Source organism: Triticum urartu, chromosome 7A (assembly GCF_056163025.1).
Source record: "Triticum urartu cultivar PI428250 chromosome 7A, HENAU_Tu73, whole genome shotgun sequence".
Lineage (NCBI taxonomy): Eukaryota > Viridiplantae > Streptophyta > Magnoliopsida > Poales > Poaceae > Triticum > Triticum urartu.
The window spans coordinates 38,327,148-38,399,236 of NC_141879.1; the positions used below are offsets into that span (position 1 = coordinate 38,327,148).

At 44.4% G+C, this 72,089-nt stretch overlaps 2 protein-coding genes and 1 long non-coding RNA gene across 3 annotated transcripts; 2 read left to right on the forward strand and 1 right to left on the reverse strand.

Moving 5' to 3' along the window:
• Positions 1-23,766: 23,766 nt before the first annotated feature.
• Positions 23,767-26,650, reverse strand: LOC125522954 (uncharacterized). Its single transcript, XM_048687996.2, has 4 exons — positions 26,166-26,650; positions 25,823-26,012; positions 25,073-25,288; positions 23,767-24,258 (listed from the first exon to the last, which is right to left on the reverse strand). Exons 1-4 carry the CDS (start codon positions 26,582-26,584, stop codon positions 24,028-24,030), a joined length of 1,056 nt encoding a protein of 351 aa, XP_048543953.2. The 5' UTR covers positions 26,585-26,650; the 3' UTR covers positions 23,767-24,027.
• Positions 26,651-28,738: 2,088 nt separating this feature from the next.
• Positions 28,739-32,132, forward strand: LOC125523476 (uncharacterized). Its single transcript, XR_015611005.1, has 3 exons — positions 28,739-28,912; positions 30,710-30,802; positions 30,892-32,132. It is a non-coding gene; the product is annotated as an uncharacterized LOC125523476 (long non-coding RNA).
• Positions 32,133-35,829: 3,697 nt separating this feature from the next.
• LOC125523312 (uncharacterized) lies at positions 35,830-36,963 on the forward strand. Its single transcript, XM_048688359.2, has 5 exons — positions 35,830-35,920; positions 36,010-36,064; positions 36,262-36,435; positions 36,574-36,633; positions 36,742-36,963. The coding sequence occupies exons 2-5, from the start codon at positions 36,020-36,022 to the stop codon at positions 36,946-36,948; spliced, it is 486 nt and encodes a 161-aa protein (XP_048544316.2). The 5' UTR covers positions 35,830-35,920; positions 36,010-36,019; the 3' UTR covers positions 36,949-36,963.
• Positions 36,964-72,089: the final 35,126 nt, after the last annotated feature.

The following is a 72,089-nucleotide window of genomic DNA, read 5'->3' on the forward strand; positions in this document are numbered from 1 at the left end:
TGATGAAAAATAATCTTGATAACCTTTTGTATGAATAACATGATAACTCACACATCGCGTACCCGATAACTTATGTTCCCTAGTCCTGATAACTTTGGTGACTGGGTGAGAGGAGGGTGGTTGATGAAATATACCCTTTGGTAACTTTTTGTATGAATAACATGATAAGTCACACATCGCATACCTGATAACTTATGTGCCCCAGTCCTGATAACTTTGGCGGCGGTGGTGAGATGTGGGGGAGGGTTGTTGATGAAATATACCTTCGGTAACTTATTTTATCAATAACATGATAACTCACACTTCATAGACCTGATAGCTTAGGTATAAACAACACGGTAACTTTAGACCCGAATAAAAAGTTATTGAAACATACCCCGATTATTTTCTGCGCTAATAGCGCGGTAATGTATGCATCCAGAGCTGATAACTTAGGTATAAATACCACGGTAAATTTAACCCAGAGGAAAGAAGTCGTTCAAAACACATCTCCGGTCACTTCTGCATAAATAACATGTTAGTATACATATAACATAAATGATAACTTTACGGTAATTTTTGACCAAAAAAGTGATCAAAACATGCCAACATAAGATCAAGTTTCGAAGTTCTCATTGCGATGGATTTTTTATGTGAAAATGATTTTTGAATAAAAAACGATAGTTTGAGCTATAGAACATTTTACGGTTTCAAAATAGCGAGAATTTACAATGACATTAGGTGTCTGTGCTCTACTGCATTTGCATGTGGAGAGAATGTTGGAGGAGCCATTTTTATGCCCCGGATAATTTCTATGTAAACAGGATGGTAACTGGCGTACCACATAGGTGATAACTTATTTAGTCTAACTCTAGTAACTTTTAACCCGAAAAAATGTCATTGAAACATACGAACATGTGATCTAGTTTTGAAGGTCTCATTGCAACGAATCTTTGATGTGAAAACGGTTTTTCAATCGAGCCAACGATTTGAGCTACAAAACATTTTGAAGTTTATTTTGAATGGAATCTTTGCCGACATCATCTTCTTACTTATCTACATGCATGCATTGTTAATGAATGCTGCTACACACACGACATATGTTGGACGACTTGCAGACGACAGTGCATATCAATTCGTCCATGCGTCAGGTAAAAGTTGATAGAGCCGTTCAATCTTGCATCGTGCATAGTTCGGCTGGCGCTCGTCGTTTGCCTAGTAGTTTCGTTGTTAATTGGGTCAAATAAGACGTGCACTCCATGCAAATCAAAGATATGTGCATGCGAGATTGCAGCGCAACACTGCATGCGAAATTGCACCGAGATGTGAGGATGTAGGCAATCGTCCGCATCTGTCGCTAAAATCCTGCCATCTTGGATGACCATCTTGGTAAAGCTGGAAGATCATCTTTTTATGCTCGGTATTTCCTAGGAAACTAGCTTGGTAACTGTGTGTCACAGTCATGATAACTTACGTAGCACATGCGTTGTAACTTTTGATCCAGAAAATAAATTCGCCGGAACATATCAACATGGGATCTAGTTTTGAAGGTTTTGTCGCGACGAATCTTTTATGTGAAAACAGTTTTTCAGTTGGAGGGACGGTTTGACCTACAAAACATTTTAAAGTTTAAAATTTGATGAAATCTTCAGTGACATAAGCAGTTTTGTCCTATATACGTGCATGCAGCTATTGGGGAAAATATTAGACTGGATGTATTTGTTTTTTATTAAAAAAGAAAATCAACACACGGCAACACCAGCCCGAGCGACAATACCTTCGTCCGATCGTCCGGATCTCTTGCTATGGTCCGGACGTCTGGACGTCCGGAATTACCAACTGATTTTATCCATTGGATTCATTAGAACAAATAAAAGACCCATATTGATTTAACGAGAATGCTAATTTCCAGTCGGCAGGAAATCTGCAACAAATCCACACGACCTGCGAGCCGTCGGATATTCATCGCACGCACGCATGTCTCTCTGTGACTCTCGATTTTCAGGTGCCTATTTAACTCCGTCAATCTCCCTGATTCCTGATTTTCAGGTGGTGCGTAAGTAACTTGCCTTAATCTCTCTAACTCCCGCCGATTCTCAGGTGCGTTTTTAACTCGCGTTAATCTCTCTGATTCCCGATTTGTTAGGTGGTGAGTAATTAACTCGCGTTAATTTTTCTTGGCAAAAAAATAGTGTGCCAACAGGATTCGATCCTTATACCTTTTACCAGGTAACCCACTAACCAACCACCTCACCTACGTTCCTTTCTCATAAAAATGAAAGCAAATAGGCTTTTTAACCTGTCTCTTTTTCTATGTTTGCACAAAAGTGAATGCAATATCCGATCTTTTTCCGCACTTGAGTAGATTATTTTACCAACTCGTCTCGAGTTGATGACACCATGGTAATTTTGGCAGGGGAGGTTGATGAAATATACCATTGGTAATTTTTGTGTGTATAGCATGGTAACTCACACATCACATACCTGATAACTTATGTACTCGGTACTGATTACTTTGGCGATCGGGAGGGAGGCGTTGATGAAATATCCCGGGTCACCTTTGTGTGAATATCATGATAACTCACACATCACATACCTGATAAACTTATGCACCTCGATCCTGGTAACTTTGAGGGAAGTGGTGTTGATGAAATATCCCCAGTTACTCTAATGTGAACAACATGGTAACTCAGACATCAGAGACCCGATAACTTATGCACCCCGGTCCTGGTAACTTTGGCGAGAAGGAGTGCTGAAATATACCCCCGATAATTTACAAATCGCAAACATGATAACTTTTCCCTCCGCCGGAGGGAGGGGTTTTGATGAAATATACCTTGGATCACTTCTGTGCAAACATGATGATAGTTTACACATTACTGCCTTGATAACTTCTATGCAAATAAAATGATAACTCATACATCGTAGACATGATAAATTATGTACCCAGTCCTGGTAAATTTGTCGGCGGGGGTAGGGGTGGGGGAGTCGTTGAAACATACCACGGTAACTTCTATGCAAATAACATGATAAATCACACATCGTAGACATGATAAATTATGTACCCAGTCCTGGTAACTTTGTCGGTGGGGGTAGGGGTGGGAGGAGTTGTTGAACCATACCACGATAACTCTTATCTCTACTATTAATCTCTACTATTAAAGGAGAATCAAACGTCGTGATGGTTCGACCTCAAACCGTCTCGCGATGCCCTCGTTCCCTCGATCCCGTGATTGCCTCGTTCCCTCCACCCCGTCCTCCTCATAATCCTGCTCTACCCGCGCATGATAAAAGAAAAGAAAAAAGCCACGACCAGGAACCCACCTCCCACGCCCAATGCCCAACCCCCTCGCTCCTCCCAATCCCATATCTCTCCCACGCCCAATGCCCAACCCCCTCGCTCCTCCCAATCCCATATCTCTCCAGATCTCGATCTCGGTCCTCCTCCACCACGCGCCCGCCTTCTCCCATGACTGTGGCCCGACTTCTCCTCCTCCTCCCTCACAATCGACGTCCCCGCCGTGCCAGCATAGGCGCCGACGCCGGCGACTCCGGCGCCCACGCTCCTAGCACTCGAGCACCGCCCATGCATAGACGCTGTCGTCAGCCGCGTCACCGAGGTCGAGTCCATCGAATCAACCCTTGCCCTCTCCTGCGTTAGTGACTCCGGCGCCCACGCTCCTAGAACATCAGACTCATCTCTAGCGAGTACGACCTCGGTGCGGACGTTGCGGCGGACAACAATAGTGCTGGCTAATCGCTAGCTCGTTCGAGTTATTGGTCGACGTCGTCCTGCCGCCTCTCTTTGTGTTGGCGCCCACGCCGCACTCTGCACTCCGCATGTTCTTCGAAAAAGGCAAGGATAAACACTGATTTTCACCCCCTCCAGCAGCAAGGTTGACATCCCCTCTATCTCTCATCTTTTTTTACATCCTTGTCATAATGCTGCTCTGTGTTGCTGTTGTTGCATGAATGAAGTGACATGATGTTGTTGTATGAATAAAAGTGAGGTGCTGATTTTTGAATAAAATTGACTTGTTTGCAGATTCTTGTATGGGCAGAAGAAAGATAGGATTAACCTTTTGCACTAACGGTTGTATGGATGTCGATGGCCGTCACCGATCAAAGGAGGGTGACGCCATACATTGTGGAGATTCCGCACTCAACCGACAGCGAGCTCCAAGTCAAGACAGTGTGGCAACCGACGAGCAGAGTCTCCTTGTTGAGGAGGTCCTGTACATTCCTGCCCTCGCAAGAACCTGCACTGGTTTGATTTGGTCCAATTCCATTTGATTAGTTGTGGTCGTGCTGAATTCTCAGATTCAACATTTGTTTGGCAGGTCTTTACTCCAGTGGAGTCACTGAGATATAAGTAGGACAGGAAGAAAAAGAACGTCATTATATTCAGGTCGAGTGGTAAATGCTTACATATGTTCTTGATCCCCAGATATAACTTGCTTCTATATGTACTTTTCTTGTTGGTGAACATAACTAGAGAAAATATTTTGTGTGGTTTTAACATGTTCTAATTGTGAAAATCCATAATTTGATACCCATCTTTTATTTGTGTTTCGATGCTCATATTGCATGGTTCAGAGACTTCTTCAACATTACAGAAAGGTGGAGTAAATACTTTTGTTACAGAATTCTAGGCATTAGTTAAAACAGTAATGACGTCAAGAAGAACTAAGAGCAGCTTTTGATGTTTGTTCGCTATGGTCTTCTTCAATTTCGTAAGGGCATTTGCTGCCATCTAACACAGGAGCGGGAGTGGTAGGACCGCATGAGGCGGGAAGTGCCCGGCCATTGGGGATCCGAACGAGGTCGCCAACAAGATCACCTCGTCCTCGACTGTAGATTATCCACCTCTGAACCTCCCGCCGTTCCAGTTGCTTCAGTTCAGTCCCCATCTTTCTTGTGGATATCTATTACATAATTGACAATGACAGCCAGAAGCTCACTCTTGGGCATCATCTCAGATACCTGCGCCATCCATACCAACTACATAGGATCAGGGCTCCTCTGCTCGAACACTTCACCTCCCTTTCCTTCCCGTTCCTTCAACGAGGCAACTATAAGTACTCTATGAGTATCATTTCCAGTTTGCCGATGATTGTTGTCTTTCTTGAGATTTAGCAGCTTGTTCCTTGTAGGATATCTTACTCTCAGATGTCGCTAGCCATTGCCTTGCTTCTGCAACACTTCAACCAATTGTTGATTATTGTCAACATTGGGAGGATCACTTAGTTGTACAGTTTGTTGCACAATTTTATGGTAAAGATGTAAAACAATTCTAATGTTACCATCGAGTAATCAGTTTTATCTTGATTGTGGAGGTCGCCCATTTTGTAGAAGATTCTCTATTGTATTCACCTTTTGTGCATAAAAATAGATTATGGCTTTTATGATTGACATTCCAGACTCTTATCTTCAGTGCATTTGGACTTTGGAGTCTTGTGGCATATCAGCATTCAGCAGTGTTCAACTCACTTGTGTTCTTAAAACTCATATTATCGACAGATATATATGAAGTTATTGTCATGTGTGCACATACATCCCTAACTGAAATTATCCTAATACGGTAGTTATCTTTCCTTCCAAGTTAGTTCTGGAGTTTTCTGTCTGCACTGAAATATCTTAGGTCTACAATTGTTTTTTTTGTTTTTCCGAGAATGCCTACCATTATTTTAGTTATTGCGTGCATCAATTCTAACTAAATGTTGTAGGAATCAAAACTATCTTCGGTGGTCACATCCTTGCTGGGACCTACGGTGAGAAACTAATTGTTGGGGTCTATGATAGCACCGACATGGTCGTGCAGGAGTTGCCTTCTAGGGCCTTGCTAATATACCAGAGCTCTGTTGTTAGCTTAGTCTTTCATTGGGTCACCAAGATCTGTCATGAATTTCTTCATTGATAATAACTAGGCCCTAATGGCACTTACATGGATGATTCCTTTGTTGGCTGCACTGGAGATGGATGAGGTTGTAAAATGAGGGGCTCCTGATGATGATATGCTTGCTGGCTGAATGATCATGTACCATGTCAGTTTGTTCTTACAGATTTCATGTGCCTTTTCTAAGCTTCTTTGTTTTGGTGTGCAAGTATCTTGAAATATAAAGCAACTGGTTGGCCAGGGTTGTCTGCCACTAATAAGAATTTTTATGGACATCCATGTAAAAGAAAAGTAGTGGTTATGAATATAAAAAAAATTATAGTACCTTCGTTGTAAATTATAAGATGTTTTGGATATTTTAATATGGACTACATACACAGTGGACTGAATGAACAAGCACACTAAAATGCGTCGACATACATCCAAATCAGAAAAACACTAGAACATCTTATAATTTGAAACAGAGGGAATATTAAGCAAATGTTCTTCTATTCCTGAGTATTGTTTGTTTGTTGTGGACCTTGCATGGCCTATTGATGTGGTGAAAATTCTCTAATATACCTTCTCGCCGTTTACTATATATGCATGTTTGTTGATTCTGTAATAATCTATGCTAAAGGTGCACGGTACTGCTAATATTTCTTTTTTCTTTTTATCTTGTGCCCATGATGATATGCAGGCATACATAGGGTAAGGTGTCACCTTAAATGGAAGCTAAGCACAAGGTCATATTTGTTGTAATATAAAAATAAGCCAATACAAACTATTCAAATAAATAAATAAAACCAGGACACTTGCTTTGTGGATTACAAGATGATTATACAACTATCTCTGTGTCGTAAAAATATCTTTATGCCTAAACTTATTGTTATGAGGCAGTGTACAAGCATTGTTTCTGGACGCCAATATCTCTCAAGCCATATGAGATTTGAGCAAGAGCATGTCAGGCCAATATCTCTCATGGATTGGGCTATTTCAGTGATGGGTTTTTAGGGCTATGGAAGAGCAATTCTATGACCATATGGTCAAACAACGAAGGAGTACAAGGGGGTGATCACGTGTCCGCGATGGCGGCGAGACAACTTGCGAGGTTGGATTTGTGTAGGCGTGTAGTAAGGATGGTGAGCAACAAGTAAAATTGATGATCCATGGCAACGCACGGGTATTTAGCTAGTGCAAATAACATGATAACAAACACATCGCAGACTTGATAACTTATGTACCTGATCCTGGTAAATATGGCGAGTGTGGCGAGGGGGGTGATGCCCCGCTAATTTCTGTGTAAATAACATGGTAATAGAAACATACAAAATTGATCACTCCCATACAAACGCCACTGTAACTTTTGACCTGAAACTTTTTTGTTGAAAAACATACATCCAATAATTTCTGTGTAAATAACATGATGATGTATCATCGCAGACTTGATAACTAATATTTTACGTTTAAACACCATGGTGTCTTTCATCCAAGGGAAAAAAGTTTTTGAAACATTTCACCGGTAATTTCTATGTTAAATTACCATACTTCCCCATGCTTTTAACTTTCTCGTACTGTAGTTACCAGCCTTATCATGGTATAGTTATCATGTTGCTCAGACCATAGTTATCACGCTGGTCATTGCCAAAGTTACCAAGCCAAACTTTATTTTTTCTTCTGATATGGCAGAAATAAGAAAGGTTCAAATAACATTGTCATTCTACAATAGACAACAACAAAAGGTGGCTTAGTTGGTTATTAGGCTCGATAGGTATTACATAGACTTGGGTTCAAATCCTCTTTCAAGCACTTTTATTTTCTTTTCATATTATGTAGCGAAAAACCAGAAAAAAACACTAGCAATTTACTATGGTGAAAAACCAGAAAAAACTACTAGCAATTTACTAAGGTTTTTGAGAGAAAGAAAAAAATCAGTGAAAGCGAGCGAACGACCAGTCGACTGATCGTTAGCACAGTCCTTATATTTATAGTTCTAAGAGACTTAGCCCCTAAGCAACCTCGGAGATCCTTACAGGATTTGGATTTTCCTTCCTAACAAAGCAAACTCAATCTCTTAACTATTTCCTAATCTAACAAGACTCGATAAGACAGCTTGACGGCTGCGGCTGCGGCACTAATGGCTCCCTGCCGGCCCTCCTGGGCCCTTGCTGGATCGTATGTATGACAAAGGGCTTTGCCAAATTTATTAATAAAAGAGAGAGAAAAGATATCTCATGATCAAGAGGTGTCATGCACATATTCTAAAATCATGTGAGGTTGTCACGTACTAACGTGAGGCTATATCTCCACACTATGAGTTATATGCTAAAATTTAATACTATTAAAAAATAATTCATATTGTATATATATGAGCTACACTAGTAGAAAACACGGCTTTGGTTCGGTCCTGGCCAGCCCATTAGTCCCGATTCAGTTACGAACCAGGACCCATGGGGCATATGTCCCGGTTCGTGAGCCCAGGAGGCCGGCCGGAGCCTCGTGGGCATTGGTCCCGGTTCGTCTGGACCGATTTGTCCCGGTTCCTGGCACGAACCGGGACCAATGGGCCTCGCTTCTGGCCCACCTACATTTGTCCCGGTTCGTGGCAGAAGGTGGGGCTTTAATCCCGGTTCCAGCCACAAACTGGGACAAATGAGTTGCCTATATATACCCCATCGCCGCAGCGGAGCACTCCACAGTGCTCTATTTTTTCTGGCCGGTAAGGGGAGGGCATTTGGGTGCTCTAGCTCACCTCCTATGAACATGAGGTGTTCGATGAAATGCCCAAGCCACACTAGTTAAGCTTTCTCCTCTTGAAGCTCGACCTCCAAGCTCCATTTTTCCCCGAGATTTGCATAGGTTTAGCGGTCTGTCAGGTCATGTCCCCGTCTTCACCGCCGTCGATCTCCCGCGCCGATCTCGTCGCCGGCACCACCGTGATGAGCCAATTTTTCTTATCTTCTTTCTGAAAGAAAAGAATTCTTACTTTAGATAGATACTTGTCTAATTTTCTTACTTTTATTATTGCTTGTCAATGAGAACTATGTATGTACATTGGTTTTAATGTGATGATGAACTTCTATTAATTTGGTCACTTATTTATTTATGATATTCTGTAATAGTTTTAGACACACTTAATTATATATAATGCATGCAGATGAACCGGCAATGGATTTATGGTGACAGACACACCTCTAAATACGTTCAGGGCATGCATAATTTTCTCGAAGTGGCTGATGCAAACAATGCAACACGGCAGGAGAGGACAAGCGCGACAGCTCACGTGCTCGGTGCAGCGTGCGCTTGCATGCATGTGCCTCTGTGCATGTGTGGCTGCTTCTGTATTGGCTATGTGCGAGCACAGGAACGCACTACAGATTCGGATTCCAACATGCGTAGAAAAAATACCTTTCACTTCTTTTGATCTCCATCTTTGATTAAAGGAGACTAGTCGACTAGGAGACAAACATACTGAGAGCTTACAGTGCCCGTGTGTGCTGAGTGTGTCAACAACGCGGTGGTTGGTGCGATGCACAGCTGAGAACGTTATCTTCACAACTGGGACCATTCACCTGGTATTTTGCGTCCATCAAGCGATTGATTATGAGAGGTTATATTACTATGGAAATTGTACTGCTACAGGTAGTTCCTAATTAGAATGTCATTTAGTACGGTTGTTGTGTAACATGGATCTAAGGTTAAGATACATCTAAGGAGCTTTGTGCTTGTAATAAACAATAGCCATATGCATTAGTCAATGTAGAAGGTGTGATATCAATATATTTCCTTTTCTAAAAAAGAAAGAGCTTGCAGTGCCGGTGTGTGCTGAGTGTGTCGAGGAAACAGCAACAGCGCGGTGGTTAGTGGTGCGATGCACGGCTGAGGGAGCTCTCGCGCAGGCGGCTCGCTGCTTCCAAGGCTCCGACTACAGGAACGTGCCAAGTAGGGTTTGTAAAGCGACGCAAAAACAGCTACACGTCTCGCCTGAACTTCAACCGTTTCTACAACCCCAAAGCCGAGGTTCCCAACTATCCATCGATGCAATTTGGTACTATTTCTCTCTCAGTTTACAGGGCGTGCGCGTACCCCTAGATCCTCAATTTGACTAACCTAATACAAGTCATATATTACAAAAAATATACCAACATAAACTTTGGAGTTTCTACTTTCAAAAGGTATAATTTTTGTGTTATATAGTTTACATTAGGGTGATAAAATTGGCAACCTAGGTATACGCGTAGGACTTGTAAACTGAAACGGAGGTAGTACTAAAACTTTATTTAAGCACTAAACATTGGTTACATTATATTTTTGGTTATAGAAATTGTTTTTCATGCCATAACAAATAACAACCTATTCCCAATTTGTTTGTTAGAATTCTTATTAGGCATTATCAAGCCCTCGAATAAGTTAATGTACAATATAAACTTTATTTCTTTTAATTACAAAAGTGACATCTAAAATCTGGTTATTATTTTATCGCGAAATAAATTTAAAATGTGATGAGCTTATTTGCTAACTACTCTTAAGACTTAAGCGTGGTGCTAAACAAGTTCGTAACCCCAGGGGTGTTACAATGAATATTCCTCAATCGACACAAACAGGACGAGCATCACTACTAGGACCAAACCTGTCAACTCCAATCAACAATATACCATGTACACATCTTCCTATCGGGTTTTAACTTCATAGCTAACATGTTTCGTCAATATAGTAGCAAGTAAATTAATAACTGAGTTACTCTATCATTCGCCGGTGACAACCAAATCACCAATTTTGTTTTCCTCCAATAAACACGAGTGTGCGTACTATATATTAAGAAAAGGAATGGGGTGAAGAGCCCCTCCACGATATTGTTATATGATTTTACATGCAAAACATCACCACCTGAACACCCTACCCTCTATTGCTAAGGTAACTTGCCGCACTAGCCCGTCGTTCCACGTGGTTGAAGAAGCCGTTAAGGTCTCCTTTTAAGTAATCCCGTTTGTTTCAAATTGCGCCCCTCCTCCGTGATCCTATGGAGTACATACACTAGTAGAAAACAGGGCTTTGGTTGGGGCCTGGCCAGCCCATTAGTCCTGGTTCAGTCACGAACCGGGACCCATGGGGGCATACGTCCCGGTTCGTGAGCCCAAGGAGCCGGCCGGGGCCTCGTGGGCATTGGTCCCGGTTCGTCTGGACACATTTGTCCCTGTTCCTGGTACGAACCGGGACCAATGGGCCTCGCTCCTGGCTGACATACATTGATCCCGGTTCGTGGCTCGAACCGGGACAGAAGGGGAGCATTAGACCCGGTTCCAGCCACGAACCGGGACAAATGAGTTGCCTATATGTACCCCATCGCCGCAATAGAGCACTCTACAATGCTCTGTTTTTTCTGGCCGGCGAGGAGAGGGCATTTGGGTGCTCTAGCTCACCTCCGATGCACATGAGGTGTCCGATGAAATGCCCGAGTCGCACTAGTTAAGCTTTCTCCTCTCGAAGCTCGACCTCCAAGCTCCATTTTCCCCAATATTTGCATACGTTTAGCGGTCCGTCACGTCCCGTCCCCGTTTTCACCGCCGTCGATCGCCCGCGCCGATCTCGTCGTCGGCACCACCGTGGTGAGCCTCTCGTTCTTATCTTCTTTCTGAAAGAAAAGAATTCTTACTTTAGATAGATACTTGTCTAATTTTTTTAATTTTATTATTGCTTGTTATTATATAGTGCGATGGTTTTGGTATCCGCCCCCATCGGCCCTTGTCCTGTCTATGATTCAGATGTGGTATATAATATCTTTTTATAACTATTTTGTTCATTTATTCTTTATGACAAATATGCTGAGCTATGTGACATAGATTTTATTTATGTAGGAGGTAGTTGAACCAGAAATTCCAACCGACCCTATTGTAGAGAGGTTAAATTTAGTTGAAGAAGAAAACAATTACTTGAAAGGAAAAATAAAAAAAATGAGGAGGAGAAGATGATATTGGAGTTGCATGTTGCGGATGTAGTCGATGATCACAAGATCAAGATGGATGCAATGCGGTTGAAGATTAGAAAGATTAGAAAATATGCCATTCATACCGAGGCTTGGTATCATTATGCCGTTGGATCAATTTTTACCTTGGTTGTGATTATGATCGCATTTGTTGTTGCATTGAAAGGTTTTACATAGTTTTAATATATGGTTTAACTAGATGCTCGGGAGAGCTATATTTTGTTCAATGAGAACTATGTATGTACTTTGTTTTTAATGTGATGATGAACTTCTATTAATTTGGTCACTTATCTATCCATGTGAATCTGTAATGGTTTTTGACACACATAATGTGATGATAAACTTCTATTAATTTGGTCACTTATCTATCCATGTGACTTTGAATGGTGCATTTTGAACACATAAAATGTTTGGAATTCAAATAGGTTCAAAAAATGAAATCCCTTTGTAGCAGATGAGTTTTCGTCCGAAACCCTGATACTTCGAAAGAGATTGTCCATTTTGTACACGAGATGCATCCAGTTTTTCCCGTCACCCTCTCAACTTTTTAGCACATGCTTTGTGGGTGAAATGATGATACCATGCTAACTTTCAAGCTTTTTAGAGTTCATTTGTAGTGCTTTTCAATTTCAGGGTCATTTAGCTCAAAAAAACAGTAAATGCACGAAAAATAACAAATGAAGTCAAAAAGGGTTGAAAATTGATGATGTGGCTTTGAATGGTGCATTTTGAACACACAAAAATTCTGAAGTTCAAATAAGTTCAAAAAATGAAATCCCTTTGTAACATATGAGTTTTCGTCCGAAACCTACTTCGAAAGAAATTGCCCGTTTTGTACATGAAGTGCATCTAGTTTTTGCCGTAACCCTCTCAACTTTTTAGCACATGCTATGCGGGTGAAATGATGATACCATGCCAACTTTCAACCTTTTCAGAGTTTGTTTGTAGTGATTTTCAATTTCAGGGTCATTTAGTGCAAAAGAATGAACTAATAGCAAAAATAATGAACTTAAAATAATCAATTAAAATATTATGTTATGATCAACTAAAACAAAACTATAATATTCTTCACTAGCAAAAACATTCAACTAAAAAGTTTTTATAAAACTCTAATAGCAAAAGGAATCAACTAAAAAGCTTTTATAAACCTCTAGTATTTTTTAAACTAAAATTATATAAAACTTATGCAACTAAAAGCATGAAAGAATTATGAAAACATGAAAATCAGAAAGAATTATCATAAAGAATTTTTTGTTAGAAACTTTAGTAGCAAAAATAATTTTCATAAAGAATTTTTTTGATACAAACTAAAATACAAAATCAGTTTTTAATATATTGATAAAACGCAGTAATATTAAATAGCAGGAAAAAGAATCACTCAAAATATATTTTTATAGTGAAGTTATTTACAAACTAGTGATTCACACAAATTTCAAAGAATTCTAATTTGGAAACTAATGGCACTAACAGAAAGTTTATAATTATTCTGACCTAAAAGCAAAAAGAATAAAAAAATAAAGTAAAAATTAAAAGAAAATAAATAATTCAGAAAAACAAAAAAATACTGGAAAAAAATTAAAAAAAATGCCGCCTACTGGGCCACAAGGCCTCCATACGACTAGAAACCCATCTGTACAAGGACCAGGATGCAGGCCCGCAGGCCCAATAAGCCCAACATGGCAGTGACAAGGGTAGGCAAGTACTGCCTGCATATTAGAGAGGAGCTCAGCACCTGAGCCGCAACGCATATTATAAACAGGTGCTGAGCTCTCTCAGCTAGTGAGGTGGGACTAAACTCCCACCACACCACTGCTGTGACAGCCTCTGGTCCCGGTTGGTGGGACGAACCGGTACGAATACCCCCCTTTGGTCCTGGTTCGTAGCACCAACCGGGACCAATACCCCCCTTTGGTCCCGGTTCGTGCCACCAACCGGGACCAAAGGTCTCTTTTCAGCATGTCAAAAATGTCTTTTTGTTCATATATAGAAAGTTTTTATATATGACTATGGATATATGAGCAAGTATGATCCATATATATATATATATATGAGAAATGATGTTCATAGAATATTTACCAAGTATATATGTATTTTATCATCTATGCATTTTTTTCATAGAATTTTTTCTATTTATATATGTGTGTGGCTATAGATGGATATATATATATGAGAAATGATGATCCATGGATGTATGTATGTATGTGGATACATGAGGGGGGGCGGTCGATATACCCCCTCTCCGATAACATTTCCTTCTTCATATGTTGATTTAGGTTAGTGCATTTTAGGTTAGTTGATTTATAGTGCATTATAGTTGAAAAAAGAAGAAGAAGGAAAATAAGAAAAAAAATAAGAAGAGGAAGAAGGAGAAGAAGAAAGGAGAAGAAGAGGAGAGGAGAAAAAAATAAGAAGAGAAAAAAAAGAAGAAAAAAAAGAGGAGGAGAATCTCCTCTATTCCTTTCTTCCTCTCCTCTTTTTTCTTCTTCGACTTTTTTCCTCTTCTTACATGAGGGTGGGGGGGGTCGACATACCCCCTCCCCGATAGCTTCGACATGAGGGTGGGGGTCGCCGAGGGTTCGAGGGTCGCTGAGGGGTCGAGAGGCTGCCTAGTGTCAAAGTATTGAAGAAATCCATGGCTTCATCATTAGCCGGAAGTAACTGGGGTGTGATGATACGAAGTTGTGCAAAGTTGTTTTGGAACGGAGTTTTGGATAGAATAATTTGCCTTTTTGTATGAATTTCAGCAAAGGCCTTCCAAATAGCGATATTCAGAAGGCTCTTGCTAAACTTTGTATGAAAAAGCAAATTATCCTATCTGGGACTCCGTTCGAGTACATCTTTGCAGAACTTTGTACCATCATGCACCTGTTACTTTCGCCTAATGATGAAGACATGGTTTTGTTGAATCCTTTGACGCTAGACAAACGTGACTGATGACCAACAAGTATCGGGGATCTATCGTAGTCCTTTTGATAAGTAAGAGTGTCGAACCCAACGAGGAGCAGAAGGAAATGATAAGCGGTTTTCAGCAAGGTATTCTCTGCAAGCACTGAAATTATAGGTAACAGGTAGTTTTGTGATAAGATAATTTGTAAGGGTAACAAGTAATAAAGCTAAATAAAGTGCAGCAAGGTGGCCCAATCCTTTTTGTAGAAAAGGACAAGCCTGGACAATTTCTTATATAGAGGAAAGCGCTCCCGAGGACACATGGGAATTATTGTCAAGCTAGTTTTTATCACGTTCGCGCTCGGTACTTTGATAATTTGATATGTGGGTGGACCGGTGATTGGGTGCTGCCCTTACTTGGACAAGCATCCCACTTATGTTTAACTCCTATTGCAAGCATCCGCAACTACAAAAGAAGTATTAAGGTAAACCTAACCATAGCATGAAACATATGGATCCAAATCAGCCCCTTACGAAGCAAAGCATAAACTAGGGTTTAAGCTTCTGTCGCTCTAGCATCCCATCATCTACTTATTACTTCCTAATGCCTTCCTCTAGGCCCAAACAATGGTGAAGTGTCATGTAGTCGACGTTCACATAACACCACTAGAGGAGAGACAACATACATCTCATCAAAATATCAAACGAATACCAAATTCACATGACTAAAAATAGCAAGACTTCTCCCATGTCCTCAGGAACAAACGTAACTACTCACAAAGCACATTCATGTTCATAATCAGAGGGGTATTAATATGCATAATGGATCTGAACATATGATATTTCACCAAATAAACCAACTAGCATCAACTACAAGGAGTAATCAACACTACTAGCAACCTACAGGTACCAATCCCAGGCTTAGAGACAAAGATTGGATACCAGAGATGAACTAGGGTTTTAGAGGAGATGGTGCTGGTGAAGATTTTGATGGAGATTGGCCCCCTCCCGATCAGAGGAGCGTTGGTGATGACGATGGCGATGATTTCTCCCTCCCGGAGGGAAGTGTCCCCGGCAGAACAGCTCTGCCGGAGCCCTAGATTGGTTCCGCCAAGGTTCTGCCTCGTGGCGGCGGAGTTCCTTCCCAAAAGCTTGCTTATGATTTTTCTTCGGACGAAAGACTTCATATAGCAGAAGATGGGCACCGGAGAGCCACCAGGGGGCCCACGAGGCAGGGGGCGCGCCCAAGGGGGTAGGGCACACCCCCACCCTCGTGGCCAGGGTGTGGGCCCCCTCTGATATTTTCTTCGCTCAATATTTTTTATTATTTCCAAAAATAACTTCCGTGGAGTTTCAAGACTTTTGGAGTTGTGCAGAATAGGTCTCTAATATTTGCTCCTTTTTCAGCCCAGAATTCCAGCTGTCGGCATTATCCCTCCTTATATAAACCTTGTAAAATAAGAGAGAATAGACATAAGTATTGTGACATAATGTGTAATAACAGCCCATAATGCAATAAATATCGATATAAAAGCATGATGCAAAATGGACGTATCAGTGACATGAAGGGGTCGAGGGTCGGGGGTCATCCAGGGGTCGAGGGTCCAGATTTATCAAGAATGCCCCCATTATGGATGTGCACAGGTTGATCCAAACCCTAGAAGCGTTGCCGAGGCCACCCCAAACCCTAGAGAAGCGTCGAGGCCACTAATATGATTCCTTGTTATCATTAGGTAGCTAGGTCTATGTTTGCCACTAATATATCCACCTGCTGTCATGTTTGTATAATAATTGCCATGTTGTAATATTTGCAGAAACAATGGAGCACGGACGAGACGAGGCAGCAGAACAGGTGTTGGGGGCATAATCTTAGCCGGAGGTGATGTCATGTCGTATCTTAACGACAATGATGGTCTGGAAGGACAGGTTGAAAAAGCATGCTACAGTGATTGAACAATGGAGGAGGAAATTCATGATTATGATGGCTCCGGTGACTGAATGCCGGTGCAAGAAGGAGACCGTGATGACGGCTCTGGTGACCGAACAGAGTCCGGCAAGGTATATATATATACTGACTAGCTAATTGATGCATTCATTCTTTTGGTATGTACACATATTAACTCTCGTCTTTCTTCCTTTTCTAGCCCTCCGGATCGAGCACAACTTCGGTAAAGAAACGAGGCCCGAAGAAAAAGTTGCGCCCGGATGAAAGGTTCACGATCACAGCAATCACGCGCGATGGCCAACCGATTGAACCCATCTGGACAAAGGAAGCATTAGCTACTCAGTGCGGGGTTCTTTTTAGGGACAAGATCCCGATCAGCATCCAGCAATGGTTGAAGCCTAAGAAGGAAGACCCTGAGGTCTCTTATGTCAACGATATGCAGAAAGATGATCTTTGGACCGGGTTGAAGGCAAATTTCACCCTACCGCCACAGGAGGATCCGGAGAAGCCAGTTAAAGAGCAATTGATCAAGTCTCATGCTCTTACGAAGATGGCAAAACTATTCAGGAGGTGGAAGAATGAGCTGAAAACAACGTTTGTCGACAAAGAAGAGACACCAGAATTCACCTGCCGGTATGAGAAGATCAGAGATCACTGGGACGAATTTGAGGCCCACAAGACATCGGAGAAGAGTAAGTAGATGTTAGTGAGAAACAAGATAAATGCTGTGAAGAAGGAGCATCATCATCACACGGGGTCAGGTGGCTACCTCAAAGCCCGGCTGTTGTGGGCCAAGGATGAGAATGACCTGCTTGATAAAGGGGTCGAACCAGAGACATTGAACTGGCCAGACCGTTGCCGGACTTAGTTCTTCGGGGTTGGCGGAAGCTTGGACCCTGTAACAGGGAAGTGCGTTTGGACGAAAGAGCAAATGCGAATACCCGTCACGAAGCTTAAGTACTATATCGCCGCAGCGCAGGACGGGATGTTCATTCCAGACAGAGAGAATGACGAGCTCACAATGGTCCTCGGGAATCCTAAGCACCCTGGACGGACACGAGGCACGCCAGGCTCCATTCCGTGGAAGGCTGGGTTTCTGGACGCGGGCGGTTACAAATGCCAGAAGAGGAGGAAGAAAGTGGAGCAGACCCAACTGCAGGCGCTGCACGCAAGGGTACAAGCAATAGAGGAACGAGCAGCAATTCGCAGCAAGCGACCTGCCGAAGCTACCCCGCCATCTCAGTGGAGAAGCAGCGTGGCTTCCACCGAACTGCTTCAGCTGGAGCATGTCTTCACGGCTCCTGCTAGCTACCCCGTGGATGCTATCACGGAGTCTCAAAATTGCCACCTTATGACACAATGGCAGAACTTTAAAGTCAAGGCGGTTGTCGGCTCTATTCGACCTCATGAACCCGACGCAACTTTTCACTACCGTCCAATTTTAGACTGATATGCTAGGGTGATGGTGGACGAAATAACGGAGGGATTTGAGGACCTCTAGTTTGACCATCCTACCGGTGAAGGGGAGACTCGGCTGGATTCAGCTCTGAAGACTCCATGCCTATGGCAGAAGGAGCTCATCGACCTTCCGAACTAGACGCCTCCGCCTCTTCCTCCTCCTCCGGCGAGTCAGGGCACTCCGCCTCCTCCTCCGCCTCCGGCAAGTCAAGGCACTCCGCCTCCTCCTACTCCTCCGACAAGTCAGGGCACTCCACCTCCTCCTTCGCCTCCTCCTCCTCCTCCGGCGAGTCAGGGCACTCCGCCTCCTCCTCCTGCTCCTCCTCCGACGAGTCAGGAAACTCCGCCTCCTCCTCCGCCTCCTCCTCCAGTGAGTGATCAGGGCACTCTGCCTCCTTCTCCAGCGCGTGGAGGCACTTCGCCTCCTTCTCCGCCTGCGCCGGTGCGCCCGAGCGGCCAGCCTCCTCCTTCTCCGCCTCGTCAGCAAGGGTGGAAGAGACCCGCCGCCGCTCCGGCTGCTCCGGCGCGTCGTACTCGTTCTCCTCTGCCTCGTAATCAAGCAAAGAAGACAGCCGCAGCCGCTCCGTCTGCTCTGGCATCTAGCAGTACAACCAGAGGTGGGAGGCAATTAAGTTTCGGTCCATCTCTAAAGCCTCTAGAGAAGTTACCATACGAGAGGTCTGTGGAGGAAAACAAGAAGATCATGGAAGCCGAAGTGAGGGACTTCTTTGAAGCAGTGAAAGCAAAGAAACATCCACCTCCGGAGGACAAGGTAGATCCGGTGAAAGCAAAGCGCACACTCGATGCCCTGAAGAAACCACCACCGTCTCCGCCGAAAACCAACTATGAGCTCATGATTGGAAAGTCATTTATCGAAGCGGAGTAGTCGGGAAGTATTATCAGATATCGAAGGTGAGTAGAACGACGAGCTGGGAAAAAAATTGCCCAGGTCGGCGAACAAGCGAACCAATCGTGCCCCCTGCTCAAGGTGTCTAGCGATATCGTTGCTAATGATCCGAGGATGGTGCCCGATTATACCAATCTTGGAGATTACCCGCCCGACGATGCAAATTTTGATATAGTGGAGGTGGACGAACACAAATACCAGTACGGGAAGCCTCTCATCAGAGATGGAACTATTCTGACAACGATGATTCGAAGATTCCATGATTGGTACATGAAAACATGCAGCGAGTCTGGGGGAAGAATACTTTGACGCTAAGAGTTAAAGAGGAGCACGACCTCATTGGAATTGAACTGTTGTTTGTTTCATTTGAGGAGTTATTCCGGTGGTTCAATCAAAAGGCCCTCGATAAATTAACGGTCACTTGCCACTGTCTGTAAGTACTACTTCTGTCATTAAGTCTCTATATGTATAGCTCAGCTCTTTCATTGCATTTATTTGTAATTATCCTCACTATATTTTGAAGATTGAATATCGTCGAGTGTAGAAAAGCAGAAATCTATGATATTGGGTTCATTAACACAAATCTAATAGATGAATATACGGTTAAATTTGATGCCAAAGCAACCGAGGCCAACTTGCCCCAATCGTTGGTAGTAAATCAAAACAAAAATAAAATACTCTTTCCTTACAACTTCAAGTGAGTGTTACTGTCTTGTTCATATTCGGTTTCCCTTATTACTCGAGGTTATAGTAATGTAATTGATGAGTTATGCATGCGTACGCAGCTTCCACTATATTCTCCTGGAGATTAAGCTTGAGCAGGGACTAGTAACTGGCTTAGACTCGAGAAGAAAATCTCCCGAGACCTATGCGGACATGACTAAAATGCTCGAGAAGTAAGTTTAATCGATCATTATCGCACCATATCAGCAACTTTTTGTTCATTTCTTGATATCAAGTAATTGTTTTCTTTGTCTCGCAGTGTTTGGAAAGTATTCACCGCACAATCTCCGGGACTGCCGACGGAGCTGGGATGGACATACCCGAAAGTAACTAGTACTAGCTAGCTAATTCCGCGCATCTCGATCCCGTTGATTCTAGCTACTTTCATCAATGCCATTTATAATGCTTCATTATCAGTTTGATTGACCTCGCTATTTCTCATAAAGTGCTTGTGGCAGGAATAAGGGAATGATTATTATGGATACTACGTTTGCGAGTTCATCTACAATGCGACTTGCAAAAAAACCCGGGGCTACTCTAAAAGACAAATCGATGTGCGTAAGCAATAATATTCACAATTTCATTATATTACCATCATTTGTGTTAAGTTTCATTCATATATATGTATTGACTCCCTTCTTTAAATTAGATGTGGCAGATGCGTAATGAACTCCTACCATAAGATCGCATCAAAGCAATTCAAGAGGAAGTGGCGGGATTCTTTCTTGACCACGTCATCAATAAAGCCGGAGAATACCATCTGGAAGATGAGTTCATATATAATTAGGGGATTATATTGTATGAGATCTTAATATTGTATATATGTAGCCAGTAGCGTCGGATAGATATACGAAAACTTGTTGTTCGACCAATCTCTCGGAGAAGGAGAGGTCGATATCACTTCTCTCTTTATGAATATGTTCATGACGAACTTCTGTACTTAATGCTTTCCTTCATTTGCTTACTAGCTAGCGTCAACCAAGCACGGAGATGAGAGATGACACTTATCTCTATTAATTAATTAGCTACCTAACACAATATATGAAACCCCCCAAAATTAACCATACAAAACCCCCCAAAACCCCGAAACTCCCCCCTTTCAGAAAAAAAACAAAAACCCTAGCCCCTAAAATGCTGACGCGTGGTAGCTTATTGGTCCCAGTTGGTGGTACCAACCGGGACAAAAGGCCCCCCTGTCAGGGCAAGCAGCAGCGGCCACGTGGAGACCCATCTGTCCCGGTTGGTGTAAGAACCGGGAATAAAGGTTTAGGACTTTAGTAACGACCCTTTAGTCCCGGTTCCCCAACCGGGACAAATGGGCCTTACGAACCGGGACAAATGGCCGTTTTCTACTAGTGATAGTTCATCGATGGCATAGCTCTCTTGAACACAATTGCATTGCGATGCTTCCATATCTCCCACATGACTAGAATATGTAGAGCATTGAGCATTCTCTTGTGTGTCCCATTGGTGCTTTTGCTAAAGCATCATCCCGAGAGAGTGTCGTTCGTTGTCGGCACCCAGTCTGGCTTGCCCAGGGCCTGGAATATCGCTGCCCAAATCTGTCTCGCAAAAACGCAGCATATAAGTAGGTGGTCTATGCTTTCCTCCTCCTGGTTACACAACGGGCGTTGGACCCGATGATCAAGTCCTCTCCGCGCAACACGGACGGAGGTCACCACCTATTCTGCAGGGCCAGCCATGCGAAAAACGGCAATTTAACGGGATCTAGCTTTCCAAGTGAACTCGGCCGTTGGGTCTACTTCACTACCCCAATACTTTGCTGCATAGGCTGATCTCGTGGTGAAGGTGCCACTTGTCTCCCTGGAGCACAATACCTCATCTTGTCGTGTCTGATCAAGTTCTATTCCAGTAGTCCAAGTCCACAATGTAAGATATTCATGCAGAGTAGCGGTGTTGACTTTTGGGTCCACATCCTGCGCCCAAGCATTCTCATGTAGCGCCCGGGCGAAATCACCCATTTTCTATTTCTCATGATTTTGCTGAGGGCTTGAATGTGCAGTGGACGGCAGTGACAAGCTGAGTAACTCTATCATTCACCCCTGACAAGCAAATCATTCACCGGTAGACGGCGGCATGGGCGGTTGTGGTGTTGTATCTCGGCGTGCCATGGGATCTCCTGTCGGATGATGAGGCGGAATCTCGGGTAGTGTAATAGTTTATTACCTCTTGTCCCAATTGACTGATAGTAGTGTTGATGTTGGGATCTCCTTGGGATATGCATCTTTCTGTTGAGGTGAACATTGGGTGGTTGCGGGCTGTTTCTGTCATCGTCCAAGGCCGGCTTGAAGATGATGACCGGGGGATAGCCGTTGTCGACGGTCTGATTTGAGCAAAGTAGCAAAAGCAGCTATAGTACTGGTGGTGCTCTAAGGAAGTTGTGCGACGCCTTCTTGATGATTTCTGTGGTGCACGATGGAGGGGATTCCTTCATCGTGCTGTTGACGGAGGATTTGTTGGTTGCAATCATTGCTTGCTGTATCTCCGTAGCAAGACTATCGTCGTCGTTGACTGCGTCCAGATCCAATCTGGCTTGGACCGTGGTGATGTCGGTGCTATAGGGGTGGGCTTGCTCGATGCCTGCGGTGTCGGTGATGATGTTGTCGCAGACGCGTGCTAGCTTCTCCTCGAGGGTGAGCTGTTCCATGCGAGGATCGGCGATTTCCTGGTTGATGTTCTCCCTCTTGATGGTGGAGAGATCTGGATATGTTGCGTTCCGATGGTAAGGGAAAAAAAATTCATGAATTTCTTTTCCCAACTGGCGAGGGCGGCGTGGAGGTCCTCCATGTAGTTGATCGTAACGTGGCTCCGAGCACCAAATGTAATAGGGTTTGCGGGGCAGGGGCGGCGGCGCAAGGGAGGAGAGAGAGAGGAGGCGGCGCGCGAGAGAGCTTGAGAGCGGGGGGCAAGAGTCTTTCGACTTCTTTTTTTCTTAAAGATTGAACAATTACATGGCCCATTGTATTTATAGTCCTAGGAGACTTAGCCTCTAAGCAACCACGTATATCCTTATAGGATTTGTATTCTCCTTCCTAACAAAGCAAACTCAATCTCTTAACTCTTTCGTAATCTAATAAGACTCGATAAGACAGCTTGACGTCGGCGGCAGCTGCACTGACGGCGCCCTGCCGGCCCTCCTGGGCCCTTGCTTGATCGTGCGTATGACAAAGGGCTTTGCCAAATTTATTAATAAGAGAGAGAGAAAAGCTATCTCATGATCAAGAGGTGTCATGTACATATTCTAAAATCATGTGAGGTTGTCACGTACTCACTCGAGGCTATATATCCACACTATGAGTTGTGTGCTAAAATGTAATGCTATTAAAAATAATTCATATTATATATATATGAGCTATTTGAGTGTGCCAGACACGTCAATGCGCTACTATATCTCTTGTGGTACACAGCGTGCATAGATGTAGCCATGTAGAAGAAGAGAAAGATGAAGCTGCCTGGAGTTGTAGAGAGAAGCCCCGACCTTAGTGCAGGGGACGCACAGTGAGACACTTGGCGTGTCTGCATATTTTGGGCTAGTTCTATTACGGTGGGACACACACGATGCTGAATGTTGGAGCAGAAACCGTAAGATGAGACTGGCGGGCATCACTCACGGAAACACACCTACGGACGGAGGTGGCGGCGACTAATTCATCCCACTCCCCTGAAATCCTGGGGTGGGGCTCCATTCCATCCAATCTTTTAATGACACCCCTCTCCGTAAGCCTAAGTCTGTTAAAAACTGCATGTAAGTGTAGCATAACTGGACTGGCGGGTATTGGCAACAGGGCGGCTGTGGACTAGCACGAGACCATGGGTCAATCGCCATAAATAGCAGTGATACAGTGATAGAGGTGCACACGGCGTAGCACCGTTAGGGCGACCATACCTAATAAACAGCAACAAGGACGCTTGGGAAGACGCGGATTGGCTGATGCTATATGGATATGGAAATACATGAACGTGATTACTCATTCTACTTTACTATCATATCAATACGATCTGTTTTATTCCGAAGTAAACAATCTCTGGAAACATCATTGAACATTGCGAAAGAGAAATAAAAAGATGTTACACGACCGATTTGATTATGAAAGATCACAATGCAATAGGCATAGACAAGGGGGACACACCCTTGTTAGCTAGCCATCTTATTGCTGGAACAGCGGAAACGGGAAGAAATCAAACACCCTGATGATTAAAAGGAACATGCAGGTAGCTGCAGGCTGCAGCAGGGTCGGATACTGAATGATTTAGATGGTGTAAACACCAATTGATGTGACGAAAACGTTATCAGTGTTTGCGAAGAAGCCCACCACGGTCTCGTCCTCCGGCACGGTATAGCTGAAATGTGGAGTGCCGATGTCACTTCCAAAAGGACCATACGTTTTGTGGGTGGTGACGATCTCAAATTTTGATAGCCAGCCCCCGCCTCTCTGAGCCCCATTGATCTTTTTCACAAACTCTGATGGACCAAACTTTATCTGTAAAACAGCACATAATTAGTTAAGATGAAAAACGATGTATCATCAAGTATTTATTAATTAGGTGGCAGAACCAATGTTTTAAATAACGGGCTATGCCAAATAGCGGCGGACCTCAAAATCAGCTATAGCGGGCTATAGTAGGCTATAGCGGGATGTTTGTACATGAAACCATTTAGCGGCACCGTGCTGAAAAGGCTATAGCAAGGCTATAGCGGGGCTATAGCCGGCTATTTAAAACTATGGGCAGAACAAAAGATATATATAGCTGCAAACTCCATACCTCCCAAAAAGATATAATTCTAAAATAATGTTAGGTCAAACTATCTTAATTTATATAAAAACATATTATATTATATCATACTACTAAATAAGCAAGTATATGTACTCTCTCTGTTCTTTTATTTCATAGGTCGCAGTGCTTTAAGTCAAACATTAATAACCATCTAATGATTTTCGAAACATCCTTATAGTTTCGCAACATATATATGAATTATATACTATAAAAGTATTTTCAAAGTAAATCTAAAAGAAAAATCTTATATATGTTATGAATCTATATAGTCAAATATACAAATGTTTGACTTATAACAAAACTAATACGACATGTAAAAAACGTAGCGAGTACGATTTTGCAGGTAATATATATTTTCATTACACTATATATATATACCTATATTTGGAGTCTTACTGCTTGATAATATTTTCGGTAAATCAATGCCAAGTTTAGGTTAGTTTGAAGCCAGGCATAAACTAACATGATTTGCAAAACAACCACACCCCACATGCATGGTAAAATATGAAATCTACTCACTTCCGTCTTGCGCAAAGGATCAAGATGTACTCGACCCCAAGTACCAGTGGTGCGGATTTTCCCGTCTTCATCAACGTAGGAAAATTGGAACCCTTCAACGGCACCTACATGGTAGATTGTTACATTTTCTAGACGTTGGGATTTGCCTTCCATTTCCCAAAGCAGGGAGCCTTTATTTCCACCAACTGTTCCTCTCTTTGTAGGTGCAGGGACGACCTGAATATGAAGGACCATGCATCATGATTCATGATTGTTGGTTTAGCCCAACAAAATGAGAGAGTGAAGGAATAAAGAAGAGAGCCAAACAGAGTCATAGGGCAAAAACGAAGAGTCCTCAACCTCTCCTCCCTCAACCCCTTTTACAGGGGGAGTTGGGAGACCAGGTCTCTTTATGTCTCACGGTAGGGTTTGTATTTACAGAAAATACCATGGTTTGTATTTACAAAAAAATACTACTAGGAGCAACAAATGGACCCTTGGTGGGGTTTGTATTTACAGGCTAAAAATGGCCGTCCAAATATGATTTTACAAGACCTACTACTAGGCTATGTAATTGAGACTGACATGATAGTAGGGGTCCCCAGTGTATAACATATTCCAACAATGAGCTCGATTCGAAATAACAGAAAAGAAATGATAAGTATTTTACTGCATATGTAATGCAAAGTGATCAGATAACGAGAAGAAATTCAACAATGAGCTAGAATATATGATGCAAAGAGGGCGACCTGAAATTAATTACAGGTTTACCTCCTTCATGCGGCAGAAGAATTCAATAGTAAGCGCATGTGTTAATGTACTGTCTGTTACACTATATACTCTTCTCTGGATGATACCGCGAGCCATCGCGAATTCACCGGTCCCACCTACAATGGCCCACTCATTATCTGCCTCATCCTCATCATTAGCTCCCATAACCTGAAGAGTGGACGCTTCGAACCTGCATGCACAATATATATAATCGTTTTTGCTCCTAGATAATAATTAGGTCATTCTCAGCAGTGGTTTCATGCCCGGTAGACTCTCATGTATTATTGGCCTTACATGTAAAACAAAAACCGTGGAACAAAACAATAATAGTTACTCTACGTACCTCTCGACCACAAACACCAGGGTGAACCAATTGCTCCATTTGCCGGCAAATGTGTGCATGCCGTGCGTTTTGGCAACCAGTTTCGCCTTGGGGCCAGGGCCGTCATAGATCCCCCAGTTGTTCACAGCAGTTTTACCTAGCCCAGTTACGGCATTGGGCTTTATCACATCCGACTGATTCGCGTCCCAGCCCGTCATGATCTGGCGCAGATACAGCCTGTCGACGTTCACCTTGGCGTTCTCCGCGATTCCACCGAAGCCACGAATGACCTTGAAATTGGCGGAGACGGCGCCTATAGGGAGGCTTTTGCTCACAATGGGAACATCGGAGAGGACACCGATGGTCTCCATGGTGGGGTCGTCGGAGACGTCGCCGCAGGTCTCCATGGTGATGGTGGGTTCATCGGTGGGTGTGGCCATTGCTTGCTAGCTAGTGGTGGCGGCGCGGTACTTGACTCAACTTGTGTAAGTTGTCTTTCTATGGAAGCTGATAAAACCAGGTGCGTACGTAGTCCTATTTATAGCCCCGGGTGGAACTGCAAGCTAGCTCAAACACGAGGGAGGCGTGCTGCGGGCTGGGCCCCTTGTGGGCGACGGAGGGGGTGCGTCAGCAAGGAGATGGCGTGCGACACGCCGGAGCGCCATGTGTGGTGGGACGTCTACAGCCCCAGGGAGGCCGCCGACGCCCTCATCGCAAACTGGTCCAGGACGTCGTTGTCGGACTCCGGCGCCGGCGCAGGCGCGCCACGAGCATCTGTGGCTGCGTATGGCAGACCAGAGAGCCGGCGTATGGACGTGTGAGTGATGGACAGTCGGTCATAGTTACCCCCTTTTTGGATATGCTGCAACAGTCTATTCGTGTACAAGTTGCTCTTTAAAAACCAGCTGACTTAGACACTTCACTTCAACGCTTTTGCATGAGGCCAGAGAGGTTATGATAAAATATGTTGCCCAGACCCTCCCAAGCAATGTAATGTGAGAGTTTTCAAACTACACTTCTTAGGACATCTTTAATGGCGACTTTCAAACCGCCCACAAACGATTACGATAAAATATGAGAGTTCTCAAACTACCCTTCTTAGGGTATCTTACTGATTCCTACGCAGTGCACCAGGTAGCTCTCTTGTGCACTGGGACGTTCATGCGCTGCCTCGGCACAAAGGTCTCTTGTGTACTAATTCCTACGCAGACGACACTGATTAAAGCACTGCGTGATTCCCGCTTCAGTCTATTACAGCAGACACGGCAGCACTAGGCATGCTGATTTCTACATGTGATTTCTGGAATCCAAGGCCGCGGTAGGTGAGTTCTAACTCGTTCTGCCGACAATACAATGTTCCTCTTCTTTTTATACGCACAATGGCGGCTCCGTGCACAGACGCTCTTTCTCAAATCTCTCTGGTTGCCTTCTCTACCTCTCTGCTCTCTCTAAGTCTACTAGAACACACAGAAAGAAAAACTCGGTAGGTCAAGAGACTGTACCATGCAAATAGTCAATTTATAGTAACATACATGCGGTCATTAATTTTAGAGTGCGTGTATGATAGTTATCAATTGGACAGGGATACTGCAACGTTTCGAAATACGGATTCATATAAAAAATTCACATGAAAGATTCAATAATACACATGCATTTGGCGTGCTTAGCTCTGCTGGAGGTTGGTCACTGGTGCTCTAAGTAAAAGGTGCTCGTGCAACACGGCAGGAGAGGACAAGCGCGACAGCTCGCGTGCTCGGTGCAGCGTGCGCGTGCATGCATGTGCCTCTGTGCGTGTCTGGCTGCTTGTGTATTGGCTGTGTGCGAGCACAGGAACGCACTGCTCAGCATATGCTCTTGACGATTCGGACTCCAACGTGCGTAGAAGAAATATCTTTCTCTCCCTTTGATCTCCATCTTTGATTAAAGGAGACTAGGAGACAAACATACTCAGAGCTTACAGTGCCCGTGTGTGCTGAGTGTGTCAACAGCGAGGTGGCTGAGGGAACTTTATCTTCACAACTGGGACCATTCACCTGGTATTGTGCGTCTATCAAGCGGTTGATTACGAGAGGTTATATTACTACGAAAATTGTACTGCTACAGGTAGTTCCTAATAAGAATGACATTTAGTACGGCTTGTTGTGTAACATCGATCCAAGGTTAAGATACATCTAAGGAGCTTTGTGCTTGCAATAAAGAATAGCTATATGCATTAGTCGATGTAGAAGATGTGATATTAATATATTTCCTTTTCTAAAAAAGATGCTTTAACGTGCTAGCTGTTAACAAAAATACAACATTACCGATACGGCGCTGCTAAAAATTAGTCGACTGAGATTTCACGAAGTCTCAGTCGACTGGTTAGCCGTCCGATCTGTTTCTTGCTTGTAGATTCGCGTTGGTCGCTTTTGTGTCCTTTTTCGGCCTGTCTAAGACGCGGACCGGCCCGTTTCCTTTTTTACGTCGAAGCTTGGCCGCGGGCGAGCGTTTGTGATTTTGTGGGCTGGGCAGTTTGTCTCGGGATGGGCTTCTTCCGTTGTTTTTTTTTTCTTCTCGGGCCGCTGGAAGGGAAGGGGAGCGGGCACCGGGGTAATTATGAGGAGGGGAGCGAGCAGTCATTTCATCTCTATCCTTTCCACTCTCTCCATTTTCTCCCTCTCCCAAATCTGTACAAGTGCTTGGTGTTCCCGGAGGGGTTCTTTGACCTTCAGATCCGACCGCTCCTGCACTACCAGACAGAGAGAAGGATGGCCGGTGCATCTGGTCAAGTGAGTCCCAGAAGCTTTGCTTGTGTTTTTTTCTTTTTGTTTGCACGCACCCCCAATAGATCTGAGTGGGGCTGTAGGTTTTTTTGTATCAAGTAATACGGCATAGTAGTTTCAAGTTGAGAATCGCCCCCCAGTGTGTAGCACTTGTATTTTTATTAGATTTTTTTTTCATTTTTCTTTTGTGTTCGTGTGTATCAAGATGCATGCTGAATTTTAGTGGTATATGTAGGGTTTGCATGTATGCATATAATGTAGATCCCTTTTTCTTTTTTCATGGATACTTGTTTGATTAAAGTAATCTACATGATTTTTTGTTTTTGTTTATAGCGTTTCTATCATTAAGATTTTTGTATTTTTGTTTTTGTTTGTCAATAGAATGCAAAATCATTCCCAGTGAAAGTAGAGGATGATGTATCTTTTTTCACCGGAGGAAGTTGACCAGTAGTTTCAGACTCCAGTGATACGTTCATAAAGGATTTTCAGTGACTAGTAGTTTCAGTGGACTAGTAGTTTCAGACTTTCAGTGACTAGTAGTTTCAGTGGACTAGTAGTTTCAGACTTTCAGTGACTAGTAGTTTCAGTTGACTAGTAGTTTCAGACTTTCAGACTTTCATAGCTTTTTTGTACATTTTCATGATAGATGATTGCCATGTCCATAGTTAAGATTTAGAATTTCAGTGGTACATAACATAGTTTCAGACTTTCAGTGGTATGTTTGTTTTGCTGAACATAGTTTCAAACTTGCAGTGGTACGTTCATACGACTGAATATAGTTTCAGACTTGTTGGTATGTTCATCTTACTAACCATAGTTTCATTTTACCATTTTCTATGTTCATAGTGTCACTTCCAGTGGTAGTTAGTATAGGCATATTGCTAGTGCTGTTTTATATCTTCATAGCCTCTTGTATTTTTTTATTGCATTTTTTGCTGATTTTTTGTAGCACTTGAGCCTAACATTGTATGTCTTTGTACACTTTTCACTTTTGTGCAGTGTTAGAGCACCTGATCCAAATATGCACGTGCAAAGTTAGCACCAAGTTTGCTTGATCAAATCCACTAGGATCTATCATAGATAGTCAACTAACGATCAGTTGATTGATTCAAATCCGCTAGCAGCGTATGTGGTGCCGTCTTTCTCTTTTTTTTTTAGATTTTTCAAGGGCAACCTAGTTACTTATGTGGCACTGATTAGAACTAGCAGTAAAGCCAAGTAGCTATAACAGAGTGATTAGTACCTTTTTGTATTTTTTTTTACTGGAGGTAGTACTAGTAGCACCACCAATTTCTATGTAGGTACTTTTAGTTCAGAGTTTAGACTCATGACCTCACAGGAGTACTTTCTGATCTGTCGAGTGGCAAAAAATGAAACATCTTAGCCTGGATTAGCATCATTCTGTGAATTAATTTTAGTCATAAAAACGTATTAAAAAGCAAGATTTTGTCATTTGGGTGGGCAGGGATTTAACTTTAGGAACCTGATGGGCCCTGTGTGAAGCTATTTGAAAACTTCTTTTTGTTTGTATTTCCTATTTCAGAAGAGTGTAATAGTAACCACATGTACATCAATACTTTTCGTTCTCTCTTTTCCCAAAACTGAACCACTAGTCTTTTACAGCAGAAGTAATTTTTTATATGTAATTTTTTTGGTTGTACCATCTGGTAAGCATAGTTTTTGGGCTTTTTCACAATCATAAAGCTGCATGAATACATGGTGGAGTTTGTTTAGTGAGTTATTTTTAGTGAGTTATACATTCTAATTTATTTTATTTTTTGCTTCCTTTTTGGATGTGCACAGGAGGTTTGTGGAGTTTGTTTCAACCATTGCAACTATGAGAGCAAGGGAAGTGGTTTCAGCATGTTTGCATGGGAGGAGTCCAACAATGCAGGGGTAACTCACTCCTAACTTTTTGTACTAATGTCATCATAATACTCATAACTTTTGTCGTGACGTCACTCCTAACTTTTTGTATTTTTTAGTTTTTTGTGTGTGTTCAAATCAGGTTGTGCCTTGCAATGAAAGGGCCCGTTTCAACAATGTGACAGGAGAGAGGGTGATGTTTGTGGCAAACCAACGGACATACACTGTAAAGTGTTACAAGGGTCGTACAAAGAGCGCTATGTATGGGAGAGGTTCGAGGAAGTTCTATGATGACAACAAGCTGGGGAAGGGTCAGATGGTGGTGTTCTTCCTGGATGAACCTTCGCCTAGGGCAGCTATTTGTGTGATCCAGGTGGGCAACGGCTCCGAAGATGAACAACCTATGGAAGAGGGTGATCCCATTGAAGATTCATATTCAGATGATGAGGATGGAGAAGCTTCAAGCGATGGTGGTGAAGGCATTGTTCGCACTATGGTGCTTCTGCTTAATGAGACAGAGGGTTTTCAGCTACAAGGGCCGCTGCCTCTCAGTGATGATTTCATCGGGTTTCCTTTCTTTCACCGCCTCACAAGGATAGACATTCGTTTGGGCATGATGGTATGTATCTCTTTTTTCCTTTTTTCTCTTTTAGTTCTTTTTTATGGGTATGCTACAAGTATATATATCTAAACACATAATGCAAATCTTATTCCTAGGAAAGAGAAGGGGCGGGGTAATATGATTTCTGAGCTGGAAATTGCATAATTAAAAATATAAGACTTTTTTGCAGGAGTTTTTAGTATCTGCAAGTATGTTTGAACATGTATTCATGCTCAATTTTTTTCAGTATGCTTTTCAAGTAAAAAATCTAAATTGTTTTTTACCCTTTTCTTTGAAATGATTCAAAGACCAAAGAAAGTTTCATGGTTTTGATAAAACACTCACATAATTGTCTCTTTTTTGTGTGTTTTTTCCATGATGCATAGAAAATACCCAAGAAAGTTGCTACTGCCACGCCGTTTGAAGAACAGGGGGTTGGTCGGTATTTGTGTGGGTGGTGGGAGATTCAAAAAAAATCTCATACAAAACTGCTGATGATGGCCGCATTGTGTTTGGCAGCAACTGCATGTCTTCTAGTTTGGTCGCAACTAGGGGGGTCTTTGTTTCGTCGGAGGGGCCGGCGTCGAGAGGCATGGGGCCCATTTGCATGTCCCACACTAGGCATGCAACTTCATGTCTTTTAGTTTGGTCGCAACTGCATGCCTTATAAATTGGTTGCAACCCGACTTCCATTTCTTGTTTGTATGGGAGAGGCACCAGTTTGCATGTCCAACAATGCGCACGCAACTTCATGTCTTCTAGTTTGGTCGCAACTGGGGGGAGTCTTTGTTTTGTCGGAAGGGGGCAGCGTCGAGAGGCATGGGGCCCAGTTGCATGTCCCACACCAGGCACGCCACTGCATGTCTTCTAGTTTAGCCGCAACTAGGGGGGACCTTTGTTTTGTCGGAGGGAGTGGCGTCGAGAGAGATCGGGCAAGTTGCATGTCCCACACTAGGAACGTAGTTGCATGTCTTCTAACTTGGTCCCAACTGGGGGGGGGGGGGCTTTTATTTGGTCGGATGGGCCGGCATCGAAAGACATGGGGCCCAGCTGCATGTCCCACAGGAGGCACGGAACTACATGTCTTCTAACTTGGTTGCAACTGCATGCCTTATAAGTTGGTTGCAACTCGACTTCCATTTCTTGTTTGTACGGGGAGAGTCACCAGCTGCATGTCCCATAATGGGCACGCAGTTGCATGCCTTCTAGTTTGGTCGCAACTGGGGGGGGGGGTATTTGTTTTGTCGGAGGGGGCTGCGTCGAGAGACATGGGGCCCAGTAGCATGTCCCACACTAGGAACGCAACTGCATGTCTTCTAACTTGGTCGCAACTCGGGGGGGGGGGGGGTGCTTTTGTTTTGTTGGATGGACTGACATCGAGAGACATGGGGCCCAGTTGCATGTCCCACAGGAGGCACGAAACTACATGTCTGCTAACTTGGTCGCAACTGCAAACCTTATAACTTGGTTTTAACTCGACTTTCATTTCTTGTTTGTACAGGGAGAGGCACCAGCTGCATGTCCCACAATGGGCACGCAACTACATGTCTTCTTGTTTGGTCGCAACTGGGGGAGGGGCCTTTGTTTTGTTGGAGGGGGCGGCATCGAGAGGCATGGGGCCCAGTTGCATGTCCCACACTAGGCATGCAGCTGCATGTCTTTTAGTTTGGTCGTAACTGCATGCCTTATAAATTGGTTGCAACTCGACTTCCATTTTTTGTTTGTATGGGGAGAGGCACCAGTTTGCATGGCCCACAATGGGCACGCAACTGCATGTCTTCTAGTTTGGTCGCAACTGGGGGGGGGTGTCTTTGTTTTGTCGAAGGGGTGCGGGGTCGAGAGGCATGGGGCCCAGTTGCATGTCCCACACTAGGAACACAACTGCATGTCTTTTAACTTGGTTGCAACTCGGGGGGGGGGGGGACCTTTTGTTTTGTCGGATGGGCAGGCATCGAGAGACATGGGGCCCAGTTGCATGTCCCACAGGAGGCACGAAACTGCATGTCTTCTAACTTGGTCGCAATTGCATGCCTTATAACTTGGTTGCAACTCGACTTCAATTTCTTGTTTGTATGGGGAGAGGTGCCAACTTCATGTCCCACACTAGGCACGCAAATGCATGTCTTCTAGTTGCATGTACCACACTACGCGTGCAATGACATGTCTTCTAGTTTTGCTCGCAACTAGCGGGTGGGATTTGTTTTGCCGGAGGGTGCGGCGTCGAGAGACATGGGACCTAGTTGCATGTCCCATAGTAGGCACGCAACTGCATGTCTTCTAGATTGGTAGCAACTAGGGGGGCTTTTGTTTTGTCGAAGGGGGCGGCGTCGAGAGACATGGGGCCTAGTTGCATGTCCTTTTACAAACATTTTTTTCACAAGTACACTGTTTTTGCTTGGTCGGAACGGCGACGAGATGCTCGGTGACGCCCGTGAGGAGATGCTCGGCGATCCGGGCGCCCCTCCAGAGTCCTCGTGCCCTGCTGATGAGGTGAGCTGAGCTACGACCCCTTTTCCCCTATCGAGGTGAAACCGAGCTGCGGGTGTCAATTTTTCTGTAGTCTAGGGTTCATAATTGTTGAGAATCACGATTCCGAGATGAAATTGCAAGTCCGGAAGAGGGATTTTTGGTGTGTTTTCGGGCAGCGGGATGGGTAACTGGCATGGTGGTCCGTCAGATGGTGGGTGCCGGTGGCGCTGCCCGACGAGGAGGGGGAAGGGGCAGCGCGTCCGTCTTCTCCATCATTCTCCGGCGCCACCCCAGCCAGCGCCGCGCCCGGTCAGCGGGATGGGGAACTTGGTAGGACTACGTCTGAATTTTTCTGTGCTCCATGAGAGTGTCAGTCTAATTCTGTTCACTGTCAATAGACATTCTGTGGTTGTGAATTTTAGAAGTATGCAAGTTCATTGTTAGTAGATATGTCTTAATTTCTTAAGCAACATGCTTGTAAGTGGTCAGCCTTGCTGTAATACTCCCGTGCAAGTGATCTGCAACTGTTAGTTATTTAAACACTGTAGTTGATGGATTTTAGCTACCTTCTGTGTCTTCTCGAGGTAGGAAGATTTTGCTGCTGATCGTCACAACTAAATACAGCATCTCTTAATCATATCAACATCAATTTTTCCACATATATTTTTCCCAAAGCTGTCCCGCTTTTTGGCTTCCTGTCTCCAACTCATGAAATGTTGCATTTGTAGTGCCTGTTTTTGGTTTTGTTTGTCTGAACTACCAAAAATAGACAATTGATGTTTTACATTTTCCATAAGGAAATCTGGGAGTGTTTCCTTTTACTAGTTACAAGTAGAAATATGTGAACGGATTAACCATCCTCACTAGTTACAAGTATTTTTTTCTGCTTTTTTATTGGGGCGAATCACGAATCTGAGGGGAGCGAATTAGTGCTTTTGTTTTAGCTCGACCTCGTATTTTTTCGAAGGTAACTATTTTTGAATTCTGCTGTGATGTACTCGTACTTAGTTGTTACTGATGTCTGCTCAGTTGCCTGCTTGCGCCGAGCATTGCCAATGCTTGTTTGGATTTTTCTGAGGCATTCGGCATACTGAGATAATTGATTTTTTGGGGCCAGTGTGGTGTTATACATCAGGCTGCGCCAGTGTGGGGTTATATATACATAGTACTATTTTACTCTAAAAATGTCTTTGTACTGAAGAGATAGTATGTCATAGTTGATTTGCTGGCCGTTTCTAGCCAGACTGCGTTCTATCACTCAAGTCGAGGGTGAGACATGCTTTTTCATTTTCTCTCGCTGGTTTCTCAAGATACGTTACATGTCTTCTAATCAAATTTTTGTATTATCCCTGGAGGCTTTTGGTGATTTTGTTATCTTCAGAGACTAGTGCAGGAAGGGAAACAACATCATTCACAAGTGTTTTTTAATCCCACTGTAGTTGATAGTTTTTACCCTTTTTTCTAGTCAACTACCTTCTGTCTCTCTGGAGATAGGAGATTGCCGCTATTCATCACGGCTAATTAGGGCATCTCGTAATATTGCCAACATCGAAACTATCATCATCCCAAAGCTGCCGGCTAAGATGAAGCAAGCCCAAAGCAAAGCACGTTTGGGATTTGTTAATGTACTCGTAACTAGTAAAAGAAACACTCCCAGATTCTTTTTATATGGATTTTTTTGTCTTGGGCCTCCTGCATCTCACTAAGCAGCATCTTTTCTCAAGCCCGCCCTACTAACTGAAATGATCTCAATCTTTGTGTTTGATTTCCCCTAATCTGAATTTAGATTCAAGATCGACACAACACTCTCTGATGCATAACTTTATTGAATGATTTTTGTGCAGTTTTTCTTTTTTTCTTAGCTCACTGCCACAGTAAAATTTGAGAGGGTATCCAGTGGTATTTTTGTCTTCCTTTTTTGTTTCTGTGTTAATCCACATTTGCGATATATATTTAGATAGATTAGTGCCTCTTTTTTTATCAGTAGTGTGATGGATGCCTGCATGTAGATTGAACGCGGGATCGAAACTAAAACCGAGTCCTCCTTGAAAGAAGGGTTTGGTCAACAGCTTAAAACTGTATGTACTCGGTCTTTTTTCTGTGTTTTTGAATTAACCCCTTCTTGTTTGCACAGTTTTTTTTGAATCTCATCATCATTTTTTTTCAGACAGGATCAGATGAAGGAGTCGAAAGACTTAACAAGAGATTGCTTAAACAATGTGGTATGTTAAATGCAACCACCCTTTGTATGCTTACAATGTCTACTGCTTTTGTTTTTCTGTAAGCATGAGCAAAGAAGGAAGTTACCTGGAACATATGTGTGTTGTATTTGCTGTTTATATTTTTTGGCCTAGAGTATGTTCCAAGAGATAGAAGTTACTTGCAACACTAATGTATCATATGCATTTTTTTAATACAGCCGCACACAGGTACAGTTTTTGAAGTTGAAGGAGGGAAACCTGGGAGTGATAGAAATGAAGAAGGCAGAGATAAGTGTGTTGAAGATACTGATTTAGAAGAGAGAGGCTATGATGTCGAGATCACTGACACTGAAGCATCAGAGGGTTTGCTGTATGAAGAAGTTCTGACTTCGGTGTGTATCACTTTATCTATAAATATTCACTTTTCTTTTTTCTTGTTTTTATTGTTTAAAAAATAGATAATGCATGAATTGTTGCCTTTTTTTCTTGCCCCCAACCTAATGGATTTTTTTTGTTTTTCCTTCCGCCAGCTGAGTAAGAGTGCTCAAAGGAAAGAACGACGGGAAGCTCTTTTGAAACGAAAAAAGAAGGTACATCACTACTTTTTCTTTTTTTTCATCAGTTGGGGTTCCATTGTTTTATAGTTTCCCAGCTCAAATAAATTCATACACCTTTTTACCTTCTATATATTTTTGCAGCAGAGAGCAAGGATTGACCCAACCACAACAAAGGCCACCATTGATGAGATTGCAACTAAAGCTTACAGCCGGTGCAGCATGCCATACTTCTCTGAGATTGTCAATCTCATGTGCAAGAGCCACCACAGGGTCCAGCTTGTTAGGAACCGTTGTTTTGGCTATCTGCTGGAGCTGGTTGGCTGTCTTGTACCCAGGGGGTTTGTGTAACATCCCGGATATAACTTTTCCAATTTGTACTCCAACCCTTGCCGTTTCCGGCGTTAAGTTATATTTATTTTCTCGGGTTCGGGTCTTTGTCTTTGTGTGTTATTTTCGTTGTCATGCATCTCATATCATGCCATCATGTGCATTGCATTTGCATATGTGTTCGTCTCATGCATTCGAGCATTTCCCCCGTTGTCCGTTTTGCATTCCGGCGCTTCGTTCTCCTCCGGTGGTCATTTTTAGCTTTCTTTCGTGTGTGGAGATTAAACATTTCCGGATTGGACCGAGACTTGCCAAGAGGCCTTGGTTTACTATCAGTAGACCGCCTGTCCAGTTTCGTATCATTTGGACTTCGTTTGATACTCCAACGGTCAACCGAGGGACCGAAAAGGCCTCGTGTGTGTTGCAGCCCAACACCCCTCCAATTTGGCCCAAAACCCACCTAACTCTGCTCCATGAACTAGAGCGTTCGATCACGATCGCGTGGCCGAAAACCGCACCTCATTTGGACTCCCCTAGCTCTTCCTGTGCCTATTTAAAGTTCCCCCGATTTTCGGATCTCCTCCTACCTCCGAAACCCTAAAAATCCCCTTCGACGCGCCGGACATTGTTCGCCCGCGCCGGACACTCCGTCTGCCGCCCGCCCGCACCAGTGGCAAGCTGCCACGTGGCGCGCCGCCGCCGCTGCCGCCGAGGCCCGTGAGGCCCATCCGGGGCCCCCGCGGCCCAGATCTGCCGCGCCGCCAGCCGCCTCCTCTTCCCCGCAGCCAGCGCCACGCCCAGCCGCCTCCGCCGCTCCACCTCGTCTGCCCCGCCGCTCCGGTGGCCGGAGTCCGCCGCGCCGCCCGGGTCCGGCCTCGCCCGCGCCCACTTTGCCAAGTAGGACGTACCTGATGAGAAGAGCATGATATACCAGTTAAGGGGTGGTCTTAGAGAAGAAATTCAGCTCGCTCTTGTCTCTTTGAGCCCTTGAGATACGATGAGTTCTACAACATGGCACTGAAGCAAGAGGCTGCTCAGTTGAGGTGTGATGCTTCCAAGAAGCGAGTCAGAGATGCTACTCCTTCTTCCTCTACTCAAGTGGCCAAGCAACAGAAGTATTGGCTTCCTCCTCCTCCGTTCCGTCAGCCGTATCAGCAGAAGAGCAAAGGTGGCAGTGGTTCTTCCCACCCACCCAACCCTGGCTTTCAGAACAAGACTTCGTCTCAACCTCCAAGATCGAGTGCTCCGTACCACCGTCCGCTTTCAGAGGTCACGTGCAACAAGTGCCAAGAAAAGGGTCACTATGCCAACAAGTGTTTCAACCAGAGGCGTCTTCCTCCTCCTCCTGTGAGATCGGCAAGTACAGCTGTGGTCAAGCATAACCCCAATCATGCCAAGGTCAACTTGATGAATCCAGCTCAGGTAGAGGACTCATCAGATGTGATCATGGGTAACCTTCCTGTTAACGATATTCCAGCTAAAGTTCTTTTTGACACTGGTGCATCGCATTGTTTCATCTCGAGACCGTTTACATCTAGGCATGAATTGGTTTCACAAGTCTTGCCTAGTCCTTTAGCAGTTGTCTCTCCTGGTAAGCGCATGCATGCTAACTCCATCGTTCCGGATGTTACTATCACTTTGGGTGACTACAAGTTTCTGGCTTCTCCAACGGTTCTTGGTGACTCGGATATTGATCTTATTCTCGGAATGGATTGGCTTTCTAAGCACAAGGCTCAGCTTGATTGTGCAGCCAGGCAGATTCAATTGACTCATTCGTCTGAGGATGTAATTGTCTTTGCCGCTCGTGATGATACCATCCGTCTGTTTTCTCTCAATGAGAAGGGTGAACTGGATGCTATCTCGCAAATTCTAGTCGTTTGTGAACATCAAGACGTCTTTCCAGAAGAGCTCCCAGGAATGCCTCCGCACCGGCCAGTTGAATTCGTTATTGATCTTGAGCCTGTCACGGAACCTGTGTGCAAGCGTCCTTACAAGCTCGTACCCGAAGAGTTGAAGGAGCTGAAGAAGCAACTCGATGAGCACGAGAGAATGGGTCTCATCCAGCCTAGTTCTTCTCCGTGGGGTTGTGGTGTTCTTTTTGTGAAGAAGAAGGATGGAACGGACCGACTTTGTGTTGATTACCGTCCATTGAACAAGAAGACCATCAAGAACAAATACCCACTTCCCAACATCAATGAGCTGTTCGAACAACTCAAAGGTGCTCAAGTATTCTCCAAGCTTGATCTCCGTATGGGTTATCATCAGATTCGAATCCATGAGCAAGATATTCCCAAGACGGCTTTCAGGACAAGCTTTGGTTCATATGAATACACTGTCATGTCTTTTGGCCTTGTCAACGCTCCTCCGACGTTCTCTCGCATGATGAACTTCATCTTCAACACCTACACCAATGACTTTGTTTTGGTCTATCTCGACGTCATTCTGGTTTTCTCGAAGAACAATGAAGATCATGCCAAACACTTGCGTTTGGTACTCGATAAGCTCAGGGAACATCAGTTCTACGCCAAGTTCTCCAAGTGCGAATTTTGGCTCGATGAGGTTCTTTATCTTGGTCATATCATCTCTGCCAAGGGCATTGCCGTGAATCCTGAGAAGCTGTCTGCAATTGTGAATTGGGAACCTACTCAGAACGTGAAGCAACTCCGCAGTTTCCTCGGTCTCGCAAGCTATTGCCGAAGATTCGTTGAAAACTTTTCTAAGATCGCGAAGCCTCTCTCAAATCTTCTTCAGAAGCACGTCAAGTACGTTTGGTCTTCGGAGTGTGATATTGCTTTCAACACCTTGAAAGAGAAATTGATCACTGCTCCAGTTCTGACTCTGCCTGATGAATCCAAACCGTACGAGGTCTTTTGTGATGCCTCTCTCCAAGGTCTTGGCGCAGTTTTGATGCAAGAGAAGGAAGTTGTTGCTTATACATCTCGCCAGTTGAAGCCTAATGAGAAGAACTACCCCACTCATGATCTCGAGTTGGCGGCAGTTGTGCATGCTCTTTTGACTTGGAGACATCTTCTATGGGAAGAAAAGTGGACATTTTCACTGATCACAAGAGTCTCAAGTACATCTTCCCTCAGCCTAATCTCAACCTCAGGCAAACTCGATGGGTCGAAATGATTCAAGAGTATAATCCGAGTATCGAGTATACTCCAGGCAAGGCCAATGTGATTGCTGACGCTTTGAGCAGGAAAGCTTATTGCAACAGTCTGATTCTTAAGCCATATCAACCCAAGCTTTGTGAAGCTTTCCGCAAACATAATCTGCAAATTGTTCCTCAAGGTTTCCTCGCCAACCTTCAAGTCTCTCCTACCTTGGAAGACCAGATTCGCCAAGCCCAGCTTCTTGATGCTATGGTGAAAAAGGTGAAGATTGGGATTGCCAAGAGTCAACCCAAGTACAAGTGCTACCGCCTTGATGACAAGGACACTCTCTTCTTCGAGGATCGAATTGTTGTACCCAAAGGTGAACTTCGTAAAGTGATCATGAACGAGGCTCACAATTCTCTCCTCTCCATCCACCCTGGGAGCACGAAGATGTATCAGGACCTTAAGCAAGCTTATTGGTGGACTCGAATGAAGCGCGAGATTGTTCAATTCGTGAATGAATGTGATGTCTGCAGAAGTGTGAAGGAAGAACACCAAAGGCCAGCTGGTCTCCTCCAACCTCTTGCCATTCCAGAATGGAAGTTTGACCACATTGAAATGGACTTCGTGACTGGGTTTCCAAAGTCCAAGCGTGGCAATGATGCTATATTCGTTGTCATCGATAAACTCACCAAAGTGGCTCACTTTCTGCCTATCAAAGAGTCGATCACTGCAGCTCAATTGGCGGAACTCTATACCTCCTGAATTGTCTCTCTGCACGGTATCCCACAGGTGATCTCTTCAGACCGTGGCAGCATCTTTACTTCCAAGTTTTGGGATTCTTTTCAGAAGGCCATGGGCACGAACATTCGCTTCAGCACAGCTTTCCACCCTCAAACAAGCGGTCAAGTCGAGCGTGTCAACCAGATTCTTGAAGATATGCTCAGGGCTTGTGTGATCTCCTTCGGCATGTAGTGGGAGGATTGTCTTCCTTATGCTGAATTCTCCTACAACAACAGTTTTCAAGCAAGTTCGGGTAAGGCCCCATTTGAAATTCTGTATGGCAGGAAGTGTTGTACCCCTCTCAACTGGTCTGAAACCGGTGAACGTCAGCTGCTGGGTAATGACTTAATGACAGAAGCAGAAGAAATGTGCAAAGTCATTCGTGATAACCTCAAAACAGCCCAATCCCGTCAGAAGAGCTACTATGATAGTAAGCACCGTGATTTGGCTTTCGAGATTGGAGATCATGTTTACCTCCGCGTCTCTCCTATGAAAAGTACTCGTCGCTTCGGTATCAAAGGGAAGCTTACCCCTAGATACGTGGGACCTTTCAAAATTGTCAGCAAGAGAGGCGACCTCGCCTATCAACTCGAGCTTCCTTCAAACTTTGCAAATGTTCATGACGTGTTCCATGTCTCTCAGCTTCGAAAGTGCTTCAAGACTCCTGACCACACAGTCAACTTCAAGGACATTGAGCTCCAAGAAGATCTTTCCTATCGTGAGCACCCAGTTGCTATTCTTGAAGAGACTGAACGCAAGACTCGCAACAAGTCAATCAAATTTCTCAAAGTCAAGTGGTCACACCATTCCGATGGTGAAGCTACCTGGGAACGCGAGGATCACCTCCTTTCTGAGTACCCGGCGTTCTTTCAGTCATAGATCTCGGGACGAGATCCATTCGTAGTGGTGGAGTGTTGTAACACCCCGGATATAACTTTCCCAATTTGTACTCCAACCCTTGCCGTTTCCGGCGTTATGTTATATTTATTTTCTCGGGTTCGGGTCTTTGTCTTCGTGTGTTGTTTTCGTTGTCATGCATCTCATATCATGCCATCATGTGCATTGCATTTGCATACGCGTTCGTCTCATGCATTCGAGCATTTTCCCCGTTGTCCGTTTTGCATTCCGGTGCTTCGTTCACCTCCGGTGGTCATTTCTAGCTTTCTTTCGTGTGTGGGGATTAAAGATTTCCGGATTGGACCGAGACTTGCCAAGCGGCCTTGGTTTACTACCGGTAGACCGCCTGTCAAGTTTCGTATCATTTGGACTTCGTTTGATACTCCAATGGTCAACCGAGGGACCGAAAAGGCCTCGTGTGTGTTGCAGCCCAACACCCCTCCAATTTGGCCCAAAACCCACCTATCTCTACTTCATGATCTAGAGCGATCGATCACGATCGCGTGGCCGAAAACCGCACCTCATTTGGACTCTCCTAGCTCTTCCTGTGCCTATTTAAAGTTCCCCCGATTTTCGGATCCCCCTCCGACGCGCCGGACATTGTCCGCCCGCGCCGGACACTCCGTCCGCCGCCCGCCCGCACCAGTGGAAAGCTGCCACATGGCGCGCCGCCGCCACCGCCGCCAAGGCCCGCGAGTCCCATCCGGGGCCCCCGCGGCCCAGATCTACCGCGCCGCCGCCCGCCTCCTCTTCCCCGCAGCCGGCGCCGCGCCCCGCCGCCTCCGCCGCTCCACCTTGTCTGCCCCGCCGCTCCGGTGGCCGTAGTTTGCCACGCTGCCCCGTGCAGCTCGTCGCGCCGCCCGGGTCCGGCCTCGCCCGCGCCGCCCGAGGTCTCCAAGCCGCCGGCGCCGTCAAGTCCGGGACCCCGCAGCCCTCCCCCGTCCTCCCCGCGATCTCCGGCGAAGACCCTGCCAAGTCCGGCGACCTCGTCCTCGACTTGCTACAGTGCGTGCCGCCGTGAACAGTGATGTGAGCCAGATCTGGGATCCGTGAACAGTAACCCTAGGTGGTGTTTTTTTTACTAACTCCCGAAATTGCAGATTCAAGTGCCCCTGTTCGAGGCCCCGTAACTTTGCATCCGTAGCTCCGATTCATGCATATAGCATATCAAAATGTTCATCTCGGAGAGTACATCATTTCATTCCATTGCATCATTTTCATTTGAGCTCATCTTGATGCCCGAAATGCTGCTAGAAGAGGGCTACTTGAGTTAATTGTCAGATCTGCTACTCCATCTTAGACATTTGTCATTTTTGCCATGATTGTTGTGTGCATGAGATGCCCTGATGCTCTACATATGTTTTGTTAAGGGTTTTGTCATCTTCCCAGAGGTGCAACCCATGTATTTTTGTGATGTGTTTGGTGACTAGTGCAAGATTGCAAAGTGGTGCACTCGGTAACTCTGTTTTCAGGGACTTAGTAATTTCACCAAGTCCTGGGATCGTTTATCTCATGATGCCACATGTTCATGTTGTTTCCTAGTGATCCGTGCCTCTTTTAAGGAAGATCAGTAAAGGAGTTTTGTTAATCTTGTAGTGCTCTAGCCATCCATCTCTTTGTTTGCAATTATGGAGCAACCTAGCTTGAGTCAATCGAGCTCTACTTTTTCTTCGTTGTGAATCTGGGCAGATTGTCAACTTGTTTGCAATTTTGCTGGTGATGTTGTAGTTGATCCGTGCATGCTATGCCATTGTTCTTGCCATGTCTAGCTTGCATTTTGTGCCTTCTTGATGGATGTATGCTTGTCTTGCCATGACTTGCACCGTGGTGAGTGCATCGAGCTCGTAAACATGCCTACTTGAGTTATGTTTCAGCATGTGCCAGTTTTCACTAAGTCTGAAAACTGATTATGTTTTTGCTATCTTCATGTGCTTGTTAGTATATTTTCTGATCCCTTTTGGCTCAAGGTCAGTAAGGGACTTTTGTTAAGCTATTTGAGTAGCTCCATGCCATGTTTTAATTTGTAATGTTCAGGTCCTGTAGCATGTTATTTTGTTGCGCCGAAGAGTGCTACTTGGTCTGAAATTTCAGACAAGTGTTAATTTCACTAAGTCTGAGATCTGTTTACGATTTGCGTTTTTGCCATGCTTGTTTGAACCGGTTAATGGATGAATTGGCCGTGGCTCAGTGCTAGACTTTTGTTAAGCATCTTGAATGCATCCCTGCCATGTATTTTTTTGCCATGTTTGAGTCCTGTAGCATGGTCATCTCATTGCATTTAGATGCCTACTTGCTGTAAATCGCAGACCGGTGCCAATTTTGAATCGCTTGCCATTTCCAAACCGTAACTCCGATTCCGGCGTTCTTTATATCGTTTTCAAGTGATTTCATCTCATCTTTCCAGTGGCACACTTAGATTTCCATGTTGAGGCCAGGTTCATGCATTTCCTGTCATATCTTGCATTTTGCATCCCGCATCGCATCCCGCATAGCATATCATACATGCATCTTATTGATTGATCCTTGCACGTGGTTGATTTTGTCCTTGTTGCTTGTTTGTCTTCTTTGGGTAGAGCCGGGAGACGAGTTCGCTAACGAGGATCCCGTTGAGTTTGATTTCGAGGATTCAGTCAACTCTGACAGCTTTGCAGGCAAGATGATTATACCCTCGAAATCACTACTATCTTTGCTATGCTAGTTTGCTCGCTCTTTTGCTATGCCAATGCTATGATGCCTACCCTTTTCTTGTCAGCCTCCCAGATTTCCATGTCAAACCTCTAACCCACCATGTCCTAGCAAACCATTGATTGGCTATGTTACCGCTTTGCTCAGCCCCTCTTATAGCGTTGCTAGTTGCAGGTGAAGATTGTAGGCCGTTCCTTGTTGGAACGTTTATTTACTTGTTGGGATATCATCATATTATCTTGTTATCTTAATGCATCTATATACTTGGTAAAGGGTGGAAGGCTCGGCCTCTCGCCTAGTGTTTTGTTCTACTCTTGCCGCCCTAGTTTCTGTCATATCGGTGTTATGTTCTCGGATTTTGCGTTCCTTACGCGGTTGGGTTATAATGGGAACCCCTTGATAGTTCGCCTTGATTAAAGCTTTTCCAGCAATGCCCAACTTTGGTTTTACCATTTGCCACATAGCCTCTTTTCCCTTGGGTTTCCGGAGCCCGAGGGTCATCTTATTTAAACCCCCCCGGGCCAGTGCTCCTCTGAGTGTTGGTCCACCTGTCAGCTGCCGGTGGCCACCAGGGGCAACTCTGGGCTGGCCTACCCGTACCTAGGACAATCTGAGTGTGCCCTGAGAAAGAGATATGTGCAGCTCCTATCGGGATTTGTCGGCACATTCGGGCGGTGTTGCTGGATTAGTTTTAACCTGTCAAAGTGTCTTGAAGAACCGAGATACCGAGTCTGATCGGAACGTCTTGGGAGGAGGTATATTCCTTCGTTGACCGTGAGAGCTTGTCATGGGCTAAGTTGGGACTCCCCTACAGGGATTGAACTTTTGAAAGCCGTGCCCGCAGTTATGGGCAGATGGGAATTTGTTAATGTCCGGTTGTAGATAACTTGAACCTTAACTTAATTAATATGAATCAACTGAGTGTGTTACCGTGATGGCCTCTTCTCGGCGGAGTCTGGGAAATGGATACGGTGTTGGAGTAATGTTTGCGCAGGTTGCTCTCTAGTTTCTTGCTCGCGCTTTGCCTCCTCTTCTCGCTCTCTTTTGCGGATAAGTTAGCCACCACATATGCTAGCCGCTTGCTGCAGCTCCACTTATATTCACCCTACCCCTACCTATTTAAGCTTAAATAGTCTTGATCGCGAGGGTGCGAGATTGCTGAGTCCCTGTGGCTCACAGATTACTATTACACCAGATGCAGGTCCAGGTGATTCCGCTCCAGGTGACGCGTACAAGCTCAAGTGGGAGTTCGACGAGGACTCTCAGCGTTACTATGTTTCCTTTCCTGATGATCAGTAGTGGTGCCCTGTTGGGGGTGATCGGGACCATGTCGCTTGTTGGGTTATCTTTCATTTTGGCGCCGTGGTCGGGCAATGAGTGTTTGGATGATGTATGTTATTTATGTACTTGATTGACGTGGCGAGTGTAAGCCAACTATGTTATCCCTTATCATTATCTATATCACATGGGATGTTTGTGATGATTGCCTGACTTGCGACATATGCCTTCAATGCGATTATGCCTCTAAGTCGTGCCTCGACACGTGGGAGATATAGTCGCATCGAGGGAGTTACAAGTTGGTAATCAGAGCCTTCCCCGACCTTAGGAGCCCCATTGCTTGATCGTTTTTAGCAGCCGAGTTGTGTCTAGAAAAATGTTTTGAGTCATTTAGGAATTATATATCGGAGAGTTTAGTAATTCTTTTTACTTCCCAGTCTCCTCATCGCTCTGGTAAGGCATCCTGACGTAGAGTTTTGACCCTTCTCTTCTCAAATTTCACTAAAAAAAATTTAGGATCACGCGGGTATCTTGGAATCGTTCCGATGGTTTTATGATGAGAACATTGTCTTGGTGCCTCCTGTCAGGGGTTTAGTGGAAGTGTCCCGGGGAGTTGAGCTCTGAGGTGTTGTCATCATAATTTTATCGTTGCAATTCTGGAATACCTGAGTTTAGTACGCCGACATCGAAAATCTCTTTTATGCAGTTCGTTGGTGAGATAACCTCGACGCCACCCAGTACTGGGGCGGGAGTTCGGGAGTATCGCCATAACTTGTATAACGGATGCTTTTTGAAGGTTGAGGTAGATGGTTTCCGAAGGTTTCTTGGTTATGTGTTGAAGGATGGATACAACTGGATGTAGGATTTGCTGGTTTGGGTGAGATATTATGCTTCCCCTGTATCCCCAACACCTAATTGCATAACCGGAAAGGTTCGGTAGTTTCATAGGTGGGAATTCTTGTAGCTCTAGTTCTTCTTCCACGGATATTGGTTTGAGAACGGGATTTCTTACCGATTATTCGTCCTTGAGCCGTACCTTGTTGATTTGTTTATCTACCTTAATTCAATGTGGCTTCTCAATTTATGGATATGTGACCACCTCAAGAGGAATGCATTGGTTCATTTTGTTCGGATGTGAAGACTTTATGTTGTAATTTTCATTCCGTTGGTTTCAGCTTCACTTATCTGTCTATGTGCTAACGGTGGTCAACCTCTTCAGGATGGCTCCCGCTAAGAGCACCAGTCAGAATCAAAATCAAGATCCGCCACCACCTCCACCTCCTCCGGAGGCATGGCAAGCTGTGATGGCCGCAACCAATGCAAACACACAGTTGATCATGCAAATTTTCCAAGAGCGCAAGCAAGGCAGCCAAGGGAATCAAGGCAACAATCCGAATCACTTTCCTACACTGAACCAGTTCCTTGCTAATGGGCCAAAGACGTTCAGCAATTGTGTTGAGGCAACCGATGCTGAAGATTGGCTTGTGGATCTGTGTAAGCATTTTGAGTGCAGCAACGTCAGGCCTGAAGATTTCATCAAGTTCGCTTCCTTCCAACTCAAAGATCAAGCTGCAGAATGGTTCCAGCAGTACAAGGACTCCAGAGGTGGATGTGTGATCACTTGGGATGAATTCCGTCAAGATTTCCGAGCTCATCACATCCCTCAAAGCGTGGTTGAAAGTAAGCATCAGGAATTCCGCAACTTGAAGCAAGGCTCTTTGTCTGTCTATGACTACAACAAGTTGTTCCAGAAGCTCGCCCGCTTTGCCAATCAGGACGTACCTGATGAGAAGAGCATGATAAATCAGTTCAGGGGTGGTCTCAGAGAAGAAATTCTGCTCGCTCTTGTCCTCTTTGAGCCCTTGAGATACGATGAGTTCTACAACATGGCACTGATGCAAGAGGCTGCTCAGTTGAGGTGTGATGCTTCCAAGAAGCGAGTCAGAGATGCTACTCCTTCTTCCTCTACTCAAGTGGCCAAGCAACAAAAGTATTGGCTTCCTCCTCCTCCGTTCCGTCAGCCGTATCAGCAGAAGAGCAAAGGTGGCAGTGGTTCTTCCCACCCACCCAACCCTGGCTTTCAGAACAAGACTTCGTCTCAACCTCCAAGATCGAGTGCTCCGTACCACCGTCCGCTTTCAGAGGTCACGTGCAACAAGTTCCAAGAAAAGGGTCACTATGCCAACAAGTGTTTCAACCAGAGGCGTCTTCCTCCTGCTCCTCCTGTGAGATCGGCAAGTACAGCTGTGGTCAAGCATAACCCCAAGCACGCCAAGGTCAACTTGATGAATGCAGCTCAGGCAGAGGACTCATCAGATGTGATCATGGGTAACCTTCCTATTAACGATATTCCAGCTAAATTTCTTTTTGACACTGGTGCATTGCATTGTTTCATCTCGAGACCGTTTACATCTAGGCATGAATTGGTTTCACAAGTCTTGCCTAGTCCTTTAGCAGTTGTCTCTCCTGGTAAGCGCATGCATGCTAACTCCATCGTTCCGGATGTTACTATCACTTTGGGTGACTACAAGTTTCTGGCTTCTCCAACGGTTCTTGGTGACTCGGATATTGATCTTATTCTCGGAATGGATTGGCTTTCTAAGCACAAGGCTCAGCTTGATTGTGCAGCCAGGCAGATTCAATTGACTCATTCGTCTGAGGACGTAATTGTCTTTGCCACTCGTGATGATACCATCCGTCTGTTTTCTCTCAATGAGAAGGGTGAACTGGATGCTATCTCGCAAATTCTAGTCGTTTGTGAATATCAAGATGTCTTTCCAGAAGAGCTCCCAGGAATGCCTCCGCACCGGCCAGTTGAATTCGTTATTGATCTTGAGCCTGGCACGGAACCTGTGTGCAAGCGTCCTTACAAGCTCGTACCCGAAGAGTTGAAGGAGCTGAAGAAGCAACTCGATGAGCAAGAGAGAATGGGTCTCATCCGGCCTAGTTCTTCTCCATGGGGTTGTGGTGTTCTTTTTGTGAAGAAGAAGGATGGGACGAACCGACTTTGTGTTGATTACCGTCCATTGAACAAGAAGACCATCAAGAACAAATACCCACTTCCCAACATCAATGAGCTGTTCGAACAACTCAAAGGTGCTCAAGTATTCTCCAAGCTTGATCTCCGCATGGGTTATCATCAGATTCGAATCCATGAGCAAGATATTCCCAAGATGGCTTTCAGGACAAGCTTTGGTTCATATGAATACACTGTCATGTCTTTTGGCCTCGTCAAAGCTCCTCCGACGTTCTCTCGCATGATGAACTTCATCTTCAACGCCTACACCAATGACTTCCTTTTGGTCTCTCTCGACGACATTCTGGCTTTCTCGAAGAACAATGAAGATCATGCCAAACACTTGCGTTTGGTACTCGATAAGCTCAGGAACATCAGTTCTACGCCAAGTTCTCCAAGTGCGAATTTTGGCTCGATGAGGTTCTTTATCTTGGTCATATCATCTCTGCCAAGGGCATTGCCGTGAATCCTGAGAAGGTGTCTGCAATTGTGAATTGGGAACCTACTCAGAACGTGAAGCAACTCCGCAGTTTCCTTAGTCTCGCAAGCTATTGCCGAAGATTCGTTGAAAACTTTTCTAAGATCGCGAAGCCTCTCTCAAATCTTCTTCAGAAGCACGGCAAGTACGTTTGGTCTTCGAAGTGTGATATTGCTTTCAACACCTTGAGAGAGAAATTGATCACTGCTCCAGTTCTGACTCCGCCTGATGAATCCAAACCGTACGAGGTCTTTTGTGATGCCTCTCTCCAAGGTCTTGGCGCAGTTTTGATGCAAGAGAAGAAAGTTGTTGCTTATACATCTCGCAAGTTGAAGCCTAATGAGAAGAACTACCCCACTCATGATATCGAGTTGGCGGCAGTTGTGCATGCTCTTTTGACTTGGAGACATCTTCTATGGGATGAAAAGTGGATATTTTCACTGATCACAAGAGTCTCAAGTACATCTTCACTCAGCCTAATCTCAACCTCAGGCAAACTCGATGGGTCGAAATGATTCAAGAGTATAATCCGAGTATCGAGTATACTCCAGGCAAGGCCAATGTGATTGCTGACGCTTTGAGCAGGAAAGCTTATTGCAACAGTCTGATTCTTAAGCCATATCAACCAGAGCTTTGTGAAGCTTTCCGCAAACTTAATCTGCAAATTGTTCCTCAAGGTTTCCTCGCCAACCTTCAAGTCTCTCCTACCTTGGAAGACCAGATTCGCCAAGCCCAGCTTCTTGATGCTATGGTGAAAAAGGTGAAGATTGGGATTGCCAAGAGTCAACCCAAGTATAAGTGCTACCGCCTTGATGACAAGGACACTCTCTTCTTCGAGGATCGAATTGTTGTACCCAAAGGTGAACTTCGTAAAGTGATCATGAACGAGGCTCACAATTCTCTCCTCTCCATCCACCCTGGGAGCACGAAGATGTATCAGGACCTTAAGCAAGCTTATTGGTGGACTCGAATGAAGCGCGAGATTGCTCAATTCATGAATGAATGTGATGTCTGCAGAAGAGTGAAGGCAGAACACCAAAGGCCAGCTGGTCTCCTCCAACCTCTTGCCATTCCAGAATGGAAGTTTGACCACATTGAAATGGACTTCGTGACTGGGTTTCCAAAGTCCAAGCGTGGCAATGATGCTATATTCGTTGTCATCGATAAACTCACCAAAGTGGCTCACTTTCTGCCTATCAAAGAGTCGATCACTGCAGCTCAATTGGCGGAACTCTATACCTCCTGAATTGTCTCTCTGCACGGTATCCCACAGGTGATCTCTTCAGACCGTGGCAGCATCTTTACCTCCAAGTTTTGGGATTCTTTTCAGAAGGCCATGGGCACGAACATTCGCTTCAGCACAGCTTTCCACCCTCAAACAAGCGGTCAAGTCGAGCGTGTCAACCAGATTCTTGAAGATATGCTCAGGGCTTGTGTGATCTCCTTCGGCATGTAGTGGGAGGATTGTCTTCCTTATGCTGAATTCTCCTACAACAACAGTTTTCAAGCAAGTTTGGGCAAGGCCCCACTTGAAATTCTGTATGGCAGGAAGTGTCGTACCCCTCTCAACTGGTCTAAAACCGGTGAACGTCAGCTGCTGGGTAATGACTTAATCACAGAAGCAGAAGAAATGTGCAAAGTCATTCGTGATAACCTCAAAGCAGCCCAATCCTGTCAGAAGAGCTACTATGATAGTAAGCACCGTGATTTGGCTTTCGAGATCGGAGATCATGTTTACCTCCGCGTCTCTCCTATGAAAGGTACTCGTCGCTTCGGTATCAAAGGGAAGCTTGCCCCTAGATACGTGGGACCTTTCAAGATTGTCAGCAAGAGAGGCGACCTCGCCTATCAACTCGAGCTTCCTTCAAACTTTGCAAATGTTCATGACGTGTTCCATGTCTCTTAGCTTCGAAAGTGCTTCAAGACTCCTGACCGCACAGTCAACTTCAAGGACATTGAGCTCTAAGAATATCTTTCCTATCGTGAGCACCCAGTTGCTATTCTTGAAGAGACTGAACGCAAGACTCGCAACAAGTCAATCAAATTTCTCAAAGTCAAGTGGTCACACCATTTCCGACCGTGAAGCTACCTGGGAACGTGAGGATCACCTCCTCTCTGAGTACCCGGCGTTCTTTCAGTCCTAGATCTCGGGACGAGATCCTTTCGTAGTGGTGGAGTGTTGTAACACCCCGGATATAACTTTCCCAATTTGTACTCCAACTCTTGTCGTTTCCGGTGTTAAGTTATATTTATTTTCTCGGGTTCGGGTCTTTGTCTTCGTGTGTTCTTTTCGTTGTCATGCACCTCATATCATGCCATCATGTGCATTGCATTTGCATACGTGTTCGTCTCATGCATTCGAGCATCTTCCCCGTTGTCCGTTTTGCATTCCGGCGCTTCGTTCTCCTCCGGTGGTCATTTCTAGCTTTCTTTCGTGTGTGGGGATGAAACATTTCCGGATTGGACCGAGACTTGCCAAGCGGCCTTGGTTTACTACCGGTAGGCCGCCTGTCAAGTTTCGTATCATTTGGACTTCGTTTGATACTCCAACGGTCAACCGAGGGACCGAAAAGGCCTCGTGTGTGTTGCAGCCCAACACCCTCCAATTTGGCCCAAAACCCACCTAACTCTGCTTCATGATCTAGAGCGTTCGATCACGATCGCGTGGCCGAAAACCACACCTCATTTGGACTCTCCTAGCTCTTCCTGTGCCTATTTAAAGTTCCCCCGATTCTCGGATCTCCTCCTACCTCCGAAACCCTAAAAATCCCCTCCGACGCGCCGAACATTGTCCGCCCGCGCCGGACACTCCGTCCGCCGCCCGCCCGCACCATTGGCAAGCTACCATGTGGCGCACCGCCGCTATCGCCGCCAAGGCCCGCGAGGCCCATCCGGGGCCCCCGCGGCCCAGATCTGCCGCGCCGCCGCCCACCTCCTCTTCCCTGCAGCCGGCGCCGCGCCCCGCCGCCTCCGCCGCTCCACCTCGTCTGCCCTGCCGCTCCGGTGGCCGGAGTCCGCCGCGCCGCCCCGCGCAGCTCGTCGCGCCGCCCGGGTCCGGCCTCGCCCGCGCCGCCTGAGGTCTCCAAGCCGCCGGCGCCGTCAAGTCTGGGACCCCGCAGCCCTCCGCCGTCCTCCCCGCGATCTCCGGCGAAGACCCTGCCAAGTCCGGTGACCTCTTCCTCGACTTGCTACAGTGCGTGCCGCCGTGAACAGTGATGTGAGCTAGATCTGGGATCCGTGAACAGTAACCCTAGGTGGTGTTTTTTTTTACTAACTCCCGAAATTGCAGATTCAAGTGCCCCCGTTCGAGGCCCCGTAACTTTGCATCCGTAGCTCCGATTCATGCATATAGCATATCAAAATGTTGATCTCGGAGAGTACATCATTTCATTCCATTGCATCATTTTCATTTGAGCTAATCTTGACGCCCGAAATGTTGTTAGAAGAGGGCTACTTGAGTTAACTGTCAGATCTGCTACTCCATCTTAGACATTTGTCATTTTTGCCATGATTGTTGTGTGCATTAGATGCCCTGATGCTCTACATATGTTTTGTTAAGGGTTTTGTCATCTTTCCAGAGGTGCAACCCATGTATTTTTGGGATGTGTTTGGTGACTAGTGCAAGCTTGCAAAGTGGTGCACTCGGTAACTCTGTTTTCAGGGACTTAGTAATTTCACTAAGTCCTGGGATCGTTTATCTCATGATGCCACATGTTCATGTTGTTTCCTAGTGATCCGTGCCTCTTTTAAGGATGATCAGTAAAGGAGTTTTGTTAATCTTGTAGTGCTCTATCCATCCATGTCTTTGTTTGCAATTATGGAGCACACTAGCTTGAGTCAATCGAGCTCTACTTTTGCTTCGTTGTGAATCTGGGCAGATTGTCAACTTGTTTGCAATTTTGTTGGTGATGTTGTAGTTGATCCGTGCATGCTATGCCATTGTTCTTGCCATGTCTAGCTTGAATTTTGTGCCTTCTTGATGGATGTATGCTTGTCTTGCCATGACTTGCACCGTGGTGAGTGCATCGAGCTCGTAAACATGCCTACTTGAGTTATGTTTCAGCATGTGCCAGTTTTCACTAAGTCTGAAAACTGATTATGTTTTTGCTATGTTCATGTGCTTGTTAGTAAATTTGTTATCGCTTTTGGCTCAAGGTCACTAAGGGACTTTTGTTAAGCTATTTGAGTAGCTCCATGCCATGTTTTACTTTGTAATGTTCAGGTCCTGTAGCATGTTATTTTGTTGCTCCGAAGAGTGCTACTTGGTCTGAAATTTCAGACAAGTGTTAATTTCACTAAGCCTGAGATCTGTTTACCATTTGCGTTTTTGCCATGCTTGTTTGAACCGGTTAATGGATGAATTGGCCGTGGCTCAGTGCTAGACTTTTGTTAAGAATCTTGAATGCATCCCTGCCATGTATTTTGTTGCCATGTTTGAGTCCTGTAGCATGGTCATCTCATTGCATTTAGATGCCTACTTGCTGTAAATCGCAGACCGGTGCCAATTTTGAATCGCTTGCCATTTCCAAACCGTAACTCCGATTCCGGCGTTCTTTATATCGTTTTCAAGCGATTTCATCTCATATTTCCAGTGGCACACTTGGATTTCCATGTAGAGGCCAGGTTCATGCATTTCCTGTCATACCTTGCATTTTGCATCCCGCATCGCATCCCGCATAGCATATCATCATTGCATCTTATTGATTGATCCTTGCACGTGGTTGATTGTGTCCTTCTTGCTTGTTTGTCTTGTTTGGGTAGAGCCGGGAGACGAGTTCGCTAACGAGGAGCCCGTTGAGTTTGCTTTCGAGGATTCAGTCAACTCCGACAGCTTTGCAGGCAAGATGATCATACCCTCGAAATCACTACTATCTTTGCTATGCTAGTTTGCTCGCTCTTTTGCTATGCCAATGCTACGATGCCTACCTTTTTCTTGTCAGCCTCCCAGATTTCCATGTCAAACCTCTAACCCACCATGTCCTAGCAAACCATTGATTGGCTATGTTACCGCTTTGCTCAGCCCCTCTTATAGCGTTGCTAGTTGCAGGTGAAGATTGTAGGCCGTTCCTTGTTGGAACGTTTATTTACTTGTTGGGATATCATCATATTATCTTGTTATCTTAATGCATCTATATACTTGGTAAAGGGTGGAAGGCTCGGCCTCTCGCCTAGTGTTTTGTTCTACTCTTGCCTCCCTAGTTTCTGTCATATCGGTGTTATGTTCTCGGATTTTGCGTTCCTTACGCGGTTGGGTTATAATGGGAACCCCTTGATAGTTCGCCTTGATTAAAGCTTTTCCAGCAATGCCCAACTTTGGTTTTACCATTTGCCACCTTGCCTCTTTTCCCTTGGGTTTCCGGAGCCCGAGGGTCATCTTATTTAAACCCCCCCGGGCCAGTGCTCCTCTGAGTGTTGGTCCACCTGTCAGCTGCCGGTGGCCACCAGGGGCAACTCTGGGCTGGCCTACCCGTACCTAGGACAATCTGAGTGTGCCCTGAGAAAGAGATATGTGCAGCTCCTATTGGGATTTGTCGGCACATTCAGGCGGTGTTGCTGGATTAGTTTTAACCTGTCAAAGTATCTTGAAGAACCGAGATACCGAGTCTGATCGGAACGTCTTGGGAGGAGGTCTATTCCTTCGTTGACCGTGAGAGCTTGTCATGGGCTAAGTTGGGACTCCCCTGCAGGGATTGATCTTTCGAAAGCCGTGCCCACGGTTATGGGCAGATGGGAATTTGTTAATGTCCGGTTGTAGATAACTTGAACCTTAACTTAATTAAAATGAATCAACTGAGTGTGTTACCGTGATGGCCTCTTCTCGGCGGAGTCCGGGAAGTGGATACGGTGTTGGAGTAATGTTTGCGCAGGTTGCTCTCTAGTTTCTCGCTCGCGCTTTGCCTCCTCTTCTCGCTCACTATTGCGGATAAGTTAGCCACCACATATGCTAGCCGCTTGCTGCAGCTCCACTTATATTCACCCTACCCCTACCTATTTAAGCTTAAATAGTCTTGATCGCGAGGGTGCGAGATTGCTGAGTCCCTGTGGCTCACAGATTACTATTACACCAGATGCAGGTCCAGGTGATTCCGCTCCAGGTGACGCGTACGAGCTCAAGTGGGAGTTCGACGAGGACTCTCAGCGTTACTATGTTTCCTTTCCTGATGATCTGTAGTGGTGCCCTGTTGGGGGTGATCGAGACCATGTCGCTTGTTGGGTTATCTTTCATTTTGGCGCCGTAGTCGGGCCATGAGTGTTTGGATGATGTATGTTATTTATGTACTTGATTGACGGGGCGAGTGTAAGCCAACTATGTTATCCCTTATCATTATCTATATCACATGGGATGTTTGTGATGATTGCCTGACTTGCGACATATGCCTTCAATGCGATTATGCCTCTAAGTCGTGCCTCGAGACGTGGGAGATATAGTCGCATCGAGGGTGTTACAAGTTGGTAATCAGAGCCTTCCCCGACCTTAGGAGCCCCATTGCTTGATCGTTTTTAGCAGCCGAGTTGTGTCTAGAAAAATGTTTTGAGTCATTTAGGAATTATATATCGGAGAGTTTAGGAATTCTTTTTACTTCCCAGTCTCCTCATCGCTCTGGTAAGGCATCCTGACGTAGAGTTTTGACCCTTCTCTTCTCAAATTTCACTAAAAAAATTAGGATCACGCGGGTATCTTGGAATCGTTCCGATGGTTTTATGATGAGAACATTGTCTTGGTGCCTCCTGTCAGGGGTTTAGTGAAAGTGTCCCGGGGAGTTGAGCTCTGAGGTGTTGTCATCATAATTTTATCGTTGCAATTCTGGAATACCTGAGTTTAGTACGCCGACATCGAAAATCTCTTTTATGCAGTTCGTTGGTGAGATAACGTCGACGCCACCCAGTACTGGGGCGGGAGTTCGGGAGTATCGCCATAACTTGTATAACGGATGCTTTTCGAAGGCTGAGGTAGATGGTTTCCGAAGGTTTCTTGGTTATGTGTTGAAGGATGGATACAGCTGGATGTAGGATTTGCTGGTTTGGGTGAGATATTATGCTTCCCATGTATCCCCAACACCTGATTGCATAACCGGAAAGGTTCGTGAGTTTCATAGGTGGCAATTCTTGTAGCTCTAGTTCTTCTTCCACGGATATTGGTTTGAGATCAGGATTTCTTACCGATTATTCGTTCTTGAGCCGTACCTTGTTGATTTATTTATCTGCCTTAATTCAACGTGGCTTCTCAATTTAGGGATATGTGACCACTTCAAGAGGAATGCATTCGTTCATTTTGTTCGGATGTGAAGACTTTATGTTGCAATTTTCATTCCGTTGGTTTCAGCTTCACTTATCTGTCTATGTGCTAACGGTGGTCAACCTCTTCAGGATGGCTCCCGCTAAGAGCACCAGTCAGAATCAAAATCAAGATCCGCCACCACCTCCACCTCCTCCGGAGGCATGGCAAGCTGTGATGGCCGCAACCAATGCAAACACACAGTTGATCATGCAAATTTTCCAAGAGCGCAATCAAGGCAGCCAAGGGAATCAAGGAAACAATCAGAATCACTTTGCTACACTGAACCAGTTCCTTGCTAATGGCGCAAAGACGTTCAGCAATTGTGTTGAGGCAACCGATGCTGACGATTGGCTTGTGGATCTGTGTAAGCATTTTGAGTGCAGCAACATCAGGCCTGAAGATTTCGTCAAGTTCACTTCCTTCCAACTCAAAGATCAAGCTGCAGAATGGTTCCAGTAGTACAAGGACTCTAGAGGTTCCTTCAATGCGATTATGCCTCTAAGTCGTGCCTCGACACGTGGGAGATATAGTCGCATCGAGGGTATTACGGTTTGTGTAGTGGATTGTTGATAATGTGGACATACAGGCAGAAGCAACTGTTTTGAACAAGAGCATTCCACTCAATGCTCAGTCAGTAGAGTTTGTGTTGGGGATTCCTTCAGGGTTTTAACTGACAGAGAGAACGTACAACTGGGAGGAGCAAAAGTTTTCCTGTCGTTTAGCTATACATGGATTTTTTTGCTTTTTTGTTGTGTGTTTGTTGCATCCATGGACAGAGTCACAGGTACAACGGGCCAAACAGACAGCAAAAACAAAAGGAAAGAAACAAACAAGCAAGCCCACACCACAAGCCCATCATGGGGAATTAAAACCCATCAGGAAGGGATGCTAAGCAGGCCTAATCTGTCAGGGGTGACGTCAGCCGACTACGACTTCACGAAGTGTCAGTCGACTGAGACCTAGATAGTCCCTTACCGATAAATCATTGGTAGCAACAAATTCAAACAGATTATAGGTCGGCATATCTGATAGTATCAACTCGGCAATAGTCTTCGACATCGATCTATACTTAATTACCAAAGTGAGTCAACTAAAGTCTGGTTATTATTTTATGCATGAAATAAATTTAAAACGTGATGAGCTTATTTGCTAACTACTCTTAATTAAGACTTAAGCGTGGTGCTAAACAAGTTCGTAACACCAGGGGTGTTACAATGAATATTCCTCAATGGACACAAACGGGACGACCATCAAGAGATATGGACGAAGTCCACGAGGAGGATAGTCTTGCTACGGCGATACAGCAAGCAATGATCGTCCAGATCTAATCTAGCTTGGACCGTGGTGATGTCGGCACTATAGGGGTGGGCTTGCTCGATGCCCGCGGTTTCGGTGATGATATTGTCGCGGATGCGTGCCAGCTTCTCCTTGAGGGCAAGCCGTTCCATGCGCAGATCGACGATTTCCTGGTTGATGTTCTTCCTTTTCATGCTGGAGAGACCTGGATATGTAGTGTTCTGATCGTAATGGAAAAAATTCATAAATTTCTTTTCCCAACTGGCGAGGGCGGCATGGATGTCCTCCATGTGGTAGATCGTAACGTGGCTCCGAGTACCAAATGTAATAAGCGTGTCGACGACAATGCTATTTTCCTGCCGACTAGTGGTTTGCAACAGGCGCGTACGATCGCTGTCGCTGTCATCCGAATGTCGCTGTCTCCTACTCCCACCGAACGGTCGCTATCGCTGTTGTTTTGCTTTTTTTTCCTTTCCCGATCGGAAGGATGATGTACGTTGTTTTTTTTTCTCACGTATACTGATCATCACTGAAGGTCGCTGTCGTTGCTGTTTTTTTTCGTTTTTTCTTCCAGATCCAAAGGATGATGCCCGTTGTTTTTTTCTCTCGTAATAATCGTTACTTTCAGCGAGTAAAAAATGATGTGGACAATAGGATTCGAATCCCAGGCCGGTTGATGCATGGTTGTATGATGCCAATAACCAACACGCCTAATACTACTTGCTGTGTTATGAATGGTACCCATGTGACCTTTTTAAACACCATGGCAGGAAATGGAAAACGGTTTTTTTGTTGTTTGTCGGCCTTCTCTTGTATTTCATTCACTCTAAGATGAGTGACTCGACTTTGTACTAACTTTGTACAAAGGGAGTACATCATTTCCTACTACATTATAAGTTGTGTAATATCACAGATGTGATATTTTTATGTACCCTGCTCCTGGTAACTTTGCCGGCGCGGGGGGGGGGGGGGGGTTGATCAAATATTCTCCGGTAATTTTTTGTTAATAGCATGGTAACTCACACATCACAGACCCAATAACTTATGCACCCTAGTCCTGGTATGCTTCGCGAGGGACAAGTGATGAAATATACCCCTCGTAAATTTTATGTGCGTAGCACGGTAACTCACACATCGTAGACCTAATAACTAATGTACCGCAGTTTTGACAAACTTGGCGACTGGATGGGAGGAGGAGGTGGTTGATGAAATATACCCTTGATAATTTTTTGTGTGAATAACATGATAACTCACATATCGCATACCTGATAACTTATGTGCCCTAGTCCTGATAAATTTGGCGACGGTGGCGAGGGGTGGGGGAGGGTTGTTGATGAAATATACCTCTGGTAACTTTTTTGTTTGTAGCATGGTAACTCACACATCATAGACCTGATAACTTATGCACCCGGTCCTGGTACTTTTCAGGAGGGACGGGTGATGAAATATACCCCCCGGTAACTTTTATGTGCATAGCACGGTAACTCACACATCGTAGGCAGAATAACTAATTTACCCCGGTCTTGGTAAATTTGGTGACCGGGTGGGAGGCGGGTGGTTGATGAAAAATAATCTTGATAACTTTTTGTTTGAATAACATGATAACTTACACATCGCGTACCCGATAACTTATGTTCCCTAGTCCTGATAACTTTGGTGACCGGGTGAGAGGAGGGTGGTTGATGAAATATACCCTTTGGTAACTTTTCGTATGAATAACATGATAAGTCACACATCGCATACCTGATAACTTATGTGCCCCAGTCCTGATAACTTTGGCGGCGGTGGTGAGATGTGGGGGAGGGTTGTTGATGAAATATACCTTCGGTAACTTATTTTATCAATAACATGATAACTCACACTTCATAGACCTGATAGCTTAGGTATAAACAACACGGTAACTTTAGACCCGAATAAAAAGTTATTGAAACATACCCCGATTATTTTCTGCGCTAATAGCGCGGTAATGTATGCATCCAGAGCTGATAACTTAGGTATAAATACCACGGTAAATTTAACCCAGAGGAAAGAAGTCGTTCACTTCTGCATAAATAACATGTTAGTCTACATATAACATAAATGATAACTTTAGGGTAATTTTTGACCAAAAAAGTGATCAAAACATGCCAACATAAGATCAAGTTTCGAAGTTCTCATTGCGATGGATTTTTTATGTGAAAATGATTTTTGAATAAAAAACGATAGTTTGAGCTATAGAACATTTTACGGTTTCAAAATAGCGAGAATTTACAATGACATTAGGTGTGTGTGCTCTACTGCATTTGCATGTGGAGAGAATGTTGGAGGAGCCATTTTTATGCCCCGGATAATTTCTATGTAAACAGGATGGTAACTGGCGTACCACATAGGTGATAACTTATTTAGTCTAACTCTAGTAACTTTTAACCCGAAAAAATGTCATTGAAACATACGAACATGTGATCTAGTTTTGAAGGTCTCATTGCAACGAATCTTTTATGTGAAAACGGTTTTTCAATCGAGCCAACGATTTGAGCTACAAAACATTTTGAAGTTTATTTTGAATGGAATCTTTGCCGACATCATCTTCTTACTTATCTACATGCATGCATTGTTAATGAATGCTGCTACACACACGACATATGTTGGACGACTTGCAGACGACAGTGCATATCAATTCGTCCATGCGTCAGGTAAAAGTTGATAGAGCCGTTCAATCTTGCATCGTGCATAGTTCGGCTGGCGCTCGTCGTCTGCCTAGTAGTTTCGTTGTTAATTGGGTCAAATAAGACGTGCACTCCATGCAAATCAAAGATATGTGCATGCGAGATTGCAGCGCAACACTGCATGCGAAATTGCACCGAGATGTGAGGATGTAGGCAATCGTCCGCATCTGTCGCTAAAATCCTGCCATCTTGGATGACCATCTTGGTAAAGCTGGAAGATCATCTCTTTATGCTCGGTATTTCCTAGGAAAATAGCTTGGTAACTATGTGTCACAGTCGTGATAACTTACGTAGCACATGCGTTGTAACTTTTGATCCATAAAATAAATTCGTCGGAACATATCAACATGGGATCTAGTTTTGAAGGTTTTGTCGCGACGAATCTTTTATGTGAAAACAGTTTTTCAGTTGGAGGGACGGTTTGACCTACAAAACATTTTAAAGTTTAAAATTTGATGAAATCTTCAGTGACATAAGCAGTTTTGTCCTATATACATGCATGCAGCTATTGGGGAAAATATTAGACTGGATGTATTTGTTTTTTATTAAAAAAGAAAATCAACACACGGCCACACCAGCCCGAGCAACAATACCTTCGTCCGATCGTCCGGATCTCTTGCTATGGTCCGGACATCTCGACGTCCGGAATTACCAACTGATTTTATCCATTGGATTCATTAGAACAAATAAAAGACCCATATTGATTTAACGAGAATGCTAATTTCCAGTCGGCAGGAAATCTGCAACAAATCCACACGACCTGCGAGCCGTCGGATATTCATCGCACGCACGCATGTCTCTCTGTGACTCCCGATTTTCAGGTGCCTATTTAACTGCGTCAATCTCCCCGATTCCTGATTTTCAGGTGGTGCGTAAGTAACTTGCCTTAATCTCTCTAACTCCCGCCGATTCTCAGGTGCGTTTTTAACTCGCGTTAATCTCTTTGATTCCCGATTTTTCAGGTGGTGAGTAATTAACTCGCGTTAATTTTTCTCGGCAAAAAAATAGTGTGCCAACAGGATTCGATCCTTGTACCTTTTACCAGGTAACCCACTAACCAACCACCCATATTGATTTAACGAGAATGCTAATTTCCAGTCGGCAGGAAATCTGCAACAAATCCACACGACCTGCGAGCCGTCGGATATTCATCGCACGCACGCATGTCTCTCTGTGACTCCCGATTTTCCGGTGCCTATTTAACTGCGTCAATCTCCCTGATTCCTGATTTTCAGGTGGTGCGTAAGTAACTTGCCTTAATCTCTCTAACTCCCGCCGATTCTCAGGTGCGTTTTTAACTCGCGTTAATCTCTCTGATTCCCGATTTTTCAGGTGGTGAGTAATTAACTCGCGTTAATTTTTCTCGGCAAAAAAATAGTGTGCCAACAGGATTCGATCCTTGTACCTTTTACCAGGTAACCCACTAACCAACCACCCATATTGATTTAACGAGAATGCTAATTTCCAGTCGGCAGGAAATCTGCAACAAATCCACACGACCTGCGAGCCGTCGGATATTCATCGCACGCACGCATGTCTCTCTGCGACTCCCGATTTTCAGGTGCCTATTTAACTCCGTCAATCTCCCTGATTCCTGATTTTCAGGTGGTGCGTAAGTAACTTGCCTTAATCTCTCTAACTCCCGCCGATTCTCAGGTGCTTTTTTAACTCGCGTTAATCTCTCTGATTCCCGATTTTTCAGGTGGTGAGTAATTAACTCGCGTTAATTTTTCTCGGCAAAAAAATAGTGTGCCAACAGGATTCAATCCTTGTACCTTTTACCACGTAACCCACTAACCAACCACCTCACCTACGTTCCTTTCTCATAAAAATGAAAGCAAATAGGCTTTTTAACCTGTCTCTTTTTCTATGTTTGCACAAAAGTGAATGCAATATCCGATCTTTTTCCGCACTTGAGTAGATTATTTTACCAACTCGTCTCGAGTTGATGACACCATGGTAATTTTGGCGGGGGAGGTTGATGAAATATACCGTTGGTAATTTTTGTGTGTATAGCATGGTAACTCACACATCACATACCTGATAACTTATGTACTCGGTACTGATTACTTTGGCGATCGGGAGGGAGGCGTTGATGAAATATCCCAGGTCACCTTTGTGTGAATATCATGATAACTCACACATCACATACCTGATAAACTTATGCACCTCGATCCTGGTAACTTTGAGGGAAGTGGTGTTGATGAAATACCCCAGTTACTCTGATGTGAACAACATGGTAACTCAGACATCAGAGACCCGATAACTTATGCACCCCGGTCCTGGTAACTTTGGCGAGAAGGAGTGCTGAAATATACCCCCGATAATTTACGCATCGCAAACATGATAACTTTTCCCTCCGCCGGAGGGAGGGGTTTTGATGAAATATACCTTGGATCACTTCTGTGCAAACATGATGATAGTTTACACATTACTGTCTTGATAACTTCTATGCAAATAACATGATAACTCATACATCGTAGACATGATAAATTATGTACCCAGTCCTGGTAAATTTGTCGGCGGGGGTAGGGGTGGGGGAGTCGTTGAAACATACCACAGTAACTTCTATGCAAATAACATGATAAATCACACATCGTAGAGATGATAAATTATGTACCCAGTCCTGGTAACTTTGTCGGTGGGGGTAGGGGTGGGAGGAGTTGTTGAACCATACCACGATAACTCTTATCTCTACTATTAATCTCTACTATTAAAGGAGAATCAAACGTCGTGATGGTTCGACCTCAAACCATCTCGAGATGCCCTCGTTCCCTCCATCCCGTGATTGCCTCGTTCCCTCCACCCCGTCCTCCTCATAATCCTGCTCTACCCGTGGACGATAAAAGAAAAGAAAAAAAGCCACGACCAGGAACCCACCTCCCACGCCCAATGCCCAACCCCCTCGCTCCTCCCAATCCCATATCTCTCCCACGCCCAATGCCCAACCCCCTCGCTCCTCCCAATCCCATATCTCTCCAGATCTCGATCTCGGTCCTCCTCCACCACGCGCCCGCCTCCTCCCATGACTGTGGCCCGACTTCTCCTCCTCCTCCCTCACAATCGACGTCCCCGCCGTGCCAGCATAGGCGCCGGCGCCGGCGACTCCGGCGCCCACGCTCCTAGCACTCGAGCACCGCCCATGCATAGACGCTGTCGTCAGCCGCGTCACCGAGGTCGAGTCCATCGAATCAACCCTTGCCCTCACCTGCGTCAGTGGCTCCGCCCGTCTCGATGCGATCTGTTACTCCATCTCGAACATCAGACTCATCTCTAGCGAGTACGGCCTCGGTGCGGACGCTGAGGCGGACAACAATAGTGCTGGCTAATCGCTAGCTCGTTCGAGTTATTGGTCGACGTCGTCCTGCCGCCTCTCTTTGTGTTGGCGCCCACGCCGCACTCCGTACTCCGCATGTTCTTCGAAAAAGGCAAGGATAAACACTGATTTTCACCCCCTCCAGCAGCAAGGTTGTCATCCCCTCTATCTCTCATCTTTTTTTACATCCTTGTCATAATGCTGCTCTGTGTTGCTGTTGTTGCATGAATGAAGTGACATGATGTTGTTGTATGAATAAAAGTGAGGTGCTGATTTTTGAATAAAATTGACTTGTTAGCAGATTCTTGTATGGGCAGAAGAAAGATAGGATTAACCTTTTGCACTAACGGTTGTATGGATGTCGATGGCCGTCACCGATCAAAGGAGGGTGACGCCATACATTGTGGAGATGCCGCACTCAACCGACAGCGAGCTCCAAGTCAAGACAGTGTGGCAACCGACGAGCAGAGTCTCCTTGTTGAGGAGGTCCTGTACATTCCTGCCCTCGCAAGAACCTACACTGGTTTGATTTGGTCCAATTCCATTTGATTAGTTGTGGTCGTTCTCAATTCTCAGATTCAACATTTGTTTGGCAGGTCTTTACTCCAGTGGAGTCACTGAGATATAAGTAGGACAGGAAGAAAAAGAACGTCATTATATTCAGGTCGAGTGGTAAATGCTTACATATGTTCTTGATCCCCAGATATAAGTTGCTTCTATATGTACTTTTCTTGTTGGTGAACATAACTAGAGAAAATATTTTGTGTGGTTTTAACATGTTCTAATTGTGAAAATCCATAATTTGATACCCATCTTTTATTTGTGTTTCGATGCTCATATTGCATGGTTCAGAGACTTCTTCAACATTACAGAAAGGTGGAGTAAATACTTCTGTTACAGAATTCTAGGCATTAGTTAAAACAGTAATGAAGTCAAGAAGAACTAAGAGCAGCTTTTGATGTTTGTTCGCTATGGTCTTCTTCAATTTTCGTAAGGGCATTTGCTGCCATCTAACACAGGAGCGGGAGTGGTAGGACCGCATGAGGCGGGAAGTGCCCGGCCATTGGGGATCCGAACGAGGTCGCCAACAAGATCACCTCGTCCTCGACTGCAGATTATCCACCTCTGAACCTCCCGCCGTTCCAGTTGCTTCAGTTCAGTCCCCATCTTTCTTGTGGATATCTATTACATAATTGACAATGACAGCCAGAAGCTCACTCTTGGGCATCATCTCAGATACCTGCGCCATCCATACCAACTACATAGGATCAGGGCTCCTCTGCTCGAACACTTCACCTCCCTTTCCTTCCCGTTCCTTCAACGAGGCAACTATAAGTACTCTATGAGTATCATTTCCAGTTTGCCGATGATTGTTGTCTTTCTTGAGATTTAGCGGCTTGTTCCTTGTAGGATATCTTACTCTCAGATGTCGCTAGCCATTGCCTTGCTTCTGCAACACTTCAACCAATTGTTGATTATTGTCAACATTGGGAGGATCACTTAGTTGTACATTTTGTTGCACAATTTTATGGTAAAGATGTAAAACAATTCTAATGTTACCATCGAGTAATCAGTTTTATCTTGATTGTGGAGGTCGCCCATTTTGTAGAAGATTCTCTATTGTATTCACCTTTTGTGCATAAAAATAGATTATGGCTTTTATGATTGACATTCCAGACTCTTATCTTCAGTGCATTTGGACTTTGGAGTCTTGTGGCATATCAGCATTCAGCAGTGTTCAACTCACTTGTGTTCTTAAAACTCATATTATCGACAGATATATATGAAGTTATTGTCATGTGTGCACATACATCCCTAACTGAAATTATCCTAATACGGTAGTTATCTTTCCTTCCAAGTTAGTTCTGGAGTTTTCTGTCTGCACTGAAATATCTTAGGTCTACAATTGGTTTTTGTTTTGTTTTTCCGAGAATGCCTACCATTATTTTAGTTATTGCGTGCATCAATTCTAACTAAATGTTGCAGGAATCAAAACTATCTTCGGTGGTCACATCCTTGCTGGGACCTACGGTGAGAAACTAATTGTTGGGGTCTATGATAGCACCAACATGGTCGTGCAGGAGTTGCCTTCTAGGGCCTTGCTAATATACCAGAGCTCTGTTGTTAGCTTAGTCTTTCATTGGGTCACCAAGATCTGTCATGAATTTCTTCATTGATAATAACTAGGCCCTAATGGCACTTACATGGATGATTCCTTTGTTGGCTGCACTGGAGATGGATGAGGTTGTAAAATGAGGGGCTCCTGATGATGATATGCTTGCTGGCTGAATGATCATGTACCATGTCAGTTTGTTCTTACAGATTTCATGTGCCTTTTCTAAGCTTCTTTGTTTTGGTGTGCAGGTATCTTGAAATATAAAGCAACTGGTTGGCCAGGGTTGTCTGCCACTAATAAGAATTTTTATGGACATGCATGTAAAAGAAAAGTAGTGGTTATGAATATAAAACAAATTGTAGTACCTTCGTTGTAAATTATAAGATGTTTTGGATATTTTAATATGGACTACATACACAATGGACTGAATGAACAAGCACACTAAAATGCGTCGACATACATCCGAATCAGAAAAACACTAGAACATCTTATAATTTGAAACAGAGGGAATATTAAGCAAATGTTCTTCTATTCCTGAGTATTGTTTGTTTGTTGTGGACCTTGCATGGCCTATTGATGTGGTGAAAATTCTCTAATATACCTTCTCGCCGTTTACTATATATGCATGTTTGTTGATTCTGTAATAATCTATGCTAAAGGTGCACGGTACTACTAATATTTCTTTTTTCTTTTTATCTTGTGCCCATGATGATATGCAGGCATACATAGGGTAAGGTGTCACCTTAAATGGAAGCTAAGCACAAGGTCATATTTGTTGTAATATAAAAATAAGCCAATACAAACTATTCAAATAAATAAATAAAACCACGACACTTGCTTTGTGGATTACAAGATGATTATACAACTATCTCTGTGTCGTAAAAATATCTTTATGCCTAAACTTATTGTTATGAGGCAGTGTACAAGCATTGTTTCTGGACACCAATATCTCTCAAGCCATATGAGATTTGAGCAAGAGCATGTCAGGCCAATATCTCTCATGGATTGGGCTATTTCTGTGATGGGTTTTTAGGGCTATGGAAGAGCAATTCTATGACCATATGGTCAAACAACGAAGGAGTACAAGGGGGTGATCACGTGTCCGCGATGGCGGCGAGACAACTCGAGAGGTTGGATTTGTGTAGGCGTGCAGTAAGGATGGTGAGCAACAAGTAAAATTGATGATCCGTGGCAACGCACGGGTATTTAGCTAGTGCAAATAACATAATAACTCACACATCGCAGACTTGATAACTTATGTACCTGATCCTGGTAAATATGGCGAGTGTGGCGAGGGGGGTGATGCCCCGCTAATTTCTGTGTAAATAACATGGTAATAGAAACATACAAAATTGATCACTCCCATACAAACGCCACTGTAACTTTTGACCTGAAACTTTTTTGTTGAAAAACATACATCCAATAATTTCTGTGTAAATAACATGATGATGATGTATCATCGCAGACTTGATAACTAATATTTTACGTTTAAACACCATGGTGTCTTTCATCCAAGGGAAAAAAGTTTTTGAAACATTTCACCGGTAATTTCTATGTTAAATTACCATACTTCCCCATGCTTTTAACTTTCTCGTACTGTAGTTACCAGCCTTATCATGGTATAGTTATCATGTTGCTCAGACCATAGTTATCACGCTGGTCATTGCCAAAGTTACCAAGCCAAACTTTATTTTTTCTTCTGATATGGCAGAAATAAGAAAGGTTCAAATAACATTGTCATTCTACAATAGACAACAACAAAAGGTGGCTTAGTTGGTTATTAGGCTCGATAGGTATTACATAGACTTGGGTTCAAATCCTCTTTCAAGCACTTTTATTTTCTTTTCATATTATGTAGCGAAAAACCAGAAAAAACCACTAGCAATTTACTATGGTGAAAAACCAGAAAAAACTACTAGCAATTTACTAAGGTTTTTGAGAGAAAGAAAAAAATCAGTGAAAGCGAGCGAACGACCAGTCGACTGATCGTTAGCACAGTCCTTATATTTATAGTTCTAAGAGACTTAGCCCCTAAGCAACCTCGGAGATCCTTATAGGATTTGGATTTTCCTTCCTAACAAAGCAAACTCAATCTCTTAACAATTTCCTAATCTAACAAGACTCGATAAGACAGCTTGACGGCTGCGGCTGCGGCACTGATGGCGCCCTGCCGGCCCTCCTGGGCCCTTGCTGGATCATATGTATGACAAAGGGCTTTGCCAAATTTATTAATAAAAGAGAGAGAAAAGATATCTCATGATCAAGAGGTGTCATGCACATATTCTAAAATCATGTGAGGTTGTCACGTACTAACGTGAGGCTATATCTCCACACTATGAGTTATATGCTAAAATTTAATACTATTAAAAAATAATTCATATTGTATATATATGAGCTACACTAGTAGAAAACACGGCTTTGGTTCGGTCCTGGCCAGCCCATTAGTCCCGATTCAGTTACGAACCAGGACCCATGGGGCATATGTCCCGGTTCGTGAGCCCAGGAGGCCGGCCGGAGCCTCGTGGGCATTGGTCCCGGTTCGTCTGGACCGATTTGTCCCGGTTCCTGGCACGAACCGGGACCAATGGGCCTCGCTTATGGCCCACCTACATTTGTCCCGGTTCGTGGCAGAAGGGGGGGCTTTAATCCCGGTTCCAGCCAAGAACTGGGACAAATGAGTTGCCTATATATACCCCATCGCCGCAGCGGAGCACTCCACAGTGCTCTATTTTTTCTGGCCGGTAAGGGGAGGGCATTTGGGTGCTCTAGCTCACCTTCTATGAACATGAGGTGTTCGATGAAATGCCCAAGCCACACTAGTTAAGCTTTCTCCTCTTGAAGCTCGACCTCCAACCTCCATTTTTCCCCGAGATTTGCATAGGTTTAGCGGTCTGTCACGTCATGTCCCCGTCTTCACCGCTGTCGATCTCCCGCGCCGATCTCGTCGCCGGCACCACCGTGATGAGCCTATTTTTCTTATCTTCTTTCTGAAAGAAAAGAATTCTTACTTTAGATAGATACTTGTCTAATTTTCTTACTTTTATTATTGCTTGTCAATGAGAACTATGTATGTACATTGGTTTTAATGTGATGATGAACTTCTATTAATTTGGTCACTTATTTATTTATGATATTCTGTAATGGTTTTAGACACACTTAATTATATATAATGCATGCAGATGAACCGGCAATGGATTTATGGTGACAGACACATCTCTAAATACGTTCAGGGCATGCATAATTTTCTCGAAGTGGCTGACGCAAACAATGCAACACGGCAGGAGAGGACAAGCGTGACAGCTCGCGTGCTCGGTGCAGCGTGCGCTTGCATGCATGTGCCTCTGTGCATGTGTGGCTGCTTGTGTATTGGCTGTGTGCGAGCACAAGAACGCACTACAGATTCGGATTCCAACATGCGTAGAAAAAATACCTTTCACTTTTTTTGATCTCCATCTTTGATTAAAGGAGACTAGTCGACTAGGAGACAAACATTCTGAGAGCTTACAGTGCCCGTGTGTGCTGAGTGTGTCAACAACGCGGTGGTTGGTGCGATGCACAGCTGAGAACGTTATCTTCACAACTGGGACCATTCACCTGGTATTTTGCGTCCATCAAGCGATTGATTATGAGAGGTTATATTACTATGGAAATTGTACTGCTACAGGTAGTTCCTAATTAGAATGTCATTTAGTACGGTTGTTGTGTAACATGGATCTAAGGTTAAGATACATCTAAGGAGCTTTGTGCTTGTAATAAACAATAGCCATATGCATTAGTCAATGTAGAAGGTGTGATATCAATATATTTCCTTTTCTAAAAAAGAAAGAGCTTGCAGTGCCGGTGTGTGCTGAGTGTGTCGAGGAAACAGCAACAGCGCGGTGGTTAGTGGTGCGATGCACGGCTGAGGGAGCTCTCGCGCAGGCGGCTCACTGCTTCCAAGGCTCCGACTACAGGAACGTGCCAAGTAGGGTTTGTTAAGCGACGCAAAAACGGCTACACGTCTCGCCTGAACTTGAACCGTTTCTACAACCCCAAAGCCGAGGTTCCCAACTATCCATCGATGCAATTTGGTACTATTTCTCTCTCAGTTTACAGGGCGTGCGCGTACCCCTAGATCCTCAATTTGACTAACCTAATACAAGTCATATATTACAAAAAATATACCAACATAAACTTTGGAGTTTCTACTTTCAAAAGGTATAATTTTTGTGTTATATAGTTTACATTAGGGTGATAAAATTGGCAACCCAGGTATACGCGTAGGACTTGTAAACTGAAATGGAGGTAGTACTACAACTTTATTTAAGCACTAAACATTGGTTACATTATATTTTTGGTTATAGAAATTGTTTTTCATGCCATAACAAATAACAACCTATTCCCAATTTGTTTGTTAGAATTCTTATTAGGCATTATCAAGCCCTCGAATAAATTAATGTACAATATAAACTTTATTTCTTTTAATTACCAAAGTGACATCTAAAGTCTGGTTATTATTTTATCGCGAAATAAATTTAAAATGTGATGAGCTTATTTGCTAACTACTCTTAAGACTTAAGCGTGGTGCTAAACAAGTTCGTAACCCCAGGGGTGTTACAATGAATATTCCTCAATCGACACAAACAGGACGAGCATCACTACTAGGACCAAACCTGTCAACTCCAATCAACAATATACCATGTACACATCTTCCTATGGGGTTTTAACTTCATAGCTAACATGTTTCGTCAATATAGTAGCAAGTAAATTAATAACTGAGTTACTCTATCATTCACCGGTGACAACCAAATCACCAATTTTGTTTTCCTCCAATAAACACGAGTGTGCGTACTATATATTAAGAAAAGGAATGGGGTGAAGAGCCCCTCCACGATATTGTTATATGATTTTACATGCAAAACATCACCACCTGAACACCCTACCCTCTATTGCTAAGGTAACTTGCCGCACTAGCCCGTCGTTCCACGTGGTTGAAGAAGCCGTTAAGGTCTCCTTTTAAGTAATCCCGTTTGTTTCAAATTGCGCCCCTCCTCCGTGATCCTATGGAGTACATGCACTAGTAGAAAACAGGGCTTTGGTTGGGGCCTGGCCAGCCCATTAGTCCTGGTTCAGTCACGAACCAGGACCCATGGGGGCATACGTCCCGGTTCGTGAGCCCAAGGAGCCGGCCGGGGCCTCGTGGGCATTGGTCCCGGTTTGTCTGGACACATTTGTCCCTGTTCCTGGTACGAACCGGGACCAATGGGCCTCGCTCCTGGCCGACATACATTGATCCCGGTTCGTGGCTCGAACCGGGACAGAAGGGGAGCTTTAGACCCGGTTCTAGCCACGAACCGGGACAAATGAGTTGCCTATATGTACCCCATCGCCGCAATAGAGCACTCTACAGTGCTCTGTTTTTTCTGGCCGGCGAGGAGAGGGCATTTGGATGCTCTAGCTCACCTCCGATGCACATGAGGTGTCCGATGAAATGCCCGAGTCGCACTAGTTAAGCTTTCTCCTCTCGAAGCTCGACCTCCAAGCTCCATTTTCCCCGAGATTTGCATACGTTTAGCGGTCCGTCACGTCCCGTCCCCGTTTTCACCGCCGTCGATCGCCCACGCCGATCTCGTCGTCGGCACCACCGTGGTGAGCCTCTCGTTCTTATCTTCTTTCTGAAAGAAAAGAATTCTTACTTTAGATAGATACTTGTTTAATTTTTTTACTTTTATTATTGCTTGTTATTATATAGTGCGATGGTTTTGGTATCCGCCCCCATCGGCCCTTGTCCTGTCTATGATTCAGATGTGGTATATAATATCTTTTTATAACTATTTTGTTCATTTATTGTTTATGACAAATATGCTGACCTATGTGACATAGATTTTATTTATGTAGGAGGTAGTTGAACCAGAAATTCCAACCGACCCTATTATAGAGAGGTTAAATTTAGTTGAAGAAGAAAACAATTACTTGAAGGGAAAAATAAAAAAAATGAGGAGGAGAAGATGATATTGGAGTTGCATGTTGCGGATGTAGTCGATGATCACAAGATCAAGATGGATGCAATGCGGTTGAAGATTAGAAAGATTAGAAAATATGCCATTCATACCGAGGCTTGGTATCATTATGCCGTTGGATCAATTTTTACCTTGGTTGTGATTATGATCGCATTTGTTGTTGCATTGAAAGGTTTTACATAGTTTCAATGTATGGTTTAACTAGATGCTCGGGAG

Coding starts and splice junctions, on each gene's coding strand:
- LOC125522954 (XM_048687996.2), bottom strand. CDS start 26,584: ATGGCCACACCCACCGATGAACCCACCATCACCATGGAGACCTGCGGC. Junction 25,289..25,822: donor TCTTCTGCCGCATGAAGGAG/GTAAACCTGTAA, acceptor CTTCATATTCAG/GTCGTCCCTGCACCTACAAA. Junction 24,259..25,072: donor ATCCTTTGCGCAAGACGGAA/GTGAGTAGATTT, acceptor GCTGTTTTACAG/ATAAAGTTTGGTCCATCAGA.
- LOC125523312 (XM_048688359.2), top strand. CDS start 36,020: ATGAAGGAGTCGAAAGACTTAACAAGAGATTGCTTAAACAATGTG. Junction 36,436..36,573: donor ATGAAGAAGTTCTGACTTCG/GTGTGTATCACT, acceptor TCCTTCCGCCAG/CTGAGTAAGAGTGCTCAAAG. Junction 36,634..36,741: donor TTTTGAAACGAAAAAAGAAG/GTACATCACTAC, acceptor ATATTTTTGCAG/CAGAGAGCAAGGATTGACCC.